Below are 69,966 nucleotides of genomic sequence, written 5' to 3'. Positions count from 1 at the left end.
GATCCTCAGACCAACAAGGTTGGATCAAAACCTGTACATGTAGACAGACTAAAATGTGCTTATGTGCGTGCTCCCACCCCAACAGACTATTTCCATATCACATCCACTGTCAAAGTTGACTCTGCCGTCCAAACTGAGGATGTTGTGCTGGATCTTCCTGACAAGCATGAAAGTGACTCGCATCTTTCAACTATTGCGGAATTTTCTTTGGCCGATTCCTCGCACATCAAAGATTCTCAACTTCCTCCTGAGTTTTCAGAATTGGATCAGGGAATGAAATCTGAAACTGTTGACCATTCTGGTCCGCCTGTTGGTGTATTACCACGCGCTCGTCGTGTCATAAAGAAACCTGTACGGTTTCGTGATTCCAGCAATGTGGATCTTTGTTCATCATCATCTTCCTCCAGTGACCATCATTACTACAAGATTAAACGAGTTTTAGCTCAGAGAGGGACTGGACTTGACATAAAATACCTTGTTCACTTCGTTGGAGAGCCCTCGCAAAATGCTCGTTGGGTCCGATTGGCAGATTTGAACCCGGCCGCTATTCGAGCAATGTCTAGGAAACCACCAAAGGTTGTTCAGTGACATTCGATTTTATGACAATATATAGGATGTGTCTATTAACAATGTTTCATTATTCATTGATATTGAATTTTGATAGGTACTGAATTTTGATATGTGCTACAACTATTTTGATATTGTTACACTAGGATTACCCCTACATTTTATGATGACATGCATACCTTCATTTTCATGAATGGAATATGTGCTTAAGGAATGAATAATTCTTTTTTTTTATTTTTTTTTTTTTCCTACCATGTACAAGAATGCATTATACGTAAATTGTCATCGCTACTGAGTTTTTCTAAAGAATTCATCTGATGGCAAATAATGTATGTTTCCACAGAGCTATAATGTTCCTACCAAGATTTCCAAAATTTTTGTATAATTTCTTTATTATATAATCTTAATGCCTTTATAAGCAACATGCAATTTAGATGTCTTGCTAGTATGATCCCACTACAATATTGATTATTTTCAATTTAACATGCTTATGCATTCTACTCAAACATTTAGATGCATTGCATGGGTATCATTTTAGAGTAATAAGTGTTCTTTTGTTTCATGAATGAAGTTTTTTTTGAAAAAAAAAAAAAATTAGCATAGTGAACCATTTTGTAATCTTTAATGATGTCATGCTGTTTACAAACTTTTATTGTTCACCGAGAATCCATTGTGATGCATATATAATACTTCAAATCAAATGTTAATCTTTGCATGTGGTAGAGTAGAAGTGGAAATTTCAGAATAAGCTGTTGCTTGGTAGGAGGATGTTTACCATGATGATATAATACAGTATTCTTTATATACCAGTTGTGAGATCAGGCTTGCTTAGTGAATTATACTTCTTGTATACCATTATGATTTATGCCAGAAAATGAATATGACATCAAAGATGTTGAGTAAAGCTGACTAATTGTCCAGGCAGCGTATGTGTGAGAGTATGTATACCTTCAGCGCTGGGGTAATTTTGTAAGTGTTTTGAATGAAATGATGGTTTTGCATAATTTCTCAATTTTCCCCATCTATATCTTGATAACTTAAAACATAGTGAGTGCATTATTTGTACTTTCTACTGGTTTGTAGGATAACCATGCAGCTGTTACAGCTGGTTCCTGCTTATAGTTCTTAATGGATACTTGAAGAAATTGTTATCATGCATCAAATGTATTATCTAAGTTGATCTTGTGGTATTTTTCCTATTTTTGCTTCCTCATGTAGATTGTTCATTATTGATTTGAATGATGTTTCTTCTTTCCTGCATTTCATCGCCAGTCATAAAATTTGTATTCCTCAAATTTTTCAGTTGGGGGCGGGATGTAGTGTATATGGCTGTATACTGGTGATGAAATGTAGGCAAGTCGAATTCCGGAACATATGCCCGTCTCCGGGTCCTTTATGAGTATTAGGTGACACCTGTGAAAATTTGTAGAACTTCCGGTGAAAAATAAAATGGAGCACGTGGTTAAATGTGATGTGTGCTGGTCTTCTCTACAATTTTAATTACTTTAACTACAAACATTACACGGTCTATTTGTCAGCATCTTTATCGTGTATGTTCTGAACGTAATCTTAATACTACAATTCGACAGTGACATTGATTCATCTCCTTCCTGAAATCCGTGAAGAACTATCCCGACCCCTCCAAAGATGCCTGTTGACGATAAAGGGTTATGACAAGTAGGTAAAGTCCAGTGTAGGCGTGGTCATCTATATAATTGTCTCGACTGCTTCCTCTGTTGTTCCATTCCCATGGAACTGACGTCTTTAACGACAGTTAAACACTCGATAAGGTTGCCATCAGACTGGTTGTGTTCATTGTAAGCAGAGGGAAAAAATGACTTACACGAAGAATGTATTTCTAACAGTAATAACCAATTCCTTAGTATTCAAGCAAATGGACGTGTTTTAAAACTTATTTTCATTCGTCCTTATTCCTGATTGATTTATCATTTTCATCAGAACTTTATTTTGAATCCATACTGTGTATGATCAGTAACAGTTTTCTACTATTTTGTTCCATGTTATTTTCCTCAGAAAAGGATTATAATCTAAAGAAGAATATTTGACATTGCTATGACCATCCCCAACCCTTCTCAATCTGTCGCCCTGCCTGTATGTGTTTTATTATATGTTGTGCAGCAATGAATATAATTACAGAATGTATTACCTTATCTGTCGAATCTAAGAGAAACCAAAGGAAATCATAACTCGCTCAATTAAAATCACTAATTGTCACTTTAAGAGAATGACAATACAGTAATTTATCCATGATGATATGGTTTGCTTGAGATGTCACATCTTCTGAAACAATTGACCTTACATCACAATGCTTTCTAACCTGATAACAGTGCCGTCTATTGATGTTGGAGAGGGAACTAAACGGTTAGTGCCAATGAAACTAATGATACTGGCTTAGAACAAATATAAGACCTTACGACAACAGTGTCTAGCAACACAACAGATCTTGGATAACTTGGGACATGTCCCGACATAATTGAAGATGCCATGTGCGACAAGTTGTGGACACGAGGAAAAGAACTTGTTTAATCCTTTGATGTCTCAGGGTCGAGAAACAGTATACTATATTTGCTTTGAAATGGTGTCGTTCCTTTGTAATCTTTAAAAAGGAGCGCAACATCCTGTGATTGGTTTACTTTTTTCTCCTGGAACAAATCAAATTGCTTCGCTTGTGCTTTCAATTTTGCCGTGACACGATCCAGAGGTGTAGAGAGCGAAAGTGATAGTAACCCCTGGTGTATTGAGGATACATGACAGTTGAGATACACGATAACGGTAGATGAATTGAACTTAGAACATTAAATTGAAATTCCACTACATTTTATGTGTTCCAATACATTTTATTTGTCAATGTTAACAGCTTTGTCAAATATAATTCATCTATAGATTAAACTTATTACAGTATCTCCTCACATAGGGGCGAATTCCCAACACAAGGTCCATATGTATGCATTACGCTGTATTTCCCCATAATTAATAGTACTTCTTACATTACTATAAAAGGAAGGTGAACATAATTGTCCAGGGAGACGTCTTCCAGTTTGCTATATTGACAACATTTCCTGAAAGCTGTACTTTCGACCAAGCTGTATTTTGGTGACATTAGCCTGGAAAGCTTTCCTTGTGACATTGTCGTATGAGCTATATAGGAGGTAATGTCCTCTTAATTTTATCACTGACAATGTTCTGTGAGATATATTGATGACAATGTCCTGTGAGATATATTCAGGAACTCTCCTCTAAGCTATATTGATAACACTGCCGTTTAAGCTGTATTGGTGACATTCTCAAGTGTACACACCTGTTATGTAAATGTAAAAAAAAAAAAGAGACACCAAAATTTGATACAGGTTTTAGTCACTGTATTTCTGAAGTTTTGACAGGTGTACATTTGTACACTAACATGTGTCATAGCAATGATGAGTCAAACCAATCACACAAGTGAAAATAATTGTAACAAACATAAATATTAAAAATAATTTCTTCAGAAAGCATTATCTTTGTACATCAGACTACATACTAAGCACACTGGTTTCTTACAGTTGTATTAATATTACACAAGAACATCTCTCTAGGTGTTTAAAACATTACCAGCATATTGTCAATGTATAACATTATCAGCTATATACTTGAAGATCACAATATTGAATTGGATCATAAAACAAAACTATTAACATGTATTTATCTACAATGATAGTGTTTTGTATAGACATTTTATGGCAATGTGTAGACAGGTATGCTGTCAATACTGTATCATTAATACCAGGTTTCTCTAGATATCATTAACACCAAAATTCAGTAATGTCAGGTTTCTCTAGATATCAGTATCGCCAGATTTCAGAAACAGCAGATTTCAATAATGTCATTTTTCTCTGGATATCAATAATGTCAGATTTCAGAAACGGCAGATATTGGTAATGTCAGATTTCTCTAGATAATAGTAAAGTCAGATTTCTCTAGATTGACCTGCTAAAATACTGAACATAATACCCTGTCACTTCAGGATTTGTTACTTACGAATAAAACTAAATGATGACTAGGGTAACATAAATACTTTATCAAACACACATTAACAAGTTTAACGAAGATCTATTATCAACACACTATTTCAATTAATGCCTTCAACAAAAGTTATTCATCAGAAATCAAAATGAATCTACAATGAAAAAAACAGAATAATCACTAGTACCTATATTTTTTAAGAAAGTTTTAATACTTTATCTGATATATTGTGCTATGCCAGATTATAATCAGATAAATTCTTATAAACTACAAGTCACATTTGTCCTCATGATATGAACTTTGATTGTTTGATGATTATAATGTAATTAACAACACTGAATTGATGAGCATGAACTTTTTCTATGATATTTAGAACAGATTATGCATATCGTCTTCTCTCATACTAGACACTTGAAATAATAAATAAAAAACACAAATTGAAGGAAAGAATAAAATGAGGTAGTATCATAATGAACGATACTATGGTAGCTATAATGAATATCAAACTAGGCAAGGTGACATAGAAAAATAAATTACATAACAAGGAATGAAACTAAAGCTTCAATGATATCACAATCCTTAAGTATCACGACAGTCTAATACCATTCTTCTAAATCTCTGAGCAGATGTCGGTCGTTGAGACTTAGCTGATGAAGGTGGTGTTGGAAGCATATTTGTATTTGGAGACAAGTCTGTAATGTTACCTGAGGCCATGTCAACAGACACAAGTTTGGCTCGTGCTGGACTTAAATCTCTATGTCTCATCTTCACCCTGCCACCAGCACTTTTAGCAGAACTTTCTCGAGAATCTGAACTGTAACGTTTTTCAGTAGGCACAAGATTGTCAGTTTTATCTGTAACGTTTTCCGTCATCCTTAGCGTATGTGAGGCTTTCATTGGTCCTTGTCTAGTCCCTGAAGAGGTCTCCAGTTTTTTATTAGCACTATATCCCCCATCTCTAGTCTTAAGGTGAGAATGATCAGTTCTAGTTCCCTTGGGACTTCCCGGACTTGCAGTTTCATCAGGTACAGTAACACCTGCAGATGGGGATCTGGTATCTGTGGCTACAGGAAGGGGTCTCCTATGAAAACAGCAACAAATACATGTTATTTCCATAAGACTTGTATATCATGATTAAAAATTGCAAGTTTAGGTATTTTTAAACCTCAATATTCCTTCTAAAAAAAACACAAAGAGTGCTAAAAAGATTTTTGGAAATCAATTTGTCTTGCTGTCTCCACATTTGATTCAAAATAAAAAAGTATGGATAAACACTACTAAGTGAAAGAACTTATTCAAATCATATATGGTACATACAGTGCTGATAAACTTCATTCTTTATTGAAACATGATACTTATTATAGTTAAAAACTTACAAGTTTAACACATATTTTGTACACCATTTCCAGTTAAACACATAATAAAAGAATTGATGTACAAACCTAAAAGCTTGAGGTGCAAATGGAGCCTTGACCTGAGGAAGTTTCTTTGGCATTCCATCAACTAACAAAGACTTCTCCATTTTGGAACGTTCTTGTTGTAAGTCTGTAAGATCAGCATTTAGTATTGTACATGCATTCTAAAATCATTCTAGAAAATCTCAAGAAGTCAAAATCTAAATAATTCTTCCTCCTGCAGTAAAAAATAGCACTTTAAATGTAACATTTCTTTTCTCTAAATTTGACACAACTACTGAGATTAGCCGTACTTCGAGAGAAGAACACCTATTTGATGAATTTTGAAAATAATAATAATAATGATTACAAAAAAAAAAAAATGTTAGGAAAAAATAAATGATAGAAATTACATCAGTATCAATTCTTCATTAAAAACCTATAAAACAATACTCCGAACCAACTTTTCACTAAACGTGGCTTCTCAAAATTGTTTTGTCTAGTTGAGACCAAATGTGAAAAGGCATAACAACATATGATATTTATGTATTATGCCAGATTTAAAAGAAATCATTTCTGTAAATTCTAAGATATCATTATATATAACATGTTTTGAAATATTATGTGTACAGATCATAAGACATAGGAAATTTGGGAATGTCCCCAACCCTGTTGAAGCAGCTATATTGACCAGGTGGTGATTTATTTGGTAGCTGATTCAACTGAGAGATTTTCAGCAAGATCTAGTTTAAGCCAGTTAATTAAAGAAACTGTACCAATCGCTCAGGTATTAACTTCAGAGTCAAAACACCCAAGACATTTCAATATTTACAGATGAACTATTTCAAAAGCTACAGTAAATCTGGTGAGCTCTGACCTGCTATAGTAGGTTCCCGAGAGAAAGTACCCTGGACCTCTGCTCTGTATGTAGCCTCATCTTCCAGACAATCCTGAAGAAACTTTATGTCTTTAAGCAACATTCTAGTCTCCTCTTCTAATGTTGACCTGTAAGCATCAAGATAGCACTTTGTAAGCAGCCATCATGGAAGGTTCCTTTCTATGTTTGGAACGTTTATACATGTACCAGGAATAATGACACTTAACATTTCAATAGGTTTCGACAATTATGTTTAAGAACTGTAAAATTAGAAAACCTTTTACAGAAAATACTTCCAATAATTTCACGTTTACAGTACCTTAAATGTTGAACAACTTCGTCAAAATGTAAAAAGTTGAGTTTATCATTCATTGAATCTATTTCTTCACTCAGTGTAGATGCTGCAGAAATTCTGAAAGAAAACAATCACATACGATATCAAATATCTACACACAATGAAAGATTCATTAAAACTGTGAAATAAATTAAATAGTATTTCAATCTAATTTTCCATTGTTTCATTTTAACTGGTAGATATTTTCTGAATAAAATTTCTTTTATTGACAAATCTTTTCTGTCAAGGAGGCAGTATGAAAGTTTTCACAAAGCGTCCGTTTGAAAGCATTACTGATTTTGATTAATGTAATAAGTGGCATAATGGAGATTATATTCTAAATAATATTTGTATCAAGTTTATTCCATAATATTACTTGTTGGAAGTTTGGTTCTGATTTCTGAAAGAATGGTGATTGATTGTCTGATTTTTTATGAAGAAAATAACAATCACAGCTCAGAACATTACCATAAATGTGTGACAATGAATCTAATGCACTTACTTACCAATGGCGATACATCCAGGTTGCTACACCAATATCAATGTCATCAAATTTGCTAAATTCTTGTATGTTTATCCTAAACTTCAGGAATATGGCAGTAAAGAGGTTATGATATAAACAACATATTCACAGATGTGTTGGTTTTGGAATCATGGACAATTAATGATCATAAATACCTGTCACTGCCTGTTGGTGTGACGATCATTGGTGTTTCTGAACCATCCCTTGAACGTGCAGTCCCTGGTCTGGACATACAACGGGAACCTGACCCTAAAAAGAACAAGGAAATTCAAGACCTAGTACATGCCTAATAACTATGACACTATAAATTTATTTTACAATAGTTGTAAAACCTATTAATACATGTAGCTTATTTAAATCAGACTTGTTGGTATAGATTGAAGCCCACAAGGAGACTTACTGTGGGAGAAAACCAGATTACCTCTGGGAAATAGGATTGCTTAATTTGTCTATGAAAATAGATCATGTGACATTTTGCATCAAAAAACTTACGTGCAGTATCCATGGCATACTCAATTATTTCTGTGCAGTGTTTGGCTTCCAGCAGTCTGTCTGGGTTGCTGAAAGGCAAATAAAAGCAATCAATCATTAATGCAGTTTGAATCTAGAAACAAAATCAAAACTATTAAAAAGTTAAGAATATAACATCATTCAAATAATTTCTGTGGTCACATCCACTCCTCTTCTTACAAATAATCAGACATATATTTTGGTCAAATGAAGTTAATCTTTTTTGAATTTTTATTCTGCGTTGGATATAAACCAACTGCCACTGGAGTAGTATTACTGATAACCTTATTTTGTACATCACCCTGTGTATCTTCCTATTGTCTACTTGAACCAAGTAATATGATTTTTATCGTAGTGACATATATAAATGTACTTAATTTCAATTAAATTTTGGTTCAGTGGAAACTATGACTTGACACTTAATGTTTATCACAATAAAAAAATTGATGCACATTAAACTTACAGGCCATTGTTCTTAGCTTTTTCTCTGATATTTTCTGCAAAAAAATTGATTTCTTGTACGAGTCTGTCCCTCAGTCCCGGGGGCTCTGGCAGCTTTACACGTTGATTGTCATTAGTTTCATCTCTATAGTCTCGCCATATCTCCAGCAATACATCAATCTGTGAATATATATCTTAAATTAAAATTTGCTGATAAAGAAACACAGAAAATAGCTTTGCTCATTTTCAAAAGACCACTGATAATATATTACATCTGATTAAATTATTAAGACTGATTATGTACATACCTCCTGGTGCAACTCCAAGCTCTGGTCCACCATTGATTCCCCGAGTAGGTTTTTGATTTCATCCTGTTCGTGTTTGGGGACATGTTGTTCAACAAGTTGCCACAAGGAAATGGGTGGATTATAACCCTGCAGATCAAAGGGTGGTTCATCCATCCTCAGTTATATAGCCATTCTACAGATCTAAAAAAAAAACATACACTTATTGATCATTCTCCTCATGTCACAAAATATGTTGAATTTGTGTAGTGATATGATTTTCGACATAACAGTATGTAGCGTTTTAGTCGCCTGTTGTATTTAAACCCATTTCATTTTGTACTGTAATTCGTCACAAAAATATACAATTTCACTTGGCCAGTGCCAGTAGAGGTGTAGATTCCTGTTCTGTTACATTGCGTTGTTGCCCAACGAATATCTACAGTTGTGGTATTTAGAGTCTCGATTGAGATTTAGGATGTCTCGAAAAAGAAGCGGTAAGCTAAAAGAGATTGTCGGTAAGCTAGCGAGTCCGACTGAAGACCAAAGGGTCGCTAGTTCAAACCCCAAATGGGACAGGGTATTTTTTTATCACTCCTTATTACATCTACAAGTCTTTACTCTGGAATTCCACATAGGCCTACATTTGTTTGTTTGGACTAGAAAACGGCACTTTATTATATTGTATTATCTCTATAGTAAGTTAGTACATGTAACTGGTTTTACATGTAAATGTTTTAGATTAAACTTTCTCAAACAATCCCTGGGAATTTCCATGGAACAGGCCAGTGAAAAAGTGTCACGATATAGGACACGCCTTCACACATACCTAGCTGTTACAAAACATATAATATTCCATCAATTGCTACTTTTGCGAAATTAACCTTAGAGCAAAAATTGTTGTTGTCATAGTTGTTAGGGAAACCAAAGCAGACGATGTCAGGTTCCAGTGGCTGACATGAATCCCACAAGTCGGTCAGAATAATTTCACACAATTGCTTACACGGCAGCCTAAAGATGATTTTGTCACAAAATATCCTTAAAATTATCCGTACATTCCAGAAAGTGCTTCTTGAATTAAACACCTAGCGCAGGTCAGTAGTGCAAGGTAAACGCCATCTTAAAATTCCTGTGTCACACGAACATAATTACCTGCTTTAAATGTCCCGGTCGTATATCAACACAAAAGAGGATAAACAGACGTAAGTTATATGATCCAGGCATAAATGTAGGCAATTTCATGATAAATACGAAGGATTGATCAAAACATCCTTCAAAACCCCTAGCTATATGTGAGAAATCCGGAACATTGTAATTGGGTAAGAAAATATGAGAACACAAAAACACCTGTTGACGAACGATAACTCTGCGTAAGTCCAAGTGGACTAAGACCACAATTAAATACTTCCGGGTTCAGTACCACGAATGAAGTCCCTAAAAAATGTATGTATATTTGGGAAAAAAAATAATATGCCTCTTTGAATTGGATGTTTGCCTATTAATTTGCTGTAGATGTGTTATAGAGATGATAATCTAGCTGTCAGTGTGTAAATCATTCATATTGAACATGTATTTTGTGCTGCAGGATCCGGTGTAAAAAGTCCAGTTTTCACCTTTACCCCTGACCCGGATGTATATAATTGACGTTGGTGACACACATGGAGGTATATCTCCAGAAAATGCCCAACATGATGGGTTGAAACTTTTACATTTTGCTTCTCAGATGTTGATCTTGGCCAGGTGAAATGGAAATTTGCAGATGAAACTTTGGGACTTAGTTATGAATTTTAATGTTACAATGAAACATATAGTGAAATTAATTGTGGTCTTAGTCCTTAATGACATGCCTAAAAATCCATGTTTTTATTTCTCATACCCACATTTTTTGACCGATTCTCATACAAATTGGCATGATTGTTCTATATTTCATGACTGATTAGGTAGTGAAATAATTTTTAATTCATCACTTCGATTATGATTAAAATTTTAATTAAATTAAATTTTTAAAAATTTTTAAACTTTATTTTCTGGAGTGATCAGGACATCTATAAATAACATCAAATTAGCATATTTGTGTTCTTGTGTATTCCTACGCCAGATTTTTAAAAGTTAAGATGGAGGATTTTTTTCAAATTATACAAGTACAAGATCTTAGAAAATTCTGTGGTTAGCCCAGATAATGGCTTGTGTAGGATTTGGATTGGACCTGTAACAAGGACAGGGAAATATGGAATTCTGTCATTTAAGGACCCCAGTGATTTAAAATGGAAAAAGAAACATGCACACAGACTTGCTTTTATTTGTTTTTCTGAAAATTTAGAATTGTCAAGTGATCTGGACTGTTCCCATCTCTGTCATAATAGTTTATGTGTAAATGTGGAACACATAAGTTCAGAACTTCATTTTATAAATAATAACAGGCAGTACTGTTTGAATTCAAATGTGTGTTATGGTCATTTAGGGTTCAGTGACTGCATGTTGAATTTGAAAATGTAATTAAGTTTTTATTGATTTGAGGGTATTAGTTATTGTACACTGATGTATACAACATTGTCCGACTACCACCACGTGGAGGTTCCCTCATTAGGTAGTCATATATTTTGTTGTTGTTGTTTCTGTTGTTGTTACATTATTTTGTGTTTTTTTTCTGATTGTTGACATGTCTCTAATAAATTTGTTGTCACCTCAATACAGGTGGTCCTGAGGTCGGTTGTCTTCCCTACATGGATGGATGTTGGGATCTAGCTGACCTCTCCTGTAGTCAGACTTCCAAGCGGACCTGGACCTTTTCGCATGCTGCTTGTGCTGTTCTGCTAACAACAACATACTTGTTTTCTTGACATCAGGTTTGTATTGGTGCTGGCGTTGATATATTTCCTCTGAGCTGAGTTGATCAAGTTTATGTTTGACCTCCCTACTCAGATTACCACCAAAGTGTTCCAGCTTCTTTTGAATGGCTTTCCCTGCAGTGTTGTTTAGGGTCAGAATGGCATTGTCTAACCTCCCCTCAGCATTTCTTCCAAAATTCTGATGTTTTGGTAAAGACACATTCAGGCTTCTGTGACAACCCTCATTTTTCTGTGTGGATGTGCTGAGTCTCATAGATTGAATAACATCAGTGCTGAGTTTCATTTTCAGAAGCTCCAACATCAACATCTCATCCTCCGATGTCATTTGAAGTTGATGGATCTGGTTTGAACTCAGGAACATTGATCGCACCCACCAGTTGTCGCTGTCACCAACAGAGCACACCACGGAATGCTGCTTGCACTTGGAGCAGTCACCTGTGTAGCAGGATACAGTTGCATCTAACACTGCAGGTAAACGAGTCGTGATAGTCTCAATGTCTCTGGAGTGAATTTTCATCAATTCCTTGAAAATCAGACTGCTCCGGGCTTTCAAGTCTTGAGAAAATACCTTCTGAGCATGAGACCTCATCGGTCTGGTACGACCAGGAAACATTGACTCGCTCCACTTAGCACTGTTACATTTCCGGAACTGTGCTCTGCCAAGGTGGGTTGGGTCAGCCAGTCTCTCCACTTTCCACATGGGATGTAAGGCTCTCATGGCTTCCTCCAGGCCTTTGGCTCCAGTTCCATCGCCATCTGTGGTTGCATATTTTATTAGCACGCCTTGTGTAGCCAGTTGATCCCCAATGTCCTTTCCCATGGCATACTCGGACAAGCCGTCGTGTCGGTCAGTGTTGGCTGTGCAGTCAGGATGACCATGCCTTTTTTTTTTTAAAAAGTTAAGATGGAGGATTTTTTTTCAAATTATACAAGTACAAGATCTTAGAAAATTCTGTGGTTAGCCCAGATAATGGCTTGTGTAGGATTTGGATTGGACCTGTAACAAGGACAGGGAAATATGGAATTCTGTCATTTAAGGACCCCAGTGATTTAAAATGGAAAAAGAAACATGCACACAGACTTGCTTTTATTTGTTTTTCTGAAAATTTAGAATTGTCAAGTGATCTGGACTGTTCCCATCTCTGTCATAATAGTTTATGTGTAAATGTAGAGCACATAAGTTCAGAACTTCATTTTATAAATAATAACAGGCAGTACTGTTTGAATTCAAATGTGTGTTATGGTCATTTAGGGTTCAGTGACTGCATGTTGAATTTGAAAATGTAATTAAGTTTTTATTGATTTGAGGGTATTAGCTATTGTACACTGATGTATACAACATTGTCCGACTACCACCATGTGGAGGTTCCCTCATTAGGTAGTCATATATTTTGTTGTTGTTGTTGCCGTTGTTGTTACATTATTTTGTGTTTTTTTTCTGATTGTTGACATGTCTCTAATAAATTTGTTGTCACCTCAATACAGGTGGTCCTGAGGTCGGTTGTCTTCCCTACATGGATGGATGTTGGGATCTAGCTGACCTCTCCTGTAGTCAGACTTCCAAGCGGACCTGGACCTTTTCGCATGCTGCTTGTGCTGTTCTGCTAACAACAACATACTTGTTTTCTTGACAGCAGGTTTGTATTGGTGCTGGCGTTGATATATTTCCTCTGAGCTGAGTTGATCAAGTTTATGTTTGACCTCCCTACTCAGATTACCACCAAAGTGTTCCAGCTTCTTTTGAATGGCTTTCCCTGCAGTGTTGTTTAGGGTCAGAATGGCATTGTCTAACCTCCCCTCAGCATTTCTTCCAAAATTCTGATGTTTTGGTAAAGACACATTCAGGCTTCTGTGACAACCCTCATTTTTCTGTGTGGATGTGCTGAGTCTCATAGATCGAATAACATCAGTGCTGAGTTTCATTTTCAGAAGCTCCAACATCAACATCTCATCCTCCGATGTCATTTGAAGTTGATGGATCTGGTTTGAACTCAGGAACATTGATCGCACCCACCAGTTGTCGCTGTCACCACCAGGGCACAGCACGGAATGCTGCTTGCACTTGGAGCAGTCACCTGTGTAGCAGGATATAGTTGCATCTAACACTGCAGGTAAACGAGTCGTGATAGTCTCAATAGTGAATTTTCATCAATTCCTTGAAAATCAGACTGCTCCGGGCTTTCAAGTCTTGAGAAAATACCTTCTGAGCATGAGACCTCATCGGTCTGGTACGACCAGGAAACATTGACTCGCTCCACTTAGCACTGTTACATTTCCGGAACTGTGCTCTGCCAAGGTGGGTTGGGTCAGCCAGTCTCTCCACTTTCCACATGGGATGTAAGGCTCTCATGGCTTCCTCCAGGCCTTTGGCTCCAGTTCCATCGCCATCTGTGGTTGCATATTTTATTAGCACGCCTTGTGTAGCCAGTTGATCCCCAATGTCCTTTCCCATGGCATACTCGGACAAGCCGTCGTGTCGGTCAGTGTTGGCTGTGCAGTCAGGATGACCACGCCTTTTTTTTTTTAAAAAAGTTAAGATGGAGGATTTTTTTCAAATTATACAAGTACAAGATCTTAGAAAATTCTGTGGTTAGCCCAGATAATGGCTTGTGTAGGATTTGGATTGGACCTGTAACAAGGACAGGGAAATATGGAATTCTGTCATTTAAGGACCCCAGTGATTTAAAATGGAAAAAGAAACATGCACACAGACTTGCTTTTATTTGTTTTTCTGAAAATTTAGAATTGTCAAGTGATCTGGACTGTTCCCATCTCTGTCATAATAGTTTATGTGTAAATGTAGAGCACATAAGTTCAGAACTTCATTTTATAAATAATAACAGGCAGTACTGTTTGAATTCAAATGTGTGTTATGGTCATTTAGGGTTCAGTGACTGCATGTTGAATTTGAAAATGTAATTAAGTTTTTATTGATTTGAGGGTATTAGCTATTGTACACTGATGTATACAACATTGTCCGACTACCACCACGTGGAGGTTCCCTCATTAGGTAGTCATATATTTTGTTGTTGTTGTTGCTGTTGTTGTTACATTATTTTGTGTTTTTTTTCTGATTGTTGACATGTCTCTAATAAATTTGTTGTCACCTCAATACAGGTGGTCCTGAGGTCGGTTGTCTTCCCTACATGGATGGATGTTGGGATCTAGCTGACCTCTCCTGTAGTCAGACTTCCAAGCGGACCTGGACCTTTTCGCATGCTGCTTGTGCTGTTCTGCTAACAACAACATACTTGTTTTCTTGACAGCAGGTTTGTATTGGTGCTGGCGTTGATATATTTCCTCTGAGCTGAGTTGATCAAGTTTATGTTTGACCTCCCTACTCAGATTACCACCAAAGTGTTCCAGCTTCTTTTGAATGGCTTTCCCTGCAGTGTTGTTTAGGGTCAGAATGGCATTGTCTAACCTCCCCTCAGCATTTCTTCCAAAATTCTGATGTTTTGGTAAAGACACATTCAGGCTTCTGTGACAACCCTCATTTTTCTGTGTGGATGTGCTGAGTCTCATAGATTGAATAACATCAGTGCTGAGTTTCATTTTCAGAAGCTCCAACATCAACATCTCATCCTCCGATGTCATTTGAAGTTGATGGATCTGGTTTGAACTCAGGAACATTGATCGCACCCACCAGTTGTCGCTGTCACCACCAAAGCACACCACGGAATGCTGCTTGCACTTGGAGCAGTCACCTGTGTAGCAGGATACAGTTGCATCTAACACTGCAGGTAAACGAGTCGTGATAGTCTCAATGTCTCTGGAGTGAATTTTCATCAATTCCTTGAAAATCAGACTGCTCCGGGCTTTCAAGTCTTGAGAAAATACCTTCTGAGCATGAGACCTCATCGGTCTGGTACGACCAGGAAACATTGACTCGCTCCACTTAGCACTGTTACATTTCCGGAACTGTGCTCTGCCAAGGTGGGTTGGGTCAGCCAGTCTCTCCACTTTCCACATGGGATGTAAGGCTCTCATGGCTTCCTCCAGGCCTTTGGCTCCAGTTCCATCGCCATCTGTGGTTGCATATTTTATTAGCACGCCTTGTGTAGCCAGTTGATCCCCAATGTCCTTTCCCATGGCATACTCGGACAAGCCGTCGTGTCGGTCAGTGTTGGCTGTGCAGTCAGGATGACCACGCCTTTTTTTTTTTAAAAAAGTTAAGATGGAGGATTTTTTTTCAAATTATACAAGTACAAGATCTTAGAAAATTCTGTGGTTAGCCCAGATAATGGCTTGTGTAGGATTTGGATTGGACCTGTAACAAGGACAGGGAAATATGGAATTCTGTCATTTAAGGACCCCAGTGATTTAAAATGGAAAAAGAAACATGCACACAGACTTGCTTTTATTTGTTTTTCTGAAAATTTAGAATTGTCAAGTGATCTGGACTGTTCCCATCTCTGTCATAATAGTTTATGTGTAAATGTAGAGCACATAAGTTCAGAACTTCATTTTATAAATAATAACAGGCAGTACTGTTTGAATTCAAATGTGTGTTATGGTCATTTAGGGTTCAGTGACTGCATGTTGAATTTGAAAATGTAATTAAGTTTTTATTGATTTGAGGGTATTAGCTATTGTACACTGATGTATACAACATTGTCCGACTACCACCACGTGGAGGTTCCCTCATTAGGTAGTCATATATTTTGTTGTTGTTGTTGCTGTTGTTGTTACATTATTTTGTGTTTTTTTTCTGATTGTTGACATGTCTCTAATAAATTTGTTGTCACCTCAATACAGGTGGTCCTGAGGTCGGTTGTCTTCCCTACATGGATGGATGTTGGGATCTAGCTGACCTCTCCTGTAGTCAGACTTCCAAGCGGACCTGGACCTTTTCGCATGCTGCTTGTGCTGTTCTGCTAACAACAACATACTTGTTTTCTTGACAGCAGGTTTGTATTGGTGCTGGCGTTGATATATTTCCTCTGAGCTGAGTTGATCAAGTTTATGTTTGACCTCCCTACTCAGATTACCACCAAAGTGTTCCAGCTTCTTTTGAATGGCTTTCCCTGCAGTGTTGTTTAGGGTCAGAATGGCATTGTCTAACCTCCCCTCAGCATTTCTTCCAAAATTCTGATGTTTTGGTAAAGACACATTCAGGCTTCTGTGACAACCCTCATTTTTCTGTGTGGATGTGCTGAGTCTCATAGATCGAATAACATCAGTGCTGAGTTTCATTTTCAGAAGCTCCAACATCAACATCTCATCCTCCGATGTCATTTGAAGTTGATGGATCTGGTTTGAACTCAGGAACATTGATCGCACCCACCAGTTGTCGCTGTCACCACCAGAGCACACCACGGAATGCTGCTTGCACTTGGAGCAGTCACCTGTGTAGCAGGATACAGTTGCATCTAACACTGCAGGTAAACGAGTCGTGATAGTCTCAATGTCTCTGGAGTGAATTTTCATCAATTCCTTGAAAATCAGACTGCTCCGGGCTTTCAAGTCTTGAGAAAATACCTTCTGAGCATGAGACCTCATCGGTCTGGTACGACCAGGAAACATTGACTCGCTCCACTTACATGGGATGTAAGGCTCTCATGGCTTCCTCCAGGCCTTTGGCTCCAGTTCCATCGCCATCTGTGGTTGCATATTTTATTAGCACGCCTTGTGTAGCCAGTTGATCCCCAATGTCCTTTCCCATGGCATACTCGGACAAGCCGTCGTGTCGGTCAGTGTTGGCTGTGCAGTCAGGATGACCATGTCTTTTTTTTTTTTTTAAAAAGTTAAGATGGAGGATTTTTTTTCAAATTATACAAGTACAAGATCTTAGAAAATTCTGTGGTTAGCCCAGATAATGGCTTGTGTAGGATTTGGATTGGACCTGTAACAAGGACAGGGAAATATGGAATTCTGTCATTTAAGGACCCCAGTGATTTAAAATGGAAAAAGAAACATGCACACAGACTTGCTTTTATTTGTTTTTCTGAAAATTTAGAATTGTCAAGTGATCTGGACTGTTCCCATCTCTGTCATAATAGTTTATGTGTAAATGTAGAGCACATAAGTTCAGAACTTCATTTTATAAATAATAACAGGCAGTACTGTTTGAATTCAAATGTGTGTTATGGTCATTTAGGGTTCAGTGACTGCATGTTGAATTTGAAAATGTAATTAAGTTTTTATTGATTTGAGGGTATTAGCTATTGTACACTGATGTATACAACATTGTCCGACTACCACCACGTGGAGGTTCCCTCATTAGGTAGTCATATATTTTGTTGTTGTTGTTGCTGTTGTTGTTACATTATTTTGTGTTTTTTTTCTGATTGTTGACATGTCTCTAATAAATTTGTTGTCACCTCAATACAGGTGGTCCTGAGGTCGGTTGTCTTCCCTACATGGATGGATGTTGGGATCTAGCTGACCTCTCCTGTAGTCAGACTTCCAAGCGGACCTGGACCTTTTCGCATGCTGCTTGTGCTGTTCTGCTAACAACAACATACTTGTTTTCTTGACAGCAGGTTTGTATTGGTGCTGGCGTTGATATATTTCCTCTGAGCTGAGTTGATCAAGTTTATGTTTGACCTCCCTACTCAGATTACCACCAAAGTGTTCCAGCTTCTTTTGAATGGCTTTCCCTGCAGTGTTGTTTAGGGTCAGAATGGCATTGTCTAACCTCCCCTCAGCATTTCTTCCAAAATTCTGATGTTTTGGTAAAGACACATTCAGGCTTCTGTGACAACCCTCATTTTTCTGTGTGGATGTGCTGAGTCTCATAGATCGAATAACATCAGTGCTGAGTTTCATTTTCAGAAGCTCCAACATCAACATCTCATCCTCCGATGTCATTTGAAGTTGATGGATCTGGTTTGAACTCAGGAACATTGATCGCACCCACCAGTTGTCGCTGTCACCACCAGAGCACACCACGGAATGCTGCTTGCACTTGGAGCAGTCACCTGTGTAGCAGGATACAGTTGCATCTAACACTGCAGGTAAACGAGTCGTGATAGTCTCAATGTCTCTGGAGTGAATTTTCATCAATTCCTTGAAAATCAGACTGCTCCGGGCTTTCAAGTCTTGAGAAAATACCTTCTGAGCATGAGACCTCATCGGTCTGGTACGACCAGGAAACATTGACTCGCTCCACTTAGCACTGTTACATTTCCGGAACTGTGCTCTGCCAAGGTGGGTTGGGTCAGCCAGTCTCTCCACTTTCCACATGGGATGTAAGGCTCTCATGGCTTCCTCCAGGCCTTTGGCTCCAGTTCCATCGCCATCTGTGGTTGCATATTTTATTAGCACGCCTTGTGTAGCCAGTTGATCCCCAATGTCCTTTCCCATGGCATACTCGGACAAGCCGTCGTGTCGGTCAGTGTTGGCTGTGCAGTCAGGATGACCATGCCTTTTTTTTTTTAAAAAGTTAAGATGGAGGATTTTTTTCAAATTATACAAGTACAAGATCTTAGAAAATTCTGTGGTTAGCCCAGATAATGGCTTGTGTAGGATTTGGATTGGACCTGTAACAAGGACAGGGAAATATGGAATTCTGTCATTTAAGGACCCCAGTGATTTAAAATGGAAAAAGAAACATGCACACAGACTTGCTTTTATTTGTTTTTCTGAAAATTTAGAATTGTCAAGTGATCTGGACTGTTCCCATCTCTGTCATAATAGTTTATGTGTAAATGTAGAGCACATAAGTTCAGAACTTCATTTTATAAATAATAACAGGCAGTACTGTTTGAATTCAAATGTGTGTTATGGTCATTTAGGGTTCAGTGACTGCATGTTGAATTTGAAAATGTAATTAAGTTTTTATTGATTTGAGGGTATTAGCTATTGTACACTGATGTATACAACATTGTCCGACTACCACCACGTGGAGGTTCCCTCATTAGGTAGTCATATATTTTGTTGTTGTTGTTGCTGTTGTTGTTACATTATTTTGTGTTTTTTTTCTGATTGTTGACATGTCTCTAATAAATTTGTTGTCACCTCAATACAGGTGGTCCTGAGGTCGGTTGTCTTCCCTACATGGATGGATGTTGGGATCTAGCTGACCTCTCCTGTAGTCAGACTTCCAAGCGGACCTGGACCTTTTCGCATGCTGCTTGTGCTGTTCTGCTAACAACAACATACTTGTTTTCTTGACAGCAGGTTTGTATTGGTGCTGGCGTTGATATATTTCCTCTGAGCTGAGTTGATCAAGTTTATGTTTGACCTCCCTACTCAGATTACCACCAAAGTGTTCCAGCTTCTTTTGAATGGCTTTCCCTGCAGTGTTGTTTAGGGTCAGAATGGCATTGTCTAACCTCCCCTCAGCATTTCTTCCAAAATTCTGATGTTTTGGTAAAGACACATTCAGGCTTCTGTGACAACCCTCATTTTTCTGTGTGGATGTGCTGAGTCTCATAGATCGAATAACATCAGTGCTGAGTTTCATTTTCAGAAGCTCCAACATCAACATCTCATCCTCCGATGTCATTTGAAGTTGATGGATCTGGTTTGAACTCAGGAACATTGATCGCACCCACCAGTTGTCGCTGTCACCACCAGAGCACACCACGGAATGCTGCTTGCACTTGGAGCAGTCACCTGTGTAGCAGGATACAGTTGCATCTAACACTGCAGGTAAACGAGTCGTGATAGTCTCAATGTCTCTGGAGTGAATTTTCATCAATTCCTTGAAAATCAGACTGCTCCGGGCTTTCAAGTCTTGAGAAAATACCTTCTGAGCATGAGACCTCATCGGTCTGGTACGACCAGGAAACATTGACTCGCTCCACTTAGCACTGTTACATTTCCGGAACTGTGCTCTGCCAAGGTGGGTTGGGTCAGCCAGTCTCTCCACTTTCCACATGGGATGTAAGGCTCTCATGGCTTCCTCCAGGCCTTTGGCTCCAGTTCCATCGCCATCTGTGGTTGCATATTTTATTAGCACGCCTTGTGTAGCCAGTTGATCCCCAATGTCCTTTCCCATGGCATACTCGGACAAGCCGTCGTGTCGGTCAGTGTTGGCTGTGCAGTCAGGATGACCACGCCTTTTTTTTTTTTTTAAAGTTAAGATGGAGGACTTTTTTCAAATTATACAAGTACAAGATCTTAGAAAATTCTGTGGTTAGCCCAGATATTGGCTTGTGTAGGATTTGGATTGGACCTGTAACAAGGACAGGGAAATATGGAATTCTGTCATTTAAGGACCCCAGTGATTTAAAATGGAAAAAGAAACATGCACACAGACTTGCTTTTATTTGTTTTTCTGAAAATTTAGAATTGTCAAGTGATCTGGACTGTTCCCATCTCTGTCATAATAGTTTATGTGTAAATGTAGAGCACATAAGTTCAGAACTTCATTTTATAAATAATAACAGGCAGTACTGTTTGAATTCAAATGTGTGTTATGGTCATTTAGGGTTCAGTGACTGCATGTTGAATTTGAAAATGTAATTAAGTTTTTATTGATTTGAGGGTATTAGCTATTGTACACTGATGTATACAACATTGTCCGACTACCACCACGTGGAGGTTCCCTCATTAGGTAGTCATATATTTTGTTGTTGTTGTTGTTGCTGTTGTTGTTACATTATTTTGTGTTTTTTTTTCTGATTGTTGACATGTCTCTAATAAATTTGTTGTCACCTCAATACAGGTGGTCCTGAGGTCGGTTGTCTTCCCTACATGGATGGATGTTGGGATCTAGCTGACCTCTCCTGTAGTCAGACTTCCAAGCGGACCTGGACCTTTTCGCATGCTGCTTGTGCTGTTCTGCTAACAACAACATACTTGTTTTCTTGACAGCAGGTTTGTATTGGTGCTGGCGTTGATATATTTCCTCTGAGCTGAGTTGATCAAGTTTATGTTTGACCTCCCTACTCAGATTACCACCAAAGTGTTCCAGCTTCTTTTGAATGGCTTTCCCTGCAGTGTTGTTTAGGGTCAGAATGGCATTGTCTAACCTCCCCTCAGCATTTCTTCCAAAATTCTGATGTTTTGGTAAAGACACATTCAGGCTTCTGTGACAACCCTCATTTTTCTGTGTGGATGTGCTGAGTCTCATAGATCGAATAACATCAGTGCTGAGTTTCATTTTCAGAAGCTCCAACATCAACATCTCATCCTCCGATGTCATTTGAAGTTGATGGATCTGGTTTGAACTCAGGAACATTGATCGCACCCACCAGTTGTCGCTGTCACCACCAGAGCACACCACGGAATGCTGCTTGCACTTGGAGCAGTCACCTGTGTAGCAGGATACAGTTGCATCTAACACTGCAGGTAAACGAGTCGTGATAGTCTCAATGTCTCTGGAGTGAATTTTCATCAATTCCTTGAAAATCAGACTGCTCCCGGCTTTCAAGTCTTGAGAAAATACCTTCTGAGCATGAGACCTCATCAGTCTGGTACGACCAGGAAACATTGACTCGCTCCACTTAGCACTGTTACATTTCCGGAACTGTGCTCTGCCAAGGTGGGTTGGGTCAGCCAGTCTCTCCACTTTCCACATGGGATGTAAGGCTCTCATGGCTTCCTCCAGGCCTTTGGCTCCAGTTCCATCGCCATCTGTGGTTGCATATTTTATTAGCACGCCTTGTGTAGCCAGTTGATCCCCAATGTCCTTTCCCATGGCATACTCGGACAAGCCGTCGTGTCGGTCAGTGTTGGCTGTGCAGTCAGGATGACCATGCCTTTTTTTTTTAAAAAGTTAAGATGGAGGATTTTTTTCAAATTATACAAGTACAAGATCTTAGAAAATTCTGTGGTTAGCCCAGATAATGGCTTGTGTAGGATTTGGATTGGACCTGTAACAAGGACAGGGAAATATGGAATTCTGTCATTTAAGGACCCCAGTGATTTAAAATGGAAAAAGAAACATGCACACAGACTTGCTTTTATTTGTTTTTCTGAAAATTTAGAATTGTCAAGTGATCTGGACTGTTCCCATCTCTGTCATAATAGTTTATGTGTAAATGTAGAGCACATAAGTTCAGAACTTCATTTTATAAATAATAACAGGCAGTACTGTTTGAATTCAAATGTGTGTTATGGTCATTTAGGGTTCAGTGACTGCATGTTGAATTTGAAAATGTAATTAAGTTTTTATTGATTTGAGGGTATTAGCTATTGTACACTGATGTATACAACATTGTCCGACTACCACCACGTGGAGGTTCCCTCATTAGGTAGTCATATATTTTGTTGTTGTTGTTGCTGTTGTTGTTACATTATTTTGTGTTTTTTTTCTGATTGTTGACATGTCTCTAATAAATTTGTTGTCACCTCAATACAGGTGGTCCTGAGGTCGGTTGTCTTCCCTACATGGATGGATGTTGGGATCTAGCTGACCTCTCCTGTAGTCAGACTTCCAAGCGGACCTGGACCTTTTCGCATGCTGCTTGTGCTGTTCTGCTAACAACAACATACTTGTTTTCTTGACAGCAGGTTTGTATTGGTGCTGGCGTTGATATATTTCCTCTGAGCTGAGTTGATCAAGTTTATGTTTGACCTCCCTACTCAGATTACCACCAAAGTGTTCCAGCTTCTTTTGAATGGCTTTCCCTGCAGTGTTGTTTAGGGTCAGAATGGCATTGTCTAACCTCCCCTCAGCATTTCTTCCAAAATTCTGATGTTTTGGTAAAGACACATTCAGGCTTCTGTGACAACCCTCATTTTTCTGTGTGGATGTGCTGAGTCTCATAGATCGAATAACATCAGTGCTGAGTTTCATTTTCAGAAGCTCCAACATCAACATCTCATCCTCCGATGTCATTTGAAGTTGATGGATCTGGTTTGAACTCAGGAACATTGATCGCACCCACCAGTTGTCGCTGTCACCACCAGAGCACACCACGGAATGCTGCTTGCACTTGGAGCAGTCACCTGTGTAGCAGGATACAGTTGCATCTAACACTGCAGGTAAACGAGTCGTGATAGTCTCAATGTCTCTGGAGTGAATTTTCATCAATTCCTTGAAAATCAGACTGCTCCCGGCTTTCAAGTCTTGAGAAAATACCTTCTGAGCATGAGACCTCATCGGTCTGGTACGACCAGGAAACATTGACTCGCTCCACTTAGCACTGTTACATTTCCGGAACTGTGCTCTGCCAAGGTGGGTTGGGTCAGCCAGTCTCTCCACTTTCCACATGGGATGTAAGGCTCTCATGGCTTCCTCCAGGCCTTTGGCTCCAGTTCCATCGCCATCTGTGGTTGCATATTTTATTAGCACGCCTTGTGTAGCCAGTTGATCCCCAATGTCCTTTCCCATGGCATACTCGGACAAGCCGTCGTGTCGGTCAGTGTTGGCTGTGCAGTCAGGATGACCATGCCTTTTTTTTTTTTTTTTTAAAAAGTTAAGATGGAGGATTTTTTTCAAATTATACAAGTACAAGATCTTAGAAAATTCTGTGGTTAGCCCAGATAATGGCTTGTGTAGGATTTGGATTGGACCTGTAACAAGGACAGGGAAATATGGAATTCTGTCATTTAAGGACCCCAGTGATTTAAAATGGAAAAAGAAACATGCACACAGACTTGCTTTTATTTGTTTTTCTGAAAATTTAGAATTGTCAAGTGATCTGGACTGTTCCCATCTCTGTCATAATAGTTTATGTGTAAATGTAGAGCACATAAGTTCAGAACTTCATTTTATAAATAATAACAGGCAGTACTGTTTGAATTCAAATGTGTGTTATGGTCATTTAGGGTTCAGTGACTGCATGTTGAATTTGAAAATGTAATTAAGTTTTTATTGATTTGAGGGTATTAGCTATTGTACACTGATGTATACAACATTGTCCGACTACCACCACGTGGAGGTTCCCTCATTAGGTAGTCATATATTTTGTTGTTGTTGTTGCTGTTGTTGTTACATTATTTTGTGTTTTTTTTCTGATTGTTGACATGTCTCTAATAAATTTGTTGTCACCTCAATACAGGTGGTCCTGAGGTCGGTTGTCTTCCCTACATGGATGGATGTTGGGATCTAGCTGACCTCTCCTGTAGTCAGACTTCCAAGCTGACCTGGACCTTTTCGCATGCTGCTTGTGCTGTTCTGCTAACAACAACATACTTGTTTTCTTGACAGCAGGTTTGTATTGGTGCTGGCGTTGATATATTTCCTCTGAGCTGAGTTGATCAAGTTTATGTTTGACCTCCCTACTCAGATTACCACCAAAGTGTTCCAGCTTCTTTTGAATGGCTTTCCCTGCAGTGTTGTTTAGGGTCAGAATGGCATTGTCTAACCTCCCCTCAGCATTTCTTCCAAAATTCTGATGTTTTGGTAAAGACACATTCAGGCTTCTGTGACAACCCTCATTTTTCTGTGTGGATGTGCTGAGTCTCATAGATCGAATAACATCAGTGCTGAGTTTCATTTTCAGAAGCTCCAACATCAACATCTCATCCTCCGATGTCATTTGAAGTTGATGGATCTGGTTTGAACTCAGGAACATTGATCGCACCCACCAGTTGTCGCTGTCACCACCAGAGCACACCACGGAATGCTGCTTGCACTTGGAGCAGTCACCTGTGTAGCAGGATACAGTTGCATCTAACACTGCAGGTAAACGAGTCGTGATAGTCTCAATGTCTCTGGAGTGAATTTTCATCAATTCCTTGAAAATCAGACTGCTCCCGGCTTTCAAGTCTTGAGAAAATACCTTCTGAGCATGAGACCTCATCAGTCTGGTACGACCAGGAAACATTGACTCGCTCCACTTAGCACTGTTACATTTCCGGAACTGTGCTCTGCCAAGGTGGGTTGGGTCAGCCAGTCTCTCCACTTTCCACATGGGATGTAAGGCTCTCATGGCTTCCTCCAGGCCTTTGGCTCCAGTTCCATCGCCATCTGTGGTTGCATATTTTATTAGCACGCCTTGTGTAGCCAGTTGATCCCCAATGTCCTTTCCCATGGCATACTCGGACAAGCCGTCGTGTCGGTCAGTGTTGGCTGTGCAGTCAGGATGACCATGTCTTTTTTTTTTTAAAAAGTTAAGATGGAGGATTTTTTTTCAAATTATACAAGTACAAGATCTTAGAAAATTCTGTGGTTAGCCCAGATAATGGCTTGTGTAGGATTTGGATTGGACCTGTAACAAGGACAGGGAAATATGGAATTCTGTCATTTAAGGACCCCAGTGATTTAAAATGGAAAAAGAAACATGCACACAGACTTGCTTTTATTTGTTTTTCTGAAAATTTAGAATTGTCAAGTGATCTGGACTGTTCCCATCTCTGTCATAATAGTTTATGTGTAAATGTAGAGCACATAAGTTCAGAACTTCATTTTATAAATAATAACAGGCAGTACTGTTTGAATTCAAATGTGTGTTATGGTCATTTAGGGTTCAGTGACTGCATGTTGAATTTGAAAATGTAATTAAGTTTTTATTGATTTGAGGGTATTAGCTATTGTACACTGATGTATACAACATTGTCCGACTACCACCACGTGGAGGTTCCCTCATTAGGTAGTCATATATTTTGTTGTTGTTGTTGCTGTTGTTGTTACATTATTTTGTGTTTTTTTTCTGATTGTTGACATGTCTCTAATAAATTTGTTGTCACCTCAATACAGGTGGTCCTGAGGTCGGTTGTCTTCCCTACATGGATGGATGTTGGGATCTAGCTGACCTCTCCTGTAGTCAGACTTCCAAGCGGACCTGGACCTTTTCGCATGCTGCTTGTGCTGTTCTGCTAACAACAACATACTTGTTTTCTTGACAGCAGGTTTGTATTGGTGCTGGCGTTGATATATTTCCTCTGAGCTGAGTTGATCAAGTTTATGTTTGACCTCCCTACTCAGATTACCACCAAAGTGTTCCAGCTTCTTTTGAATGGCTTTCCCTGCAGTGTTGTTTAGGGTCAGAATGGCATTGTCTAACCTCCCCTCAGCATTTCTTCCAAAATTCTGATGTTTTGGTAAAGACACATTCAGGCTTCTGTGACAACCCTCATTTTTCTGTGTGGATGTGCTGAGTCTCATAGATCGAATAACATCAGTGCTGAGTTTCATTTTCAGAAGCTCCAACATCAACATCTCATCCTCCGATGTCATTTGAAGTTGATGGATCTGGTTTGAACTCAGGAACATTGATCGCACCCACCAGTTGTCGCTGTCACCACCAGAGCACACCACGGAATGCTGCTTGCACTTGGAGCAGTCACCTGTGTAGCAGGATACAGTTGCATCTAACACTGCAGGTAAACGAGTCGTGATAGTCTCAATGTCTCTGGAGTGAATTTTCATCAATTCCTTGAAAATCAGACTGCTCCCGGCTTTCAAGTCTTGAGAAAATACCTTCTGAGCATGAGACCTCATCAGTCTGGTACGACCAGGAAACATTGACTCGCTCCACTTAGCACTGTTACATTTCCGGAACTGTGCTCTGCCAAGGTGGGTTGGGTCAGCCAGTCTCTCCACTTTCCACATGGGATGTAAGGCTCTCATGGCTTCCTCCAGGCCTTGGGCTCCAGTTCCATCGCCATCTGTGGTTGCATATTTTATTAGCACGCCTTGTGTAGCCAGTTGATCCCCAATGTCCTTTCCCATGGCATACTCGGACAAGCCGTCGTGTCGGTCAGTGTTGGCTGTGCAGTCAGGATGACCACGCCTTTTTTTTTTTAAAAAGTTAAGATGGAGGATTTTTTTTCAAATTATACAAGTACAAGATCTTAGAAAATTCTGTGGTTAGCCCAGATAATGGCTTGTGTAGGATTTGGATTGGACCTGTAACAAGGACAGGGAAATATGGAATTCTGTCATTTAAGGACCCCAGTGATTTAAAATGGAAAAAGAAACATGCACACAGACTTGCTTTTATTTGTTTTTCTGAAAATTTAGAATTGTCAAGTGATCTGGACTGTTCCCATCTCTGTCATAATAGTTTATGTGTAAATGTAGAGCACATAAGTTCAGAACTTCATTTTATAAATAATAACAGGCAGTACTGTTTGAATTCAAATGTGTGTTATGGTCATTTAGGGTTCAGTGACTGCATGTTGAATTTGAAAATGTAATTAAGTTTTTATTGATTTGAGGGTATTAGCTATTGTACACTGATGTATACAACATTGTCCGACTACCACCACGTGGAGGTTCCCTCATTAGGTAGTCATATATTTTGTTGTTGTTGTTGCTGTTGTTGTTACATTATTTTGTGTTTTTTTTCTGATTGTTGACATGTCTCTAATGAATTTGTTGTCACCTCAATACAGGTGGTCCTGAGGTCGGTTGTCTTCCCTACATGGATGGATGTTGGGATCTAGCTGACCTCTCCTGTAGTCAGACTTCCAAGCGGACCTGGACCTTTTCGCATGCTGCTTGTGCTGTTCTGCTAACAACAACATACTTGTTTTCTTGACAGCAGGTTTGTATTGGTGCTGGCGTTGATATATTTCCTCTGAGCTGAGTTGATCAAGTTTATGTTTGACCTCCCTACTCAGATTACCACCAAAGTGTTCCAGCTTCTTTTGAATGGCTTTCCCTGCAGTGTTGTTTAGGGTCAGAATGGCATTGTCTAACCTCCCCTCAGCATTTCTTCCAAAATTCTGATGTTTTGGTAAAGACACATTCAGGCTTCTGTGACAACCCTCATTTTTCTGTGTGGATGTGCTGAGTCTCATAGATCGAATAACATCAGTGCTGAGTTTCATTTTCAGAAGCTCCAACATCAACATCTCATCCTCCGATGTCATTTGAAGTTGATGGATCTGGTTTGAACTCAGGAACATTGATCGCACCCACCAGTTGTCGCTGTCACCACCAGAGCACACCACGGAATGCTGCTTGCACTTGGAGCAGTCACCTGTGTAGCAGGATACAGTTGCATCTAACACTGCAGGTAAACGAGTCGTGATAGTCTCAATGTCTCTGGAGTGAATTTTCATCAATTCCTTGAAAATCAGACTGCTCCCGGCTTTCAAGTCTTGAGAAAATACCTTCTGAGCATGAGACCTCATCAGTCTGGTACGACCAGGAAACATTGACTCGCTCCACTTAGCACTGTTACATTTCCGGAACTGTGCTCTGCCAAGGTGGGTTGGGTCAGCCAGTCTCTCCACTTTCCACATGGGATGTAAGGCTCTCATGGCTTCCTCCAGGCCTTGGGCTCCAGTTCCATCGCCATCTGTGGTTGCATATTTTATTAGCACGCCTTGTGTAGCCAGTTGATCCCCAATGTCCTTTCCCATGGCATACTCGGACAAGCCGTCGTGTCGGTCAGTGTTGGCTGTGCAGTCAGGATGACCACGCCTTTTTTTTTTTTAAAAGTTAAGATGGAGGATTTTTTTTCAAATTATACAAGTACAAGATCTTAGAAAATTCTGTGGTTAGCCCAGATAATGGCTTGTGTAGGATTTGGATTGGACCTGTAACAAGGACAGGGAAATATGGAATTCTGTCATTTAAGGACCCCAGTGATTTAAAATGGAAAAAGAAACATGCACACAGACTTGCTTTTATTTGTTTTTCTGAAAATTTAGAATTGTCAAGTGATCTGGACTGTTCCCATCTCTGTCATAATAGTTTATGTGTAAATGTAGAGCACATAAGTTCAGAACTTCATTTTATAAATAATAACAGGCAGTACTGTTTGAATTCAAATGTGTGTTATGGTCATTTAGGGTTCAGTGACTGCATGTTGAATTTGAAAATGTAATTAAGTTTTTATTGATTTGAGGGTATTAGCTATTGTACACTGATGTATACAACATTGTCCGACTACCACCACGTGGAGGTTCCCTCATTAGGTAGTCATATATTTTGTTGTTGTTGTTGCTGTTGTTGTTACATTATTTTGTGTTTTTTTTCTGATTGTTGACATGTCTCTAATAAATTTGTTGTCACCTCAATACAGGTGGTCCTGAGGTCGGTTGTCTTCCCTACATGGATGGATGTTGGGATCTAGCTGACCTCTCCTGTAGTCAGACTTCCAAGCGGACCTGGACCTTTTCGCATGCTGCTTGTGCTGTTCTGCTAACAACAACATACTTGTTTTCTTGACAGCAGGTTTGTATTGGTGCTGGCGTTGATATATTTCCTCTGAGCTGAGTTGATCAAGTTTATGTTTGACCTCCCTACTCAGAGTACCACCAAAGTGTTCCAGCTTCTTTTGAATGGCTTTCCCTGCAGTGTTGTTTAGGGTCAGAATGGCATTGTCTAACCTCCCCTCAGCATTTCTTCCAAAATTCTGATGTTTTGGTAAAGACACATTCAGGCTTCTGTGACAACCCTCATTTTTCTGTGTGGATGTGCTGAGTCTCATAGATCGAATAACATCAGTGCTGAGTTTCATTTTCAGAAGCTCCAATGTCATTTGAAGTTGATGGATCTGGTTTGAACTCAGGAACATTGATCGCACCCACCAGTTGTCGCTGTCACCACCAGAGCACACCACGGAATGCTGCTTGCACTTGGAGCAGTCACCTGTGTAGCGGGATACAGTTGCATCTAACACTGCAGGTAAATGAGTCGTGATAGTCTCAATGTCTCTGGAGTGAATTTTCATCAATTCCTTGAAAATCAGACTGCTCCGGGCTTTCAAGTCTTGATACCTTCTGAGCATGAGACCTCATCAGTTGTCGACTCGCTCCACTTAGCACTGTTACATTTCCGAACTGTGCTCTGCCACAGCCAGTCTCTCCACTTTCCACATGGGATGTAAGGCTCTCATGGCTTCCTCCAGGCCTTTCCAGTTCCATCGCCATCTGTGGTTGCATATTTTATTAGCACGCCTTGTGTAGCCAGTTGATCCGCAATGTCCTTTCCCATGGCATACTGCAGGACAAGCCGTCGTGTCGGTCAGTGTTGGCTCTGCAGTCAGGATGACCACCAGGACAGGTGACATCATATCCTTTCCCTCTCAGCCAAGCTCCTGTCCAGCAAAGTTTGTTGTGGAGGGCACGTCCAAGTATCCACTTCTTAGGGGTAGATGTCTCGATACCCAGACTTAACCCCTGTGAGGCATTCATCCCTGGCTTCTTAGCACTTCCAAATGATGTGCTGTTGTACCGCCCATCCACAGCTAGTCCGATGGTGCTCGGGGAATCATCTCCTCTCAGGGTGTTGGCCTCCACCACCAGTCTGGTCTTCTCGGACATGTCCTTTTTGTTGAGGGCAGTAATGTCCTTGGACATTTGATTTGCCTGTCGCTGCATTCCACTCTTGGCTCCTGCAGGTATATTCAGGTGTCCGAAAACCTGGCTCCTTTGGTGCTGACAGCCTGGCCACACAAAGCTGAAGGCAGGTACTTGTTGACATTTGGTCCGGGCTTACCGTGTCTGCCTCTCTATATAGTTTGTACAAGGAGATCTGTACTGGCATTTATTACATCGAACAGCACAACTCCATCCCAGAGCCCTTTTCCGCTCGGTGTCCAGTTCAAACTCCGGTACCATGCATGATGTAGTGTTTGGTTGTCCGGCGTGAAGTCTGATGATGTCGTTCCACATTTTCACCATCAACACTATGTCGATGATCTGGTTCCCTTCTATTACAGGCTCAGAGTTGGATTCTTCAGCTGTAACAGTTGCTGGCCGTAGTATCCGTGTTGGACATGGTCTGTCTCCAGTATCTGTTGTTACCAGGGAAAGGCCGTCAGGACTGGGCTTGGTGATCAGCTTTCCTGTAGCTTCTGGTCAGCTGACAGGTACCTCAGGATCTTCAACTTTAAATACCTGGCCCTTCCTTCTTTGGAACATTTCCAGGCTTGAAATAATTGTTCCTTCTCTTTCTGTCTCCCTTCATATTGGTAATGGTCAGTAATGGTCAGTAGTGGTCAGCAGTGTGGTCAGCAGTGGTCAGTGTAGTCAGATGTATTAAGAATACAAAAATCAAACTGAAGCTGACCATTTGATTGGTCATTGTGATATACACGTCATTGCCTGTTTGATAATCAAAGGTGTTTCAGAGACAGGGAGAGCAAAAGTAAACATAAAGGCCTTTTAATTTTGAATTTTTAAAAAATTTTTAAGATGGAGTGATTTTTTTTAAAAGTTAAGATGGAGGATTTTCAAATTATACAAGTACAAGATCTTAGAAAATTCTGTGGTTAGCCCAGATAATGGCTTGTGTAGGATTTGGATTGGACCTGTAACAAGGACAGGGAAATATGGAATTCTGTCATTTAAGGACCCCAGTGATTTAAAATGGAAAAAGAAACATGCACACAGACTTGCTTTTATTTGTTTTTCTGAAAATTTAGAATTGTCAAGTGATCTGGACTGTTCCCATCTCTGTCATAATAGTTTATGTGTAAATGTAGAGCTCATAAGTTCAGAACTTCATTTTATAAATAATAACAGGCAGTACTGTTTAAATTCAAATGTGTGTTATGGTCATTAAGGGTTCAGTGACTGCATGTTGAATTTGAAAATGTAATTAAGTTTTTATTGATTTGAGGGTATTAGCTATTGTACACTGATGTATACAACATTGTCCGACTACCACCACGTGGAGGTTCCCTCATTAGGTAGTCATATATTTTGTTGTTGTTGTTGCTGTTGTTGTTACATTATTTTGTGTTTTTTTTCTGATTGTTGACATGTCTCTAATAAATTTGTTGTCACCTCAATACAGGTGGTCCTGAGGTCGGTTGTCTTCCCTACATGGATGGATGTTGGGATCTAGCTGACCTCTCCTGTAGTCAGACTTCCAAGCGGACCTGGACCTTTTCGCATGCTGCTTGTGCTGTTCTGCTAACAACAACATACTTGTTTTCTTGACAGCAGGTTTGTATTGGTGCTGGCGTTGATATATTTCCTCTGAGCTGAGTTGATCAAGTTTATGTTTGACCTCCCTACTCAGATTACCACCAAAGTGTTCCAGCTTCTTTTGAATGGCTTTCCCTGCAGTGTTGTTTAGGGTCAGAATGGCATTGTCTAACCTCCCCTCAGCATTTCTTCCAAAATTCTGATGTTTTGGTAAAGACACATTCAGGCTTCTGTGACAACCCTCATTTTTCTGTGTGGATGTGCTGAGTCTCATAGATCGAATAACATCAGTGCTGAGTTTCATTTTCAGAAGCTCCAACATCAACATCTCGTCCTCCGATGTCATTTGAAGTTGATGGATCTGGTTTGAACTCAGGAACATTGATCGCACCCACCAGTTGTCGCTGTCACCACCAGAGCACACCACGGAATGCTGCTTGCACTTGGAGCAGTCACCTGTGTAGCAGGATACAGTTGCATCTAACACTGCAGGTAAACGAGTCGTGATAGTCTCAATGTCTCTGGAGTGAATTTTCATCAATTCCTTGAAAATCAGACTGCTCCGGGCTTTCAAGTCTTGAGAAAATACCTTCTGAGCATGAGACCTCATCAGTCTGGTACGACCAGGAAACATTGACTCGCTCCACTTAGCACTGTTACATTTCCGGAACTGTGCTCTGCCAAGGTGGGTTGGGTCAGCCAGTCTCTCCACTTTCCACATAGGATGTAAGGCTCTCATGGCTTCCTCCAGGCCTTGGGCTCCAGTTCCATCGCCATCTGTGGTTGCATATTTTATTAGCACGCCTTGTGTAGCCAGTTGATCCCCAATGTCCTTTCCCATGGCATACTCGGACAAGCTGTCGTGTCGGTCAGTGTTGGCTGTGCAGTCAGGATGACCACGCCTTTTTTTTTTTTAAAAGTTAAGATGGAGGATTTTTTTCAAATTATACAAGTACAAGATCTTAGAAAATTCTGTGGTTAGCCCAGATAATGGCTTGTGTAGGATTTGGATTGGACCTGTAACAAGGACAGGGAAATATGGAATTCTGTCATTTAAGGACCCCAGTGATTTAAAATGGAAAAAGAAACATGCACACAGACTTGCTTTTATTTGTTTTTCTGAAAATTTAGAATTGTCAAGTGATCTGGACTGTTCCCATCTCTGTCATAATAGTTTATGTGTAAATGTAGAGCACATAAGTTCAGAACCTCATTTTATAAGTAATTACAGGCAGTACTGTTTAAATTCAAATGTGTGTTATGGTCATTTAGGGTTCAGTGACTGCATGTTGAATTTGAAAATGTAATTAAGTTTTTATTGATTTGAGGGTATTAGCTATTGTACACTGATGTATACAACATTGTCCGACTACCACCACGTGGAGGTTCCCTCATTAGGTAGTCATATATTTTGTTGTTGTTGTTGCCGTTGTTGTTACATTATTTTGTGTTTTTTTTCTGATAGTTGACATGTCTCTAATAAATTTGTTGTCACCTCTTCTTCTCAATACAGGTGGTCCTGAGGTCGGTTGTCTTCCCTACATGGATGGATGTTGGGATCTAGCTGACCTCTCCTGTAGTCAGACTTCCAAGCGGACCTGGACCTTTTCGCATGCTGCTTGTGCTGTTCTGCTAACAACAACATACTTGTTTTCTTGACAGCAGGTTTGTATTGGTGCTGGCGTTGATATATTTCCTCTGAGCTGAGTTGATCAAGTTTATGTTTGACCTCCCTACTCAGATTACCACCAAAGTGTTCCAGCTTCTTTTGAATGGCTTTCCCTGCAGTGTTGTTTAGGGTCAGAATGGCATTGTCTAACCTCCCCTCAGCATTTCTTCCAAAATTCTGATGTTTTGGTAAAGACACATTCAGGCTTCTGTGACAACCCTCATTTTTCTGTGTGGATGTGCTGAGTCTCATAGATCGAATAACATCAGTGCTGAGTTTCATTTTCAGAAGCTCCAACACCAACATCTCATCCTCCGATGTCATTTGAAGTTGATGGATCTGGTTTGAACTCAGGAACATTGATCGCACCCACCAGTTGTCGCTGTCACCACCAGAGCACACCACGGAATGCTGCTTGCACTTGGAGCAGTCACCTGTGTAGCAGGATACAGTTGCATCTAACACTGCAGGTAAATGAGTCGTGATAGTCTCAATGTCTCTGGAGTGAATTTTCATCAATTCCTTGAAAATCAGACTGCTCCGGGCTTTCAAGTCTTGAGAAAATACCTTCTGAGCATGAGACCTCATCAGTCTGGTACGACCAGGAAACATTGACTCGCTCCACTTAGCACTGTTACATTTCCGGAATTGTGCTCTGCCAAGGTGGGTTGGGTCAGCCAGTCTCTCCACTTTCCACGTGGGATGTAAGGCTCTCATGGCTTCCTCCAGGCCTTGGGCTCCAGTTCCATCGCCATCTGTGGTTGCATATTTTATTAGCACGCCTTGTGTAGCCAGTTGATCCCCAATGTCCTTTCCCATGGCATACTCGGACAAGCCGTCGTGTCGGTCAGTGTTGGCTGTGTAGTCAGGATGACCACCAGGACAGGTGACATCATATCCTTTCCATCTCAGCCAAGCTCCTGTCCAGTAAAGTTTGTTGTGGAGAGCACGTCTAAGTATCCACTTCTTAGGGGTAGATGTCTCGATACCCAGACTTAACCCCTGTGAGGCATTCATCTCTGGCTTCTTAGCACTTCCAAATGATGTGCTGTTGTACCGCCCATCCACAGCTAGTCCGATGGTGCTCGGGGAATCATCTCCTCTCAGGGTGTTGGCCTCCACCACCAGTCTGGTCTTCTCGGACATGTCCTTTTTGTTGAGGGCAGTAATGTCCTTGGACACTTGATTTGCCTGTCGCTGCATTCCAATCTTGGCTCCTGCAGGTATATTCAGGTGTCCGAGAAGTAACCTGGCTCCTTTGGTGCTGACAGCCTGGCCACACAAAGCTGAAGGCAGGTACTTGTTGACAAGGGCTGGCTTTGGTCCGGGCTTACCCGTGTCTGCCTCTCTATATAGTTTGTACAATGGAGATCTGTACTGGCATTTATTACATCGAACAGCACAACTCCATCCCAGAGCCCTTTTCCGCTTGGTGTCCAGTTCAAACTCCGGTACCATGCATGATGTAGTGTTTGGTTGTCCGGCGTGAAGTCTGATGATGTCGTTCCACATTTTCACCATCAACACTATGTCGATGATCCGGTTTCCTTCTATTACAGGCTCAGAGTTGGATTCTTCAGCTGTAACAGTTGCTGGCCGTAGTATCCGTGTTGGACATGGTCTGTCTCCAGTATCTGTTGTTACCAGGGAAAGGCCGTCAGGACTGGGCTTGGCGATCAGCTGAAATTCCTGGGTGGTCAGTCTTCTGGTCAGAGCTGGTCTCTCTTCTCTGGTGACAGGTACCTCAGGATCTTCAACTTTAAATACCTGGCCCTTATTCTTTGGAACATTTGCAGGCTTGAAATAATTGTTCCTTCTCTTTCTGTCTCCCTTCATATTGGTAATGGTCAGTAATGGTCAGTAATGGTCAGTAGTGGTCAGCAGTGGTCAGCAGTGGTCAGTCAGAAGTAGTCAGATGTATTAAGAATACAAAAATCAAACTGAAGCTGACCATTTGATTGGTCATTGTGATATACACATCATTGCCTGTTTTATAATATAACATCAAAGGTGTTTCAGAGACAGGGAGAGCCCCAAAAGTAAACATAAAGGCCCAAAGAGAACACCCCCCCCCCACCCTCCCCTGCCTTTGGCATGGATAGTCTTTGTATGTATACATGTTAGTTAGTCCAGTGGGTGTCATTCACTGTGATTGTTTACTGCAAGTCTTCACTGTTATCTATTGATTATTTCATGTCCAAATCAAAGCTGAAAAATGCTTTAAAGCAGATTAAATGTTCAGTTAATATTAAAATTTGGTAATTTAAAAAAAAAATTAAAATTCTACGAAAAAAAATGAAGTTGTAATTTGAAATTGAAAAACTTTTTTGTATAGTTATATGTAGGAATTATTCAAGTTTATATACCAATTTACAGAACTGAAATATCTTAATAATTGCAAAATCTGTTTCATTTTTCCTGACGATTGGTGTCTGTGATATGTACAGCAAAGTGTATGTAAAGCTGAGTTAAAATCTCAGTCTGAGAGGGGTTTTTCAATTCTTCATAACTCCTGTTTTATTTGACCTACGCTGATTCTGTTTATGCCGAAATGTTTGAAATAGCTCACAGTTGATGAAAATATTTTTTTTTAAATTAAAAAAAAAACAAGTGTCCTATAATAAGACTAAGACCACAATTAAATACTTCCGGGTTCAGTACCCATGAATAAATCCTTAAAAAATGTATGTATATTTGGGAATAAAATAATATGCCTCTTTGAATTGGATGTTTGCCTATAAATTTGCTGTAGATGTGTTATAGAGATGATAATCTAGCTGTCAGTGTGTAAATCATTCATATTGAACATGTATTTTGTGCTGCAGGATCCGGTGTAAAAAGTCCTGTTTTCACCTTTACCCCTGACCCGGATGTATATAATTGACGTTGGTGACACACATGGAGGTATATCTCCAGAAAATGCCCAACATGATGGGTTGAAACTTTTACATTTTGCTTCTCAGATGTTGATCTTGGCCAGGTGAAATGGAAATTTGCAGATGAAACTTTGGGACTTAGTTATGAATTTTAATGTTACAATGAAACATATAGTGAAATTAATTGTGGTCTTAGTCCTTTTGCACCCATACTTAAAATAAAGACAATAACAATATAACGAACAAAACTATATATGTAGATTTTTTATGGGAGAACTACTTTAAAATTTCGTTATTTCGCTTTGAGTTATAGCGTCTTTTCGTTATGTTGCTGCCAAATGACGGTAATTAACGGGGCGAAAAAACGACGATTATCGTTCCGTCAGGACGACAAAACGAAACAACGAAATGGCAGAATTAGCCACAATACCGTACAAAGGGCATGCATCTCCCATCTCATTACCTGGTATTCAATGTTCATTACAAATTCATTATCACATGCGCCATTGGCATCAACGTTGGCATATCAAATCATTTTTAACCAACTTCTTCTTTGCTTCAATTTAGTTATTTGAATTTTCGGGATTGCCAGAAGAAGTCTTTGACTCCTGTAACATTGAATATGGTTAAAGGTAATTTATTTTTGCAAACGTTGCCAGGCTTTATCCCAGATATTTACCAGTCAAATATCATGCTTCTGGGCCTTTTGGTTAATCAGAAGTCGTTTTCAGGTTTTCGCTGGAATTCAGCTTAATATCATACACCTGTAGAGGCAGATATTATACGTCCCTGGTTAATTAGAAGATGAAGTTTTCAGGTTTTGACAAATTTGACCCCTGTGACCTTTATATGGGTCATTGTCAGTTATTTTCTCTAACTTTGTCAGAATTGATCCTAAAAACCGCTCAAAATTCATGACGCTATCACAGGACAGTAATGTGACGTCATTCAACTGCAAGTTGTCGTCGTGTTAACTTGTCTTAACTAATACAAGGTAACAAGGTACCTAGTCAACCTCTGAGGAAACATGTGTACCTAGAGCTTCTGAGGTAACAAGTGTACCTAGTCAGCTTCTGAGGTAACAAGTGTACCTAGTCAGCCTCTGAGGTAACAAGTGTACCTAGTCAGCTTCTGAGGTAACAAGTGTACAGCTTCTGAGGTAACAAGTGTAGCCTCTGAGGTAACAAGTGTACCAAGTCAGCTTCTGAGGTAACAAGTGTACCTAGTCAGCTTCTGAGGTAACAAGTGTACCTAGTCAGCCTCTGAGGTTACAAGTGTACCTAGAGACTCTGAGGTAACAAGTGTACCTAGACTGCCTCTGAGGTAACAAGTGTACCAAGTCAGCTTCTGAGGTAACATGTGTACCTAGACAGCTTCTGAGGTAACAAGTGTACCTAGACAGCTTCTGAGGTAACAAGTGTACCTAGTCAGTCTTTGAGGTAACAAGTGTACCTAGTCAGCCTCTGAGGTAACAAGTGTACCTAGTCAGCCTCTGAGGTAACAAGTGTACCTAGTCAGCCTCTGAGGTAACAAATGTACCTACTCAGCTTCTGATGTAACAAGTGTACCTAGACAGCTTCTGAGGTAACAAATGTACCTACACAGCTTCTGAGGTAACATGTGTACCTAGACAGCTTCTGAGGTAACAAGTGTACCTAGTCAGCCTTTGAGGTAACAAGTGTACCTAGTCAGCTTCTGAGGTAACAAGTGTACCTAGTCAGCTTCTGAAGTAACAAGTGTACCTAGACAGCTTCTGAGGTAACAAGTGTACCTAGTCAGCCTCTGAGGTAACAAGTGTACCTAGTCAGCTTCTGAGGTAACAAGTGTACCTAGTCAGCCTCTGAGGTAACAAGTGTACCTAGTCAGCTTCTGAGGTAACAAGTGTACCTAGTCAGCATCTGAAGTAACAAGTGGACCTAGAGACTCTGAGGTAACAAGTGTACCTTGACAGCTTCTGAGGTAACAAGTGTACCTAGTCAGCATCTGAAGTAACAAGTGGACCTAGAGACTCTGAGGTAACAAGTGTACCTTGACAGCTTCTGAGGTAACAAGTGTACCTAGTCAGCCTCTGAGGTAACAAGTGTACCTAGTCAGCCTCTGAGGTAACAAGTGTACCTAGTCAGCTTCTGAGGTAACAAGTTTACCTAGACAGCTTCTGAGGTAACAAATGTACCTACACAGCTTCTGAGGTAACATGTGTACCTAGACAGCTTCTGAGGTAACAAGTGTACCTAGTCAGCCTTGTACCTAGACAGCCTCTGAGGTAACAAGTGTACCAAGTCAGCTTCTGAGGTAACATGTGTACCTAGTCAGCCTCTGAGGTAACAAGTGTACCTAGTCAGCTTCTGAGGTAACAAGTGTACCTAGACAGCATCTGAAGTAACAAGTGGACCTAGTCAGCCTCTGAGGTAACAAGTGGACCTAGACAGCTTCTGAGTTAACAAGTGTACCTAGTCAGCTTCTGAGTTAACAAGTGTACCAAGTCAGCTTCTGAAGTAACAAGTGTACCTAGTCAGCATCTGAGTTAACAAGTGGACCTAGACAGCTTCTGAAGTAACAAGTGCACCTAGTCAGCTTCTGAGTTAACAAGTGTACCAAGTCAGCTTCTGAGGTAACAAATGTACCTAGACAGCTTCTGAGGTAACAAGTGTACCTAGTCAGCTTCTGAGGTTACAAGTGTACCTAGACAGCTTCTGAGGTAACAAATGTACCTACACAGCTTCTGAGGTAACATGTGTTCCTAGACAGCTTCTGAGGTAACAAGTGTACCTAGTCAGCCTTTGAGGTAACAAGTGTACCTAGTCAGCTTCTGAGTTAACAAGTGTACCAAGTCAGCTTCTGAGGTAACATGTGTACCTAGTCAGCCTCTGAGGTAACAAGTGTACCAAGTCAGCCTCTGAGGTAACAAATGTACCTAGTCAGCTCCTACAGTAACATGGATAAACTGTCAATGTCAGTACAGGTGTACCAAGTCAACTCCAAAAGTGACATAAGTAAACTGTCACCAGTACATTTCTACCGAGTCAGCTCCCACAGTAATTTGAATAAACTTCTGTTGTCAGTGTAGTTGTACCTAATCAGCTGCTAAAGTAATCTGAGTAAACTATCATCAATACATTTTTATGCTCCTCGAAATTCTTCAGTAGGAGCATATATTGCCTTCATGTCCGACTTTGCCCACAGTTAATTTAGGATCATGAAACTTGGTGTATACATTTGTCATATTAAGGACATGTGCAGTAAACTAAATGTAAAGCCAGCCACCCCTAAATTACAGAGTTACTGCCCTTTGCTAAAAATTTTACCTGATCAGTTCCTACAGTAATTGGCATTAACTGTTGTTATCAGTGCATTTGTACCTTATCAGCTCCTACAGTAACCTGAATAAACTATCTCCGGTACAGATGTATATAAACAGTTGTCAGTACACTAGTATGTAATAGTTCCTACAGTAATGTAGACAAACAAACTGTTGTTGATAGTACATAGCTCTTACAGTAACTTAGTTAAACTGTTCTTGATAATAAAGGTGTACTTAGTTAGCACTTACAGTAGTTTATTAACCAAGAGAAGTAATTCTGGACAGAACATAGAACTCCTTTCAAGTACAATAAGAGTTCCTAAAATTTGGTATCTGTAGCTTAATGTACATTTAACAGATAATGGAAGATTGGACACAAGGAAAGAATGGAAACATTTTTCTGGTGAGGAAACTAGGATAATATTCAACAAAATTTTAAACTGTATATACATTTCAATGTTAGATTTAATAATTTAAATTAATACACAGAACAAAAAACAAATTGTTCTTCACATTTTCTGAAATATTTATTCCTGTACAAAAATAATCTTTTAGTTGTAATAAACATAGATTTAAGTCAGCCAACTGAATTATTACCAAGAAATAATATTAATCAAAAGCACTTAAAAAAACCTATTATTACTACTACAAAATGTTTGTTAGAAATACAAAACTGTGCATAGGTGATGATCATTTCCATGAAAAGATGTTACACCAAGTTAAAGTATGTACCCGGTAAGTTATTTTACATTTATTTTGTAAATACAAAAATTAATTACAATTTGCTTTGTAAATTAAAATGCTAAAAACATCAAATAACAACACAAATATGATATAAAAAGTGAACCTTAACATGTGAAAATTAATGCAACAGAAACAAACATCAGTGAACTCACACAGGAAAAACGAGTTATCCTTCTATTACAAATTAACTAACGATACATACAGTTGTACTCTTGTGATCATAGTGAAATATTTTAAAAAAAAATTTACTTGCTTTTCATATGTTTCATTTAAAAGTTCTGTTTTTGTTTGGAAACACATAAAAGTGTGTGTGGGAGGGAGATGAAGCTCTGATCTGTAAAATGATATTGTTTTCTGTATCAATGGATGTCACTGGGACATCAGTAGTACGTCGGTAGGACGTCAGTAGGACATCAATAGTACAAAGGGTCATTTTGTTGACTGTGACATGTTAAACTGATAACAAATTATTTATATACAACTACTGTGTAAAAAACCAAAAAAAAAACAGGGACCAGGCACAGTTTATCAGCCCTACCACAATATATCAAGTGAAAACTGATTGCTACATAGATGGTCATTATCATCAAGTTCATTCAGAGACCCATTTTTAATTCTAATTAATAATGTTAAATTCAGCAGTCAGCGAGCCATTTTAAAAATACATCAGTTTACATCAAATAATCAAGTGTTGTATACATTTATATAATTGAAAATAACTTCTTTTTAAAAACTATTAATCAATGTCAATTGATTATAATTTCTGTCAGTACGATAAGTTTTCAGTGCCCTGGCAAGCATATACAGTATGTTATACTAACTAATTAGTATTGGTTAGATCAACTGCAGTTACTTTAACACAGAAACATTCAAACATCCAAACTCTCTATAACCCCTAGAGTATGACTAAACGTTTATACATCCAAACTCTATATAAACCTTGGAGTTTGTCTATGTCATCGGTTATGGTGGGGAAACCATAGCTTTTATCACAACATGAATGGCTTGACAAGTTACTGATGAATTGATTTGTCATAATCCTGTATTTTTCACCTTTCATGTCTTAAATATAAATAACATATATATCCATATATATATAACACACTGTCTTATTCTCAATAGTTATTAATACTGTCTCTCAGGTAAAAACTACTTATAATTCATTAATGGTAAAAAAAAAAAAAAAAATCATCAAAAATTGACAAATCACAGATTTTGTTATAGGAATTGATAATAAAATATAGGATAAACTTCTAAAGTCTGAAGTAACTACATATTTGTGAGATTAACTTTCCTCTGAAGTTTGTGTGTATCATCACTGACAATCCTTGTTCATGGAATTTTAAATGAAGAAACGTTATTGATGTAAAATCTGTTAACAGTACACAATTTATCATAATGTGTAAGATCATCAACAAAACAGTGATTAAGAACAATATTTTTATCATCAACCAGTTTATCTTTGACATGACATAAATTAAAAATCTAAAATTTCAATCCCTGTGTAATTAATGTAATGTAAAACTTTTTTGAAACAGATATGCTTTTTTCATGTTATTTCAATATGATGTATATATTCTTTACATGAAGTAGCTTTATAAAATTGTCAATAACATATACTATACTTACAATACATCCAACAATGATTTGACATTTGATACTATGGTGACAAGATAATGATAAATGGTATATGTTTGTATGTAAAATCTACGTCACATAAGTAAAAGATGTTCCAGACAGTTGAAACACCTTATCAAAACCATTGTGCATCGTGTTATTTTTTTAAAAAATAATAACCATACACAATAAACCATGAAATACTAAGGCACTCTGCATATATATATATTAGATCTCCAAAAATGTTTTAAAATATTCTATCAAATGTATGATTTAAAATTCTCTAATACAAGTGATAACTTGATATCTATTCTGTAATTGAAAATGAAAAACATATTCCAACAAATTTATATACAAATCTGATTTTATCTATACATTGTACATGTATATGTCAACATTAACAATTAACATTTACCCTTTGAATTTTTTTAAACATCACATAAAAGTAGCCATAGAAATAAAATCTATATGAACTTTTACAACAATTATGACAAGACAAACATAAAACTCAATGGAAAATTATCTTGGCTTTCCTCACAATGATTTAATATATATATATCTTTTTAAAAATTTGATTTCGTCTTGCATTAACTAAGACAAAATATCTTAGTAAATTACATTATATAACTCTATAAAAAATATCATCTTTATTTCTTTGAAATACAGGGTTTATGACAGTATTTATGACTCAATGATAACCATACTGACATGAAATTCTTCGAGGTTGTCTCATTTTAAACCTAAAAACAACATAATTGTACTGGAATGCTGAGACTTAATATGTGTAAGGTATATAAGTTTAAATATGGTGCTATAATTTTAGAATAATTAAAACAGACTAAAAATAGTGAGGATATTAACCATGAACAGGATCAAACTTGTAGACCATAACACTACAATGATTTGATGCTGTGAGAGGACTTCCCATCGTACATGATTGATACAACCATTCTGAAAAAGTCACACAAGTCTAAAACAACAACTCATATCAGACTAGATACACTGTGATACACTGTATTTACTATGACTCAAATTGAAATCGTCTTCTCATTAAACTATGTGCTAAATAGATTTTAGGTAAATCCTGAAAGATTCATTTAAAAAAAGTGAAATTTTGAATTCAACATTCCAAGCAAATGAAGTGACACTGTCCATAACCCAAGGCAACTATTGACTTAAAGAAGAAGTTGAAATATTTTTTGTTAAAAAAAATTGTTAGCTACCTTCCTGAAATTTCACCGATTTTTCAACAACAAATGAACTATTCTTGTCAGTAGGAACAACTATTGCTCCCTTCAAAAGGGAGGTAATCTGATCAATCTGAGAGTCTCTGTAGGCAGCCTCCCTTTTTGAGGTACCACGAGGGTCATTCTCCATACCAATTACATTTTCTCGTTGGCTAGTCCAAGGAGAATTAACGGTAGAATCAAAATCTCTGTCAGAAAATTCCTCGGCTGTGGGAATGCTTATGGCTAGACCTGTGCTCCCTGGACTCGTGGTGCGGAGGTCAGGTTGTGGGGTTGGGGGAGGTGGCTCCATTTCTTCCTCCTGCTTTGATGGACAAATGTCAGGGATGTCTGGGGAAGATGCTGGTGCTTGCTGGTGGTTTTCTTCTGTTACAGGTATATTTTGTTGTACCACTTGTCGAATGGCCTCATCACTGTATGACTGTGCTAGATATGATTCCTTAAGTGGGCTGGAGTGAGGAGCAGGAGGAGGGGGATTGGGGTTACGAATTTGTGATGTGATCTGAATGAACTCTGTCTCACCACGTGTGCCATAGACATTAAATGAGGATGGAGTGTTGAAAGTGTGGAGGGGTTTTGGTGGGGTGGGCCTATTGTGGTACTTGGCACTGCCTCGTTCACTTCCCCCTCGACTTGATCTGCTAGTAGAGGAAGCAGACTTTACTCGTCCAGCTAAGTTTCCTGACGACGGTCCAACAATCAAATCTGACGGTACATTCTTGGAGACATAAGGAGGTGATACAGGTTTAGATTTGGGTGTTGTGATTCTCAGAGGCTCTACACTTAGGGCAGAATCTGATATATTACTTTTGGCTGTATTTCGTGACGTGTCCTCTGAGGGGGTGCGACCACCCGTTCTGGGACTGTCCTGTATTGTACTAATGTCCATGTCACTAACACTGTCTGTGGGTGCCTTGTTACCATTGAGTTTGTTTTGGAGGACATCATCAACAGACAACCCCTGTAGCTTAGTCTCCTCTAGTGAAGACTTCTGGTCTATTGTGATTACCATGATCTTCTCATCCGCCTGACCATCCAAACTCTGTCGAGACTTCTTCCTGTGTTTGATCTTAAATCCCTCTGGAGGCTTCGGTGGGCTTTGTTTTGTGGATTTTTTAGTCAGATTAGGACGCCTTACTTCATTTTTCTCATGTGTATAAATTACTGGGTGAGTTTCACTCATCACCTGCAAAGCAACAAAAACACATTTATTGACAAAAGTTCTTACTCTTCAGTTGAAATAGTGGTAATTCTAAACAATTTAACTATCATAAGACATAATGTGGATCATTATCACTAGAGTACGATATGTTACTCAATCAAAGGTAAATCTCACTGACAGATTACTTGGAAGCCATACAACCAATTATCATGGTATTAAAATTTGGAATTTAAGATGTAAACAGTCCTAATGTATAAGTCTTGGTACAAGTATTATGTTCAGTGTATTAAAATCATGTGTGGATGGATTTTTAAGTTAAACAAATAATAATTCTCTTGGTAATAAGCACAGTAACAAATCCCTTTTTTCTCCACTAACATCAAGTTCACCTGGATGTTTCATTGAATTTAAATTTAACTAGATTTTCGCTGACAATGAATTCACTTGGATTTTTATTGACATCAAATTCACCTTGCTATATCCTCTGATAGACGTATTAAGTATGACCTCACTTGTAACTTTACTTCAGCCACTAAGTCACTTACTGGTTTGGGACCATCATCCTTTTGTTCCCTTGGTGATATCACTTTTGATGTTGTCAGTTCATCATCCCAACAAAGGGGAATAACTGTTTTTTCCATGTTTTCTTTATCAGCTTTCTCAAATTCTGAAGACCTGTCAACAATATACACTAACTGTAAGTATAGTACAAATATTTCTGTAATCATTTGGTGAGGAGATATTTTCACATTGTCAAAATTATATAGAATTATACATTATCACAATCTGTGTTGGAGCTGAATTGGTATGTAAGCATTATTTAGCAATTTTGAGCAAAAAAGAGACTGTGATTTCCAAACATTTTTAAGCAGGTGCATGTTAGAATTAATTCAATAACTATTCCTAACAGTCAACAAGAATTAAAGTATAATTGTAGAACACATATAGCCCTACTTCTGTTCTGAGGGAATGCTTAGGGTCACAGTAAATATGATATCTAAGAAATAAATTTATTAGATATTGGTTCTAAATAATAATAATAATGATAATAAACACAAATCATTATATTAATTTCAGTCGTGGGTGATGATCTGTACAAAGTTATCAATGATAATGAAATCTTACTAAATGAAAGAAGCCCATCTGACAATCAAATAATTCATTTAAGAAATTAAATAATTCATTTCAGAAATTATTGCTATTTCAAATTAAATGATGTCACCATTCCAGGGCCATGCCCTTGAGTGCCTAGGGGTGGAATCAACTTTCTGAATCAAAGAAATGATTGTACACAATACCCTATTGTTAACAATGCTGTTCCTTTGTGACTACTTACTGCCTGCTGAGACAGCTGTCTTGGCGTTTCACCTTTAGATCATCAGATTGGATACGGCCATTGATTCCAACGCGAATTTTGTCTCCTTTCTGTAACTGTTGTGCAACCCGACTTCCAACTTTTCCTTCAATATTATAGTACTCCTCATCGTCTCTTAATTCTGAAACCAGTTAATTATTTTCATATCTTTATTTGTTCTGTTCATAATACATCTCATTTGGTACACATTGTCTCTTCAATAGATACATGTCTCTGATGACCAATGCCGATATTTTCTGTCTGTATTAAAGTATTAAAGTGATTCCCAGAAAGTTAAAGTAGAGTTATGATAAATTATTTGTTCTGCATATTAAGTTATCTTTGGGATACAAGTTGAAATAATCACTTACGAGCAAAAGCATCTATGACACCAGAGGCCTCTTCACTGTTGACACCGCCAAATGTGAGCCAGCCAGCCTCCAGACTTGGTGGAGCATCAGGCTTCTGTTGACCTCTGACAAATGTTCCAGTGTTTAAATCGTGGTTTCCAGGGTCCCAATGTTCATGTATTTTATCTGTCAGTTTTTTGTGTTCACGACTTGTCTCCAAATATTCAGCATTTGTGTTTTGATTGATGCTCAAATCGTGAGACAAAAATGAGACTTTCTTAAGATTTCCTAAAAAAAAAGTGGAAAGTACATGGTCAGATATTAGAAATGTTGAAGGTAACATTATATGTATGACTGTTTAGTGCTGAGGATGCATAAAACTAAGATAAATTATCTACATTTTACAATATAAACTGGCAAAATGTCACTTACCTACAAAAGTGAAAAAGCAGATGTCAAGTGACAAAATCAACATTTCACTGTAAATGAGTTTCGACCTGACACTTAATTCTTATCTTATCAAGGTTTGTCAAAAGTAAGATTACATAACACAAGGCTGATGTTATTTATGTATAGATTTCTATACAGATCTTGACAGGTTTGCCAACACTCACCAGTTGTTTTGGGACGACGCGTTGAAGAATGGGCCCGATTTGTGTGTTGTAAGGAAGATTGAGACTGTGAAGTCAAAGGTCGACCATGTACTTCAACTTTAAGGGGAGAAAATAAAACCTTTAAAAAATATCTGCAGTCTATAATCCACAAGAATGTACACAATTCGAAAAAACTGACAAACACCATAAATTTTCATGATTAGTATTAGGTAGCACTTTTATATTGTTGTTTATCGATTTAAATGGAGACCCAGTTTCCAAAACAGATCAGTGATACCCCTTCTTCAGGAAAATGGCACTGATTTTTTACCCATTCAAAATGTGTTTTCTATATCACTCTATCATTTAAACGGAGATACAGAAATTTCAAGTTTTATAACCAACAGTTAAAGTCAACTTAAGTATAGACATAACATTAATAAAAAAGAAACAGTTCTAAGTAGGGACATAGTGTGAAGAAAGGGACAACAAATACAAAATCTATAAGGGACTTCACAAGTTCTGAAGTAAAATTTCATGTTAATCTCTACTGAGGTATTTTTGGTATAAAGTTTCGTGATAACTGAATTATAACTAGTATTATGGTTTGGAAAAATCACATCATGATAGATATTGCTTACTGTTGATTCTCTGTCTCCTGGCAAATTCATCATCTGTCCTGGTGCTGACACCATTCCTTCTGTTAGGAGCTGAGGTTATATTACGACTGAAATCACAAAACATAAATGATCACATTTCTGATAATGCTTACAATGTTGGTAATTTATCTTGACATAGAGATAAACATTAGTGTTTGAATCAACATTATGCATTCTGTTTATTTCCTTGGCTTTGTTTCTTCATCTGTAATTATCATTATCTCTCCATAACCAACAACCAACCCTTCATTATCACCAATCCTTCACCAATCCTTCATAACCTCATTATCACAAATCCTTTGTTTTATCTCAATTGACATGCCTTAATTGTCCCTCCTTCACAACCCTTCATTATCCCTCCTTCACAACCCTCCATCATCTCTCCTTCACAACCCTCCATTATCCCTCCCTCACAACCCTTCATTATCCCTCCTTCACAACCCTTCATTATCCCTCCTTCACAACCCTTCATCATCTCTCCTTCACAACCCTTCATTATCTCTCCTTCACAACCCTTCATTATCCCTCCTTCACAACCCTTCATCATCTCTCCTTCACCACCCTTCATTATCTCTCCTTCACAACCCTTCATCATCTCTCCTTCACCACCCTTCATCATCTCTCCTTCACCACCCTTCATCATCCCTCCTTCACAACCATTCATCATCTCTCCTTCACAACCCTTCATCATCTCTCCTTCACCACCCTTCATCATCTCTCCTTCACAACCCTTCATCATCTCTCCTTCACAACCCTTCATTATCTCTCCTTCACCACCCTTCATTATCTCTCCTTCACCACCCTTCATTATCCCTCCTTCACAACCCTTCATCATCTCTCCTTCACAACCCTTCATTATCACCAATCCTTCACCAATCCTTAATAACCTCATCTTCACAAATCCTTTGTTTCATCTCAATTGACATGCCTTAAATATCTCTCCTTCACATCCCTTCATCATCTCTCCTTCACAAACATTCATTATCTCTTCTTCAACAACCCTTCATTACCTCTCCATCACCAATCCTTCATTATCTTTCCATCTCAATCACCATTCCTTATTATCTCTTTATCACTTTCTTTCCATCACCAATCTTTCATAGTCTTTTTAACCTTTATTTATCTTTATCTCTCAAACACAGATCTTTAATTGTCTCTTCATTTTTCCCTATCATCAACCTTCATGAATCCTCCATCATTGCTCCATCATGAATTTCAATTTCACTTCTTTACAAGACTTTCACCTTCCTCCATCAACCCTTTACACAAATATCTGAGATATGAAGTCACATTCTATTGATATTGAAATTGTAGATATTTATGCAGGTAATGTGCCTGTACCTGTTTGTGTATTTGTAAATTCCAATAACACCTAGCTTTTATTACACGGAAGGAATGATTAAATAACGTTTCTTTTAGGCAATGTCTGTACATTTATTGTAAATCTTTGTCTAAATACACTAGGTAATAAGACACAAATGCCAATTTATTACCCATTAAATAACCTGTAATTGATTTAAGTACTGCAAATGATTTCATAAGAATTAAAAAAAATATCTATTTACGTGTTTCAAGGAGATGAAATTGCATGTGCCAAATATTAGAAGTTTAACAATTTTAGACAAACTCTAACAAAGGAAATTTGTTATTACAGATCAGATCACATTGACCTGGTCCTGGTGTAGAGTATAATACTGACCTGGTCTTGGTGTAGAGTATAATACTGACCTGGTCTTGGTGTAGAGTATAATACTGACCTGGTCTTGGTATAGAGTATAATACTGACCTGGTCCTGGTGTAGAGTATAATACTGACCTGGTCCTGGTGTAGAGTTTAATACTGACCTGTTCCTGGTGTATAGTATTATACTGACCTGGTCCTGGTGTAGAGTATAATACTGACCTGGTCTTGGTATAGAGTATAATACTGACCTGGTCCTGGTGTAGAGTATAATACTGACCTGTTATAGAGTAAAGTACTGACCTGGTCCTGGTGTAGAGTATAATACTGACCTGGTCCTGGTGTAGAGTATAATACTGACCTGCTCCTGGTATAGAGTATAATACTGACCTGGTCTTGGTGTAGAGTATAATACTGACCTGGTCCTGGTGTAGAGTATAATACTGACCTGATCCTGGTGTAGAGTATAATACTGACCTGCTCCTGGTATAGAGTATAATACTGAACTGGTCTTGGTGTAGAGTATAACACTGACCTGGTCCTGGTGTAGAGTTTAATACTGACCTGGTCCTGGTGTAGAGTATAATACTGACCTGATCCTGGTGTAGAGTATAATACTGACCTGCTCCTGGTATAGAGTATAATACTGACCTGGTCCTGGTGTATAGGTTGTGGATGAGTTTATGCTGCTCTGTAATGATATCTGTGGTGGACCGTGAACGATACGTCCGTGTCCCGCTCACATCAATGTCTACAGTACGGCATGACAACACGGGCTGAGCAGGAGTGTACCTCAATCTGCTCTCAAGTTCCCCGAGGGGGCGTTTCTGTAAAAGTTTATATTTATAGAAACATAAAATGAAATCAACATCTGTGGGACACATGTATATTACTTCAATAAAACACATCAATAAGTCTGTAGCTTTGTACATTCATCTCTCTCTGGTATCGGTAATAGAAATAATTCCAGCAAGGAGTTTATCTACATGTCACCGGTCCATGTGTATGATCCTTTAAGACACATCCGATATCATCAAACAGCTGGTCCTCCCAGTAGCATAATGAAAGAGATCAGTAGTGAAACTGATAAGAGTTGTACCTATGAGATATTGGTTTTTATCAACTGTTCAAATTTTAACAGAGACACAGATATTGATATAGTGCAAAACCATATATTTTCCTGGAGCTAGATTTTCATGGTTTCAAAAAATATCTATTTCACAGACATTCGATTTCATGTTAATCTACTTATAATAGTTAAAAAACTTTTTGGACGTAAAAATTAGTGATTTAGAGTACCCACGAAATCAACAAATATAAACTCCCCATGAAAATGAACAATTTTACAGTATATCACTGTATGAATTAAGATTTCTTTTTTGTTACTGACTAATGAAAATGATACTTCCTTAAGTCACTGAGAAGAAAGGAGATGTTTTTGTTAAAGTACACAGGTAATAGTAAACACTTACAACTAGGAGAAGGTGAGATATTACTAGGACATCCTGTCTCTGATTATGCTATTAATTCTCTTTATATTTTTGTTGTTTTTAGGTGCTTTTAGATTATAACACAGAAATTTTTAGTTAAATGCTAGCTATATTGTATTCCACTATAACTCTTAATTATACCTGATGTAGACAATATTAGGATTTCAACAAGACATCAATAAATATCCTCTATACATTTCTTTGCACCAGAAAGTATTATTCCTGTATCATGAAAATACAACTGATTAACAGAAGAACAGATACACAAGATTGCTTAACAAAGTTTACATGTCACATAACTATGTACCAAGCCATACCCTCTTGATAAAAAAAATATATGATTTATGTAATCCAGCACGCCAGGCAAAGACATCACCAGCTCAAACCACATCACAGCCAGAAAGTGTTATACAACCTTAAAACATGATTCACGGACTTGTGACAGGATTACAATTCATTTCTCTCCTTGTACGAATAAATTTAGGACAAAATCCTTGCAACATTACCTGTTATGTGTGGATTTATCAGTTACGTGAATCATGCAGATTTCCAATGCTTTATGATCCTTGACATAAGTACAGACTTGTGGCCTGTTACGATTACCCTGGGTATTCATATATGGACATCAAAGATTATGTTAGTGTTTTGACATGGCCATGATCACCATCACAAATAATTCCGAACAAATGAAAACAACACCCATACACAGTGTAAAATTCAATAACACCCCTTCTATAAAGAAAGTCATAGGTTTACTCACAAAAGTGAAGTCGAATGGTTACGATTAAATATCTGGGAACTATATAGAATCACATACCTGTAACAAATTAAACTGTTTGTTTGACTTCTAAAGCAGTTGATGTACTGGCTTTCTGATATTTTGTCTATGGTGTGTTATGTTATTAAAGCTGTAATGGACTCTGATTATCATGTATTAACTTCTTTAGTAATCAAGTTAAGCTCTAAGAAATCCCTCCAGTACCGCATATCAATCTCCCATTCAGTAGAGAAAGACAGAATCTTACTCTCTTCACATGTTAAAATTGATTTACAGAGCCAGAATTAAATCTTCACTTTTATTCAAACCATTTCACCTCTTTAACTGCAAAGAATAATCAAAAGCAATTTGTTCCACTATTTTTTCAAACGTACCTAAATTACTTCTCAACAACTCACTCTCACCATATTTTTTTATATCTACATAATGAATTCCATTACAACAGCATTAGATTAATTTGAATGTTGGATAAAACGCACCCAATTCTTTATCAGTGCTTTAATGGCTTTGGAAATATTAAACAATTTCTATCAACCTTGTTGATCCTAGAAACATCAAACCCCTAGCGTTCTGGGCCTAATTATTTGAGAACTTTGTCAAGCAAGCATACAGAACAGTAAACTCTAATTTTTTTTTGTATAAAAATTATATTAAAAAAATATCTTCAATATTTTGCTGCTCCTTGTCTTCGTAACTTCAGATTAGTATGAATGAAAAATAGATTATCTTTTTCATTAGTTTCCATTTTTCTCATGAAATGTAAAACCAGAAATGTGATATGTGTCTGAATGACTAGTTACCGACATTATTATATAATCTTTTTCAAAAAAACAGTAATCACTTTCTAACAAAGAGCATTTTCCATTGTAACATTGGCAAGTCTATTTAAACTGTTATCCAGAATATCTATGTGAATTTTGTTCTGTAGCACTAAGCTCCATAACTCCAACAAGCTTTCTTATCTTCAGCTAATTATAATCCAATACATTGATCGTCTTACTACAATTAAGCCTTGACCTAATTCCTGTCAGCAAATTTTCTATTGGCACAATACCTGCTATTCAAACAGTTGTAACCTGCCTTGCAGCATCTAGATTTTTTATCTCTACAAATTCAGGGCATGCAAATTTTGTAAAAGAAAAAGAAACATTATTCAATACTCCTTTTTAATTACAGGTATATGATTAATGTAGGCATCAGAGACTGGAAGAGCTCAAATGACTCATTTTGGCATTGCCATTTACCTGAACAAAAACCATTAATATTTTATTCTTTAATAAAACTAATAATTAACTGATCACCTGCAACGAAAACCAAAACTAAATTAAGTTTTTTCTTTTCTATGAAATTGGAAATTTTACAGAACTATGTACCTGGTTCTGTTGATTATCAGATGCCAATGTAAAGCCTGGTGGAACACAATGGCTGTTGATGGGCTGATAACAAGTGACCATCAGATTTAAGTAACTGTAGAGCCAAATTAGCTAAAAGAAACATTTAGACATAAGTCAACTGAAGCCAACAATCATATGTACCATTATTGTAAAAAAAAAATCAATGGTATTATCAATGAACCACATACAGAGTGAGGTGTAGGCCCCAGTCTGATGACAGGCGTGATTGATGTCCCTCGTCGACTCCTATAGCCAGGTCACAAACCACTAGACAAAGTGAATGAAACCAATCACCATAAAATTGAAATAAAGTCAAAACATAAAGTGCTATTACTGAACAAATCTCCGATACACTAAACCCTTTATTGTTCCCAATGGGCAGAAAATTAAAATTGTATATGATGTGCCTAGCTTTTGGCTTGCAAGAAAGAAATGTATTTGTTAAGGTCTGTTATTTTGTACCACTTAAGATCAATAATAAGTCACATAAGCAAGTTTAAGAGGAAGAAACAATCATCATACCCTGCCAACTAAACCTTATACCTTACAAAGACCAAGGAGAAAAACTGATCTAATGAAATCAGCAATGTCCTTTACCCCCACACTTAACTGAGTAATCTTTTCATTGGTTTGGAAAGGATACTGAAGATACATGTGCACAGAAAAATTTCTAAAATACAACTCAAATTTTCTATGTTACAAAATCACTATAAAAAATTCTCTTTAAACTACCTTTTCACCTTGGAAAGGTGTGCAGGCCTTTTCACCTTGGGAAGGTGTACAAATCCTCTAGGGTAGAAAGTGTATAGGCCTTTTCACCTTGAGAAGGAGTACAAGTCCTCTTTGGTAGAAGGTAAAAAGGCTTTTTACCTTGTCAAGGTGTACAAATTCTCTTGAGAAGGATGTTATAAGCCTTTCATCTTTCGTGGGAAGAAAGTGAATATGGCCTTTCTTTTGGAAAGGCATAATTAATCTTAAAAGGAGAAAAAGATATGTCAGCCTTATGGTCTGTCCAAATGGTTTTCCTACCAGGTTATTGAGAGGATCTACATTTGTTCAAAATACTCTTGTGAGAGATTTTATCTTCTCATATAATGATAAAAAGAAATGAAACTATGTGTCATATAAATGATAAATGTCTTTTCTACCAAGCTAATATTACATCATCAAACCCATAAAGCACAGACTGACTATGCGTTGTTTACCTGTAATTATATGATTGTATATTTAGAATTCATTGATGTTTCTAGAATCAATGTAAAATCAACCAGAGGTCATTATTCTATAATTCAATCTCAAGTATAATTATAATTTCCTTACCTTGATATTAGCAATTTTGCTTTAGTTACCGAGCACCAGAACCATGTATCTTAACACCACGTATCTTACAAGCTGTCACAATGGCAGACTGAAGTGTATTCACTATCTCCACAACAGTAAATTTTACATAAATGGAGAACACAAGTTATCCTGTTTGGGAATTCATAGAAATGCAGTATGTTCTCTCTTTATCTCACAGCATTAAAAACTCTCCTGGCAGCGATTGATATTTTTTTTTGTTGGAAATATGAAAAGTTTACTTGGCAAACATAAGTAATCCTGGTAAGGTGGTTAGAGAGACTTTTCAAGACTTAAAGTGGCCCATCTGTCCTAATGACCATTGTTGAGACAGAAATATTGTATAGAACTACATACCACCTAGATCTACATTAGGATCTAACAGGCTATGAATACACAGAAACCCAAGTGTTACAAGTATCTACAGACAAAATCCCTCCACCAATACATTAAGTCCTTACCACTAATTGTTTAAAACAAGAAACCATTGTTTGGGATGACAAATGACATCAGACTGTTTATCTACCAGGCACATTTATCATGTTAAAACTAAGCAGAGTGCCACAAATAAATTGGATTAAAAAGTCCTTCAAACAGTACAACCCAAAATCAGATATGCATTTAACAAATATCAAAGGAATGTACGTGATACACACATTATCGTCCGTGCGTATCTGCCAACTATTTACATCTACAGTGAAACTTGTCCAATCTGACACCCTGTGGAATCCAATAAACTGGTTGATCAGTAAATGGATGTGAATGTCGTACACAACAGGATGTCAGAATACTGAATATTAAGGTGTGGTAGTAGAAGTGTCTATCATCCTGATCATGTTGTTTACTGTGATAACATCAGCAATTTACATATCAAGTAAGTAGGACTTCTATCTGCCAATTAACTATAGTTATATGTATTGGTAAACTTGATTTATAATTAGGATAATAAACCTCCTAATGCAGAGAGGAAACTGAAGAGAAACAAAATATTGTAAAGGAAACTGAACTTTGTAACCACCATACTGTACTCCTAATTGTAAAATATATCACAATTTAAAAAAATTATCATAAAAAATAATATCAATTGCATGCCTTCTGATCCTAATTATAATCTCTTTTGCATGTAAATGAGACAAGAATTTTGTGTTAAAAAAGCATGCATTAGTCACAGCTAACGTATATCATGTTCATAGTGAGATGACTATTTAAACAGACAGATGTGAAGAAATTCTCAACGCATTAAACAGAGCTAAATTCAATTACTGACAATTTCTAGAAGGTACTTTGAATTTTGACTCTTCACATTCTTTAGTACTGGGTCATAGCACCTAAGGACCAAGTCTATCAGTTAAAATCCAGTCACAACACCAAAGGACAAAGTCTGCGAGACATCATGTCTGGCAGCAGTGACGATTTAATATAATTGTTGGCTGACTCAAACAAATGACACATTTCGTTCTTGTAAATGTTCAAGGTCATGACTAGTTCCAAAGATCATGGATAAAAATACAGACCGATACTAAATGTGATGTCGATGAGTATTTATGTGTAAAAACAAGCATAAAGAATTAAAAGACAAAGACAGCTTGTAAATCCATCATGTAATGTATTCTGATAGCAGACATTTCCTGAAATAATTCTGCAAAATCCAAACATCTTATCACAAACAAGAGTATGTTGTGTACAAGACATCCATCATCAGTAATGTAACTTCGTGATGAAAAAGAACAAAAGCACCATGAACCATGACATCAGAATACCTAACATCCTACTTTAAAGTGAATTTATATAAAAAAAACATTGATAATGACAAAGTTCATATAGAAATGATGATCAATGTCTTCTTGATAAAAATATCAAAAATACTGTGTGATTATTTCATGTCACAATGTCATGTGACTAGAATTTAAAAAAAAAAAAATGCATAATCTTTGTCACTATAATCAGAAGACATCACATCTGTGAGATTTCATTTTTTCTGTTTTCTGATATCTGATATCCTGTTGTTACGAGGAAATGTACTTTGTGACATATTGAAGCTGTATATTGGTGTTGCTTATTGGATAGTGCTGTAAATCACTTGTGAATACTTTCTTTCACAAACTCACCTTTTCAGACATATTCACAAATACACAAATTTTGCTAATGTATATCTAGAAATGACTTTAAATTCGCGAATGGTGAGCTATTAGAGGTATAGACTCTTCGAGACCAAGTTATCAGTAACCAACTCATCAAGGATGCCATCCAGAGTTATTTTCGTACAAATGTTTGTGACAGATTTGAATTCACAATTAATTCTCCTTGCATATAAACGGGAAAATAAATCCCACAGGAAATATAAATGATTTACAACAGCTACATTAGCCATTGTTATATCTGCCTGCAGGTGATATCTGTATTGAAATGTCCTGCTATTTTACCCTGTTTTCATTAAACGACCATTAATGATATCATAAAATAATCTTATCATTATAAAGGTAACCTATTCAACTACCTCTATTGTAAGTACAAAGCCGTGAGAGAAATGTATTAAAACTAACATAAAATTTGTCTTTTTTCTTCTGCTTAGTATTTGTTTACTTATGTAAAATTCCATTTGTGAGAAAGCCTTTGATGCAAAGTTCTTTCAATGAAAAACTAAAAGGAATGTTACAATTCACAATAAATAAAAAAATGTCAATGGGTGTTTTTCGACAATTGCAGCTAACTCTAAACAAGCATGATTTAAAGGCCTTTCTAATGTTTGTCAAACATCAAACTGTTTAAAGCATATGCCTTAGAAATGGAAATTTATGTGAATTTTAAATTCAAAAGCCATTTGGTCAAAATGCAACTGAAGGTAAAATCCATTATATAATAGTTTATCAGAAGTTATACCTTCAACCAAACAGAATCAGTGTTCTTAAGCCTATTTTGATTCCAGGTACACTATACAATAAGGAACGAAAACAAGTTTTTCTGGTGTCTGATAGTACAGCTTGCTATCAAAATTGAACCACTATCTGGCTAGTATGTTAAGTTACTGTATTATAAATTTATCAATTACAGTTTCTTCTTGTCAATATACATGTATGGTTTATAAACCTGACACAGACACATATGAATCCAGATAAAGACAAGGTCAGTAATAAACTCAATACATAATGTTTGTATATCTCAGATTATTCTTATCACCATCCTTAAAATCCAACGTACCACTGACAATCCAATTCACATGTAACAAATCCACTTGACAGAAGGAGTCAGGGATATGCAAACCTTATCAAATTATTTTGAAACATTGGACATATGAAATACCTTTGCATGTTTCTTCAAGATCCTCTTTGCATTGATATCAGCATAGTCCAGAGCATTGATGTAGCGGGATGTCATTTTAGCCCTGACCTGTGACCTAAGGTCAATTCAAAGCTCTCTGTTCTGTTTGGGAAATCTACAGCACCTCATCTAAAATAAAAAAAAACATACACGTTATACTGAATTATAACAACTTGACATGATAATTATTACTTAGAAATTAATATTACTAGGTAAATGTAATAATGACAATAATAGTAGACTTTATTTCATGAGGATCTAAAAACCTGTTTAGCCAAAGCTGATCTTTCACAGGGTCCTCTAATGTTCATGAGAAACATTATTCTTGAAACATAGGCTCAGAAAGACTCCCTACCGAATTTACTGTTAGTCTGTTGTAGTTTTTTCTAACAGGACAATCTGATAACATATAACATAATGAATACTGCACATTGAAGGCTTTTGTGACGTAGATCCCAAATTTTGGCCAAAGTCCTCTATAAAAATATACCATATGATGAAGTGTCACCATTCAGTAGCATTTCACACAAATTCTTTCATAAATAGAACTGTTTCACTTTTATCTTGTTAAGGTTGAAAAACAATGTATAGAAAAAGAAGAGAAGACAGTCCCCAAGAGATATATCGTCACAACAGGTGGATGGGAGACAACTCTTGTATAGATAAATCTCACATTTCACAACATTCAAACAGAATGTTGGGTTTCAAAGGAAAATGGTTTATACATGTTAATATCTTTAAACTACATCTTATGATTTTTTGTACGAGTTCAGAGAAAAGAGTTTCCAAAGACAACTAGTTCATTTGTGCAGTGACATATTTCACCTTTCACCTAGACAACTGGAAATCAATTCCCTGTTATGACATGAGAAAGTATGGGATCACCTACACAACTATGTGGGTTTTCTTAAAGTGTTCCAGTTTCCAGGCCAAACAATGGACCAAAGTTATGAATATAATCTATAAGCTGTAAGCAATTAAAGTTGATATACAGTATCAAGTTAAGAAATACCTGTTACAACAAAGTTAAATTTACCAAACCCAGTGCCCCTCCAGTCTGACTGTCCAACTTGTAGAATCCAAACCAATCATAAAAACGAACCAGTTTTTGTATAAATTCCTTCCTTACTTCTGACAGAGTAAAACCAGCTGACATTTTTATAATTTTGCCCTTGAGTAAACAGTACTTGGCAAATTGACATAAAAGTCACTTACGAAAAATTAATTGTCCTGGAGTTCTCTATTAGTCTATATATAACATACATATATGGGTACGCATTATTAGTACAACCTTGTATCAAAATACACCTTGTGTTCTAGTATCAAACTCAAATCTCTAGGAATCATACCATCAAATTTTAACAAATTATTTACGACAGAACCACTTTTCAGAAAGGCAATATAAAACAAATTGAAACTATAAGAAACTGCATACATGGTGAAAATATTGCTTAGCTACCTTAGCTGTGAGTAAATATTTTCCACAATTACAATGTATGTATAAAACAGACGTCCATCTCTACTTCCTTAATGACTGGTTTAGTTTGTGTTACCATTCCATTTTATTGCATTCATTCTTAGTAATCACTAACTCAGAACACGAGTAAACACAGTGAGTACTATAATACTAAGTAACATACAAGGAGGAGTCAAACAGATCATGTCAGGTCTGAAACAGAAATAGCTGACAATAGAGCAGTGAATATATTGTAACCCATAAACATATATAAAATGTAATCCACAGACATATTTACTACTCTTATTTATACTTTCTGTCTGTTTCATAAAATACAATCACCTCTCATATAATAGATCAAATTAAAACAAGTTCTAGTTTTAACAATGTTTAAGTGGATTTTTAGGTATCTTCCTCGGTAAAAGAAAACCAATAAAATGCTGAGATGTACACCACAATATGGTAATTGAAAGCATTGAAAACAATTATTGACCTAACTCTGGGCTTCCTCATGTTTTCCTGTAAATAATAAGATTATATGGATTCTCTAGCTTTCCCTGTAGCAGCGTTTACTGTAGAGAATTAATTACGTAATTCCCATGGGTATATATGTTTTAGTGTAGTGAACTAATCACTTAGATCCCAGAGGATTCCAGAAATATTTTCTCCTTACTTACCTTGACTACAATAGATATTAATCCTTGTCAGTAATATCACTGAACATGTTTTGACGACATATTGTCCATTCATACACTTAAATAGCTTGAAATCTCCTAACAAGTTCCTTCCACTAACCAAGTATAGATTATTAAAACCTGACGCCTGATTTCAATATTTCTCACATGCTATGGTGTCCATTGGTCACTTTCATCCTATCTGTCTTGGCTGACAGCTACAAGGGACCTCCTGTAGGCCACAGCAATCAGAATATACAAGGACTTTTCAGCCAAACAACAAATCACCATCATTGATCACTTAACTTCTATACATACTACTACTGTATGGAATATGTGCTGCTCTCATTCTGTCAGTAAGTCAACAGAAAGGACCTCCAAACCCACACAAACCGACACTGAGTCCTTCTGCATAACCTCTATATACATATATATACAAACACATATATGATCATGCTACAACCTCCATATAGTGCCAAATTTAGACACCAAAATTTATACAGTCTCTACACAATGACACCAAATACATATAGTTCATTTGAGTCTCACCCTAAAATACAACTCTTTATCTATAACATTTATATTTGAGCATATTAAAAGATTCATTCATATGCAGATTTTAGCACTCTTTAGATATATGTATCACTTGTGGAGTATTAAACAGAGTTTATCAGCATTATAACAAAGTTTTTATCAAATTTTCCCACTCTAACAAACAATTAATTTCTAATATCTTGATACAATGAATGAACAGTGAATTAGAACATGTAATTCATCTTTGACCTCAATAATACAACAGAAACATGTTCTCAAATTAATATTCAAATCTTCATAGCCGCCTCTGTCCATATGAAATGGAACAGCTCCACATGTGATTTGGACATGGAGCCATTACACTATATGAATGCTTGATATATTCTTAATTTACTTAAACTGTTTCTTCTGATCACTGAAAGACCAGTTTTCGTGATTATTTCCATTTGTCAGTAAAATTAATTTTTTTGTAAATATAATGATGCAGTCCTGCTAAACATTAAAACATAAAACATGTAATTGTTTATCAGGAATCCTAATATCCTTCAACCTGTAGGTACCCTACTTATAACAGGTTAGTATTGACCTTACAACTTCTGGACAAGGACACCTGTAGATAACAACCTCTGTACACTGTGGGCACTAAACTTACAACCTTACCTGACACCTACCAATTACACCACCTCTTTATAGTGACACCTATCTAAAGTTGTACATGACTCCTCTCATTCTGAGACAGAAGAATTACCTTGTTTTTACTTCAGATACGTAATGACTTATTTGAACACCCAAGTTTAATCTTGGTAAAGATCCACTGACCCTTGGTCAAGATCCATTGACCCTTCGTGAAGATCCATTGACCATTGGTCAAGATCCACTGACCCTTCGTGAAGATCCATTGACCCTTGCAGAGAATTTTTTTGCTGTGTTTTACAGCTGTATTTTCCCAGAATTTAAGAAAAATTAAGAACATATTCTAAATTGCTTGGAAAATAAAACTATTCATTTTCCAAATTCATAATGGCATTCTAAAATTCAGACAGCTAAAAGCACAACTTCACTTACTAATCATTCTCTGAACAACCATGCTTTAAAAGTTACATTCTCAATAAGTATACACCAAGAAACATATCACATTGTTTTCATCAAGTCCATCAGATCAGTACTATATTTACCTGAACTATCAGGTCCCATCAAGTAGTAGTATCAGACCCAATATTACAATGTATAGGGTGTGATCCGCATGTATAGGGCAGATTGGATCAATGTATCATTACTGCTTGTCACTGAGGGCTGTATTTATCTTCCCTATGACAACAATATAGAATGTTTTTCTTCACACAACAAAATACCAATTGAGTAGCTACATTGTACTGTATGGCAAGGGAGGCCACATTTACACAAGTTTGCCTGGGATTTGTAAAGTACTCACCCAAATGTTTGTTTTTAGAGAAAACCTTTGTTCATTAGGTAGATTCCACAGACCTCTTTCCATTTCCATAGATTTTCACCTTTAATCAGGTGAAACCTTTCCAAAGAATAAATTATTAGCTGTTGGAGTTTCGCATACCTTCAGCATACAAAAACCTGAACTATATATAATGAATACACACTGATCTGTACTTCTGCCCAATGACTCAATATTATGTAAATTTACGGTAGATATTCAGAGTTCAATAACATTAAATTTTCAAAAATGAAAAAAAAAACTTTTTAAACGCTTTTTGGCCATTTTCATCTTTTCATTTAGAATTGCAACAGTTGAGAGTACAGGTCAACTTACAAATTTTGAATGATGAAAATATTTCTTTACCCTAGAAGACAGAAGATCAATCACTTAAAGATCAAGAGGTCACTAGTTCAAGCCTCAGCAAGACACGACCATTATTTCCATTTAGCAGGCTAACAGTAAGCAATACCAATTAAAATGTTTCTTGGAGCTAAAAAAACTTGGATTTATATTTTTAGGTCCTGTTTGTTTGTTTTGCTGGGTTTATTGACCGATAGACAGTCAGGGTACATTTGAGGTAGTGTCTCCTTATATTAGCTGATGGCTACATCACCGAACATTCTACAGAAATCTACTGCCACAGGATGGCCCATAATAATGTCAACTTCCAGTGAAATACAAACTACCCCAGGTAAGGATCAAACCAGGTCAGATCTTCATCTGAGGTTGCTATGTATGATGCTTGGGGACTGAGTGATTGAGTTTAAAATTAAGCAGTTTTTTAAAAGTAGGGCTACCTTACAAGTTCAGAGCATAGCTTGTCGTACCAACTTATGCTTTTGCTGAAGGGAACCTTTAGGTTAGTGGTAGAGGTTGCAACATCAGGACCCAGTCTGAACAGATATTTTTCATTATTCCTAACTATTTCAGATTTAAAACATCTTCCCCTATTTTACAGTTACAACATTTAAAGTTTACCGTTCCTACTTTAACCTGTTTAACATGTATACATAAAAATTCCCTCAAAATTTAAGGACCTTTACTTCAAACGTTGACATATCTAACCAACTAGTTGACCTGACTGAATTGATATGTATGGCTATTCAGTCTTTATATAGATCCGTGAGAGGAATTAGAAGTAGTAAAGAAAACATAAATAAAGGAATTCAAAGCCAGCATGTACCAAATCAAAATCACAGCATGGCATTTTAATCCAATTCATAATATAATGTACCTTCGTCTAGAAACATGGATCAACTATACCTTGGTAAAAATGGCAGTCATTATGCCACTCTAGTACTTAATTGTCTGTGAATACAATTTTTTTAAATGACTCTCCTCACGATGTAGTCCAACAGAGTTTTAGAGGAAATAGTCACTGGTTTGAAGTACCATTGATTTCTTTCTGTATGGAAATTCTCCAGCTGTTTGCATTATGTATAAATGATACAATTCATTCCAGAAAAGTATCAAAACTAATAACTTTTTTTTAGTTCTGGTCAAGGTAATTGGCCAAAAAAGGTCTTTTGATGTCTGTATTTATTATATAATGTCAAAACTTCTAATTATACAGTACTATTATGGTATTGTAATGGCCCGTTTTTTTTAAATGTAGTTGTAGATAACATATTGGGATGCCATAATTCAGTGTCTCACTCTGCATTTTGAAACTAGGGGTACAATTTACTCCAGCAATGTATTTACCAGCTATATAAGAAAGTGCTGGAAAAGCAGGGATAAAACTTTACCCTGATTCAGGGGTAATAGGGAATATTGCAGCCCATGACTTAAATCATGTTATGTTATCTATGTACTCTGTACATCAAATGAATTAGACTAGTACAGTCACACTCTGTTTAAATCTTTTTTGGAAATGAACTATTAACTTCACACTTGGTAGTTTTAATACAAGTACTAGATTAAAATCTCACATTTAATGGTTAATATTTGACGGTTTTAGTGATCATCTCAATGAGGAAATACCAGATAATTCCTCAAAAACATCAAATTAGAAGTTTACATACAGAGGAATACTCAAATCACAACATTAAATAAGTGTGTTTCATTTCTTGATGTTAATTAAAGTTTTAAATTTTAGAGCCAAAGAAAAAAAAACAAGTATATTAAGAGTATTGCTAAATCAAACCACTTCCCGTTGGAGTGCACCAGATATATTATCACTTATAGTATAACCGGTACGGTATACATTATCATATATTGGGTAATGTATACACTTATCTACCTGTATGTGATGCCTTTCTTAATTTACATGTATCTGGTCATAAGGCATGATCAGCCTTTCTCTAACATTTTCAACTTAAACATTTTTCAGTAAAGTAGTTTACAGTACCTGCTATTTGGACAAAGAAATCCTGATCACCTACCAGACTTGGAAACTGCAATTTCCTCTATGTTAAATGGGTGTTAAACTTTAGCCAGCCTAGTATGAACTTTCAGGTGTACCCAATAGTGATTGGATTAAAATCTACCCACAATGATATAATTCAAAATTCTTTGTATAGCAGTTTATTCAATTTGACTGTGATTGGTAGATTCAAAGCAAACGGAATGCTAGTTATAATCTCTATATTATGTGTCAATGTCGTGGGTGCTAAAGAAAGAAACCAAACTCTTCGGAGAGTTCTTATAAAGGTGTGAGGTAAATACCTTAATCATTTTGAGTGTCAAATTTTGAGCTTATCATATCATTTAATAATGGAATCATAATGAAACAGATGAAGTAAGAATATTTTATCAAAATTTCATCTTTCTCAGCTATATACAAAAACACTTGCAAAAGTCAACTATATATATAACTATATAAATCTGTATACTGTGTATCGCAGAGGTCTGTACCTTAGTCTGTTAAGGTAATGGTAAGTACCCTGGGAGAACTTAATTCTGTCATTACACACAGACTATTAAGTCATTATATTTCATAAATACCATTGTAGAGAGAATCAATAACAGCTTCAAACAGAAGAGGTCAAAAACCGCACTGTAGGGTCAGTAGCCAAGCACCATCAATGGCAAGTAATAGGGCTAAAATAGCACTGTAGGGTCAATAGCCAAGCACCATCAATGGCAAGTAATAGGGCTAAAACAGCACTGTAGGGTCAATAGCCAAGCACCATCAATGGCAAGTAATAGGGCTAAAATAGCACTGTAGGGTCAATAGCCAAGCACCATCAATGGCAAGCAATAGGGCTAAAACAGCACTGTAGGGTCAGTAGCCAAGCACCATCAATGACAAATAACAGGGCTTAAAAGGCACTGCAGGATCAGTAGCCAAGCACCATCAATGGCAAATAACAGGACTAAAACTAGTTTTAATGGTAAGCAGATTACAAAGACAACAAAGTTTTAATAGCTGAAGTATTTCTTGTTCTATTCCAATTACTTAGATTTACAATACAAATTACCATTAGCTGCAGTTAACCTAACATCCCCCCCCACCTAAATAATGATATTCTTACATAAAAGTTGATCTGATACTGTCATCAACATAGACATCAAGACACTAATGAGATAGTCTCTGAAGTAGACAACGCACTGTTTATGATTTATATATAAGTTAAATATGCCACACATATTAAATATACCAATGCTGTAAGATTACTTCTATGTGTGTCAGGAACCTAATAGCACACGATGGTATGACATGATAGCCTTGACAAGATCTCGGCTATGGTCAGATTACATCATTATCCACCTATAATCATTGTCTTCGTACCTGGTCTCCTTTCCCAGTATTTAATTGTGGTAACAACCAGATTATGATTCACTCCATTTGACACATATCCATTTTTCTCTCACTCAAATGTCCTGATGATAAACTAATTTATACAGCATGCACATATTTGAAACATTGACTAGAATTATCTACACTTCAGGTCTTACTTTAGAGGTTAAACAACAGAGCAGGTCACCAAGTCAGAGTAAATATATTTGTGAAAACACAATCTTTAAGGAAACATTGGAGTTAAAATAAATTTCTTCAAAGGTAAATATGCAAGAACATTGATGAAGAATGATGAGTAAATTGCAGACGTACCTGTTACACCTGTAGATCTGTCTAAACCTAATCTTTAAGTATCGGCAAGTTTATAAATGTTGTATGACCCCTACAGCCAAGTTTAATTAAGAAGTCCTGAGTACCTGGTACACTTTGACTGTGTACCCTGATATTATTATATACCCCGACTTGATCTGATAGTCAAAGCTTTAGACTCCAGGAATCATCACATCTATCATGGTTTTGCCGGAAATTCAAATGCAACATTGACAGACCACAGATCAAATTAGCCCCACATTATTTAATATGTTGACACAAGTATCAAAAGAAAAAATCTAATTGGCATTTAAATTTAATATGATCTACACGGCAATATTCTACACGAAATGTTTGTTCCGTAGACTTGGAATGTTACAGTCCAGTAGGATATGTGTGTACAATAGGCCTCTCAGCATATACCTAACCCTTATCTACCTGTCTATACAATCAGAATTAAATCTCTTATCTGTAATGTGGAGATAAAAGGCCTAAGTAAATACGGTTCCACCGATCCTGACAGCTGTAGTGTGTACAGAGTGCCCAATGTGGGGTGTATTGTACACACCTTTTGTTACACAGAAACGCCTAAACCCCTACTTACCCACATTATCATCTCCTAGCAAACCCTCCACAAATCCACTCCCCACATGATTGTTGCATTAGAGTTCATGAGCTCTACATGACAACTCTGCATGATATTTAATTTAGGAATCATGAACTATCAATTCTTTTTTTAAATCAAACAGGAGCACTATCTATTCCCCATTATAGATAGTTGACAGCGATCATTTGTAGTCACTACATGAAATATTCTCCACATAAAACTTTATCAAAATCTTTAAGAAAAAATCTTTAAAGAATGTTTAAGTCTGGATAAAGCAGCTGTAAATACAACCATGAAATTACCATCTAGTAAGCTTCCTTTCTACCTTATGGTGAAACAGCTTTGCAACTTAAGCTCCTCTCAAGCTAAAAGGTGGGCATGCTAGAAATACCGATCTCACCTATCTTATTGTGAATATTGTTCCGAACAGGGACATCATGCCCTTAAAAGGGGGCACCGTAAACTTACAGGAGGATCTTTCTACTGCGAACCAAACAACTAGGTTCCAAGGAGATTTTGTTTGTATTTTCAGCTACGACACATATTAGAAAACAAAATATTTTAACTTAACATCACACCCATACAACATATGGTGATGTATGTATTTTACAGCTTCATCACCTTTTCAAGTGTGCTTATTTCCATCTTAAGTGAAGATCTGTACTATCACATAAAAGAAACACTGTAAACACACACTATCCGTAAAATAAACACAACAGCCTGCCTTACCTATTAAGGTAACCATATAAAATAGGACTCGTCCAACACCTAACTAACACCTAACATTCAGTCCATCGTTTGGGACTTAAAATGGTGGACCATGTGAGAATCTTCAACTTGCTAGAAAAAGGTCCCTCTGCGGTTCTTTGAAAAAAGTAGGTCTGGAGAATAGGGTCAGATTAGCAATAGGGACTATCCATTAAGTAATTCTAACTGACTTCCAAAATACCATAAACATATCAAAATTCAGGTGTAGGATCCCCTCCCTCCTCTTCTCTGTCCCTAACCAGTCTTCTTGCTGTGACATGCCTAGTTAGTGTTAGGTTAGATCTATGATTAGGCAAGAGGGTTGCCTTCCAAATTATAGTTTAAGAACAGGGTTGGTGGTAAAGACAGCCCCTCCCTACCACATAGTTCTTTCCCACTCTTTGCCAGTCCCACTGCTTCATACTCCTTCCCCTCCAATCATTATCCCATCTTTTCTTGTGCACTGAAAAGCTGAGAGGCTGTAATTGTAATTGTGGATATAAAACATGTTAAATGAATAAAATAATTATTGTGAAATCACACTTCCTTCTACACACACTCTGGAATAGCTACCTTCCTCAGTGTATACAAAGTTTTTCAAATGCTTACCAAATCAAATTCTAATACTTTCAAGTTCCTTCTTTGTCTTACCTCTACAACAAAGCAATTCCACAACAACATTTCTCCCTGTAATTAAAATATGGGTGTTGGTTTTGTAAAACAGCAAGCCCTCATCAATCCTGTCCAATATTGAATTATCTTTTCCTCCACTATGTTTTGGCTGCTACACAGTATTCACAAAGATACTACATAGTTTAACTGTTATGGTACCAAGTTTGCGTGAGTTACCTCCCCCCATACCAGTTGAAAATCAGCATTTCAATGGAAACAGATTTGTTAATTAATGATTTACCAATAGGTACACATTCTTTTGTCGCTATCATTTGGATCTGTAATTGATTCTAATTAAAACTGCAAGAGCTAAAAAACACCATTGATTGTTATATGAATTATACATACCATGTATTCCAGTCCTCTTAGAAAATATTACAGTAGAAAAAAATATTGGAGTCAATATGGATAAAGATTTCAACTTTCAGTCGACATCAAATAAATCATTGATGAAGCAAATAGCAAAATGGACCTTATAGGATGAACTTTTGTTTACTTAGAAGAAATCAATACAAAAACAGCTATTTAAAGTATTGTTGAATATTTGAAATGACCTTACTGAGTCAGTCATCAAATCTAAAATTTACCTTTGAAATTAGTTTAGATAATTGTAGGCAAAATCGGGAGACAAAATTCATGTAATAGTTCAGCCATTTGTATATCAGTCATCAGATAAATAACTGAACAGCTTATGATTTTTTATATACATTATTTACTAGTACTGATGTACATATAAGGTTATATGATCATGGTAAGTATCCAAAGATTGATACCAAATGTAATGTCATTATTATTATGAAGAGCAATTAAGGCAAATATACATATATACATGTAGTAAAATTGATGAATGACAATAACACCTCTGATTCATGTAGTATATTTGTCTGTAATTAGATGTTGAAACAGTTTTACAATCTCTTTGTGTTTCTGTAAAGGAAGCAGTCAATCTACTTCATTCTACAACCATATAAGCTTCGTATCATAAATCAAAAGGTATCCTGACATTTTGCACCTCACTCAATTGCCAGCACAACTTTTCGCCCCTAACACATTCACTCCCAGATCTTTTGCAGCGGAGGTCAATACTTGTTTCAAGCTCAAGCACTCAAAATTTGTCGACGTTTTGAGATGACAGGCCACTAAAAATCATGCTAAAACATACGGATGATGGAGAAAGTACGGATGATGTTGAAAAGCGACTGTCAAAGCGAAAGGTTTTTTTTTTTTTTGTTTGTTTTTGTTTTACTGTACTGCTTTAGATATTGTTCTGCAATCAACAGATCAACTGGCAGACCGATCAATGCATAGGTAACTTCGCGTAAGCGGGAAGTGTTTTGACTTGTCAATTTTTCGGATATTATTTTTTACCATAAAAAAACATTCCGCGACAACAACCCAGTATGAGGATGAATTATTAATTAAATATGTACCACTATACCTGTCTTCAGTGTATTCAAATCCACACGTGTAGACACTTTCCTCCCCGCCGCTGTGTTGTCAACAACAACTATTCTTGGTTGGTAAAGAAAAATTGCTATTGTAAGAACAAACGAAATTAAGATAAGTTCACTGTCAAAATATGCCAGTAATTGAATATATTTTATGGTATCAAAAAGTCACAGTACTTTATAAAAAATACTTTAAGATGTTTAATGCGTTTTAATCATTCGTATCATAGATTTTATAACATCTTTACACCATATTTTTATCATGTGAATGACTGTTTCTAGATT

General features: G+C 37.3%; 2 protein-coding genes, 5 long non-coding RNA genes and 1 pseudogene across 7 annotated transcripts; 6 read left to right on the top strand and 2 right to left on the bottom strand.

Annotated features, from left to right (window-relative positions):
- Positions 1 to 5,166: 5,166 nt before the first annotated feature.
- On the bottom strand, positions 5,167 to 10,003 carry LOC132555572 (coiled-coil domain-containing protein 24-like). Its single transcript, XM_060219921.1, has 9 exons — positions 9,954 to 10,003; positions 8,975 to 9,154; positions 8,689 to 8,846; positions 8,208 to 8,275; positions 7,871 to 7,964; positions 7,178 to 7,270; positions 6,859 to 6,986; positions 6,030 to 6,132; positions 5,167 to 5,668 (listed from the first exon to the last, which is right to left on the bottom strand). Exons 2-9 carry the CDS (start codon positions 9,125 to 9,127, stop codon positions 5,167 to 5,169), a joined length of 1,299 nt encoding a protein of 432 aa, XP_060075904.1. The 5' UTR covers positions 9,128 to 9,154; positions 9,954 to 10,003.
- A 2,194-nt stretch (positions 10,004 to 12,197) lies between these two features.
- Positions 12,198 to 13,811, top strand: LOC132555570 (uncharacterized). Its single transcript, XR_009554441.1, has 3 exons — positions 12,198 to 12,270; positions 13,285 to 13,436; positions 13,729 to 13,811. It is a non-coding gene; the product is annotated as an uncharacterized LOC132555570 (long non-coding RNA).
- A 1,658-nt stretch (positions 13,812 to 15,469) lies between these two features.
- LOC132555574 (uncharacterized) lies at positions 15,470 to 24,780 on the top strand. The gene is made up of 12 exons (XR_009554443.1): positions 15,470 to 15,542; positions 16,558 to 16,709; positions 17,002 to 17,183; positions 18,133 to 18,284; positions 18,577 to 18,758; positions 19,772 to 19,923; positions 20,216 to 20,397; positions 21,416 to 21,567; positions 21,860 to 22,041; positions 23,054 to 23,205; positions 23,498 to 23,679; positions 24,699 to 24,780. It is a non-coding gene; the product is annotated as an uncharacterized LOC132555574 (long non-coding RNA).
- Position 24,781: 1 nt separating this feature from the next.
- LOC132555573 (uncharacterized) lies at positions 24,782 to 29,711 on the top strand. Its single transcript, XR_009554442.1, has 7 exons — positions 24,782 to 24,850; positions 25,143 to 25,324; positions 26,339 to 26,490; positions 26,783 to 26,964; positions 27,979 to 28,130; positions 28,423 to 28,604; positions 29,619 to 29,711. It is a non-coding gene; the product is annotated as an uncharacterized LOC132555573 (long non-coding RNA).
- Positions 29,712 to 29,758: 47 nt separating this feature from the next.
- LOC132555577 (uncharacterized) lies at positions 29,759 to 31,363 on the top strand. The gene is made up of 3 exons (XR_009554445.1): positions 29,759 to 29,770; positions 30,063 to 30,223; positions 31,260 to 31,363. It is a non-coding gene; the product is annotated as an uncharacterized LOC132555577 (long non-coding RNA).
- Positions 31,364 to 32,341: 978 nt separating this feature from the next.
- Positions 32,342 to 35,876, top strand: LOC132555576 (uncharacterized). The gene is made up of 5 exons (XR_009554444.1): positions 32,342 to 32,490; positions 32,783 to 32,964; positions 33,986 to 34,137; positions 34,430 to 34,611; positions 35,701 to 35,876. It is a non-coding gene; the product is annotated as an uncharacterized LOC132555576 (long non-coding RNA).
- On the top strand, positions 34,718 to 35,486 carry LOC132555569 (uncharacterized; annotated as a pseudogene).
- An 8,018-nt stretch (positions 35,877 to 43,894) lies between the features above and the next one.
- LOC132555578 (uncharacterized) lies at positions 43,895 to 58,099 on the bottom strand. Its single transcript, XM_060219923.1, has 8 exons — positions 58,025 to 58,099; positions 50,376 to 50,551; positions 48,027 to 48,112; positions 47,407 to 47,502; positions 46,814 to 47,080; positions 46,425 to 46,584; positions 45,634 to 45,763; positions 43,895 to 45,112 (listed from the first exon to the last, which is right to left on the bottom strand). Exons 1-8 carry the CDS (start codon positions 58,097 to 58,099, stop codon positions 43,895 to 43,897), a joined length of 2,208 nt encoding a protein of 735 aa, XP_060075906.1.
- Positions 58,100 to 69,966: the final 11,867 nt, after the last annotated feature.

Source organism: Ylistrum balloti, unplaced genomic scaffold (genome assembly GCF_031769215.1).
Source record: "Ylistrum balloti isolate Yb309-2 unplaced genomic scaffold, AGI_CSIRO_Ybal_v1 Utg370506, whole genome shotgun sequence".
Taxonomy (NCBI): Eukaryota; Metazoa; Mollusca; class Bivalvia; order Pectinida; family Pectinidae; genus Ylistrum; species Ylistrum balloti.
Note: the sequence above shows the minus strand (reverse complement) of the source record. Positions and strands in the feature narration are given on the sequence as shown.

Excerpts from the sequence above, each read along its gene's own strand:
- LOC132555572 (XM_060219921.1), bottom strand. The coding sequence starts at position 9,127 with ATGGATGAACCACCCTTTGATCTGCAGGGTTATAATCCACCCATTTCC. Across the intron at positions 8,847-8,974 it reads GCTTGGAGTTGCACCAGGAG|ATTGATGTATTGCTGGAGAT; the intron begins GTATGTACATAA and ends ATATATTCACAG. Across the intron at positions 5,669-6,029 it reads TTTGCACCTCAAGCTTTTAG|GAGACCCCTTCCTGTAGCCA; the intron begins GTTTGTACATCA and ends CTGTTTTCATAG.
- LOC132555578 (XM_060219923.1), bottom strand. The coding sequence starts at position 58,099 with ATGACATCCCGCTACATCAATGCTCTGGACTATGCTGATATCAATGCA. Across the intron at positions 45,764-46,424 it reads GACAGCTGTCTCAGCAGGCA|GTCTTCAGAATTTGAGAAAG; the intron begins GTAAGTAGTCAC and ends TATTGTTGACAG. Across the intron at positions 45,113-45,633 it reads AGGATGATGGTCCCAAACCA|GTGATGAGTGAAACTCACCC; the intron begins GTAAGTGACTTA and ends GTTGCTTTGCAG.